Source organism: Vigna umbellata, chromosome 5 (genome assembly GCF_029865625.1).
Source record: "Vigna umbellata cultivar VRB3 chromosome 5, Vumbellata_1.0, whole genome shotgun sequence".
Lineage (NCBI taxonomy): Eukaryota > Viridiplantae > Streptophyta > Magnoliopsida > Fabales > Fabaceae > Vigna > Vigna umbellata.
Window position 1 is genome coordinate 65609117 of NC_142169.1, and position 51947 is coordinate 65661063.

The window sequence follows — 51947 nt, forward strand, 5'->3', positions numbered from 1 at the left end:
TTTACAATCAAATTAAAAACTTTATTTAGGTGATGATGATGCTGTAAAAGATAACGAAATTAAATGCTTAATCTGAAAAACATAGCACAATGTAATGAAAAGTGGTATACTTCTTAAAAAGTTTTTATATAAAGCGAATATCCAAATTATAATGTAAACGCGGATGAAAAAGATGAAATTTCTTAGATGCATTATTTGTTAGTTTATTTTTTATATTATCCTTTGAACTAAAGGTTTTTATAACCAAAAAGAAAATAATTGAGACACTATTTATCATTAAATCATATTTATACATATTCTATATCTAACTCTGATTAGTCACTTGTATTTGAGTGAATTTATTTCGGCTTTAAAATGTACAAAAAAGAAAGAAAGTAGAAGCAGTTAATAACTTTAGTTTATTTTTTAAGAATCAAAGTTGGATTTTTTTTTTCACATAAACTTTGATCAGTTGATAATAAGAAAAAAAAGGACAAAGTATAATTAATTTTAGGAATTATTTTAATTATGTTTTATCAAATGTTTTATACTGTGAACAGAAGCACTGTCCGTTGAATCCAACAGAAATCGATTGTCGCCACTGTGAAAGGAGAGAGAAAGCGTGAAGAAGAGGATTTATCTGCCTCAACAAACAATCGTCGTCGTCGTCGTCATCATGTCGTGTTGTTTTTCTTGCTGCGCGTCTCTGGCCTGTGGTCTCTGTACCTCTACTGCATCTTGCATCTCCCAAAAATCCGCTAGAATCGGTTACTGCGGTCTCTTCGGTGCATCTCTCGTCGCTTCGTGGATCCTCAGAGAAGTTGGAGCACCCCTTTTGGAGAAGTTCCCATGTACTTTCCATTCCCTTTATAAATCTTTCAACTTTCATCTTAATTTCCCATTGGGGTATTTGTGTTCATCACGGTTCAAGAAGGATTAAATGGATCACTCTTACTTCATATTCATGCCCTAGCCTTTTCAGAATTGGAATGCATACTTTTGATGAGAAATGATAGCAATATGCTCTCTTACACAATCTCTACCATTACCTGAAATTTATTGGAAATCTCGTAATTTTTTAGGTTCTGCTTCATATTTAGTGAACTCCACTTGTGATTTTTTCGTTCCTAATAAATTTTAATCAATATTAGAGAATGTGTAAGAAAATAGTGTCGTTGTTTCTAACAAATTTCAATCATTAAAAGAGATTGTGTAAGAAAAAGATTGTTAGTGAATGAGTAGCTAGCAGTCGTACTCCTTCTGAATTGAGAGGTTGATTTTGTATTCGTGGGCAGCCTCATTCTCCTCGTGTTTAGTTTTATGATTCAAGTTATCAGATAAAAGGTTGAATTTTTTTTCAAATGGAAACATAGAAAAATATGAAGTGTATGTTGGTTTTGATAATATTTTAAGAAGTGTTTTATTATTATCATTATTATTATAAGGTGTGTTGAGTTTCTACACTGCCAGAAAAAGCTACATGGTGCGTGGAATGAATATTGAATATTTTTCCTTTATAATGTGGTAGTGGTATATTAATTCTTAAATACAGGGATAGGTGCATCCGATACCCACACAGACGAATGGTATCAAGTACAAGCAGTTCTTCGAGTGAGCTTGGGAAATTTCTTGTTCTTTGGTTTCCTAGCCCTTATTATGATTGGTGTGAAAGACCAGAATGACAAGCGTGATTCATGGCACCATGGTGGTTGGACTGCAAAAATAGCGATCTGGCTTTTGCTTCTGGTCCTTTCATTCTTCCTTCCCGATGTCATAATATTAGTATATGGTATGTTTTGTAGGCTTTACTTTCTTGCTGTCAATTCTTAGTGGCATTGGTGATTGAATATGCAGTCTGACTAGAATCATTCAGTTCAGGCAAACTGTATTTTAAATTGAAAAGTAGTTCTTAGAGAGGTTTTCTGGCAATATTTCATGACCCTGAAACTGAATTCCAGATGTTTATAACCCCATCTCCCCCAACACCTATCACAATTTTTGTTTGAGTTTCATTTGGATGCATTCTCATTGTAAAACTATTTCAGCCTATCTACCTATCTTGACATTTAATTTAATAAGTCTAACTTTGTCAACACCTACATGGTATATCTAGTTGGTTACATATATGGCAGCATATAATTTGACGCAGGCTCAAAATTGTTTTACACTTATATTACATTTAAATCAAATTCATTTTCTTCTGGGTCATTGCTTTGTTCTTTTGCCCCTTGTATATTGTGGACGCTGGACTTAAAAAGAAAGGTTCGGGATCAACTTAGCTTAAATTGGTTTGTTTCAAGGAGAATAAGATGTGCTTTGCTATTATTGGAGATTCCACATTAATCAGAGATATAACTAAATTACAATATATAGGTGGGTATGAATCTCTTCTTATGAGATTAGTTTTGTGAGATTAAGTTAGACTTAAACATTACTTTTTAAGATTACATTAGAGCTTATTAAGGGTTTATTCTAACAAAGTTTGTTGAATTTATCGGGTCTCCCTTTATTTCCACGTGCTATGTCTTAGGCATGGGGATGTTTGTTAGAGATCCCAATTCAATTAGAGATATGGTCAAATTATAATATATATGTAAGTGTAAAGTTCATCTTACCAAATTAATTTTTATGAGGATGAATTAGACTTAAAGTTCACTTTTTAAAACCTATTGTTGGAATTGAATTGGGCCTAATTCAAACCTTAAAGAAGATTGGGCGAGGCCTATAAGGTGATATTTCTCACTAAATGACTAGTGTGACACATCATAACACTTTGCCCCTGCAGTTTTAAGTCTTGATAGTGGAATGCAGTGACTGTCTCCAAAATTGCCATAGCGAGATAGGTACTATTTTGAACATGTTTATTGTTTATTTTATGCATATAAGTTCTCAAAAATGATAAAAATTATTAAAAATTAACGACATTCATAAAACATTAAAAAGTCTCAGGTATCTTAAAGAAAACATAAGAGTAAATACCAACAAGCAAAAGTATCCCAGATGAGAGTCATGAATAGTCATCTCTAAATCCAAGTCATCTTTAAAAGTTTCCGTACATTTACAGCTTAAGAATTCATTTTTGAAAATTGAAATCCCAAAAATAGCCCCCCATATAGCCGGTGGCCCAATGCTAAGACTGGTTAAATTTTGACATTACACTGAAAATCGATTGAGTCTAAATCTAACCCAAATGTTAGCTGAGGAGGGGATTGCAAGTTGTATTTTCGCAAATGTAATCATTTTAATAGCAACAAACTAATCTCCTCATTTTCAGGTTTTACTATTGGATGTATAGGAATCTGTTTTGTTAAAGGTTTTCATCTTGTTAGTGTGATTTATTCTGCTGTCTAATTGCTTATCGTACCTATATAGAACTGCATGGGAGGTCTGAGTTCTGAATGCGTTCTTTTCTCAGATTTTTATTTTAATCTAATGGGAAGCCTAATTTAAAATTGACATGAGCATATCTGTAATATTTACAGGATTCATAGCAAAATTTGGGGCTGGCTTGTTTTTATTGATTCAAGTGATAATCTTACTTGATTTTACTCACTCTTGGAATGATGCATGGGTTGAGAAAGATGAACAGAAATGGTATGCAGAATTTCTGTCTCCATAATTTTAATGTTCTCCATTGCTCTAATAATTTTTGTTGGTTAGGTATATTGCTTTACTTGCAGTATCAGTCGGATGCTACATTGCAGCATTTACAGTGTCAGGTCTCCTTTTCATTTGGTTCAACCCTGCTGGATATGATTGTAGCATCAACATCTTCTTCCTTGTCATGACCATGATTCTTGCTTTTGTGTTTGCCATTATCGCCTTGCATCCTAAGGTAAAGACTAGAAATGCTCTTAGTGATTGAAATTATTAGCTCTCTGAATGAGTTGTTAATTGACAATTACCAAGCAAACTATACATAAAACAATGATGCACTGGTAAAAATTTGGAAGATGTATCTTAATGTTGACGAGTCAATGTCATGAAAGAAACATCATCTGAAATATAGTTCTTTTAATGAATGCCACATGTCTTTCTCTTTTATGGGCGCATGTCATGTTTAAATGTATCTGTTGCTTTGTGCCTTTTTTCTGGCAATATTTATTTGTAGGAGTGATTGTAAGGTCATATCTAACAACTCAAGATTCCCCTCTTCAACCCTCTTTTTCCCTTTCAAATAACTCTCCAGATTTTTTGTATATGTAAAATTGAAAAATGGCAGATGTAATGAGTTTTGATCAGGGGTATTTCCAGCAGGTAATACCTTGTTAACATATCTATCTTACCAATTAGAGCAAAATTATTTTTGAGTGTACAAATTAGATAAGATTCTGGTATCTAGCCTTTTTTAATGAAACATTAGTTATCATATTATTATTCACCCACAAATAAGAGATTTTATTTCTTTCTTTCTCTGCCCTGTAATATTATTGTCTGGAAAACATAGATTGAGAATGGGTGTTATATTATTTAAGGATGCTAGTATATTCTATATTACTTGTCTTAGTTTTCATTTGTCTATAACCTAACTCTAGTAATATTTCCTTATTGATGGAGGATGCTAGTTGATACCCGTTATTGTGGAAGATTGGTTAGGTGGGTTGAGATAATAAGATCAGGAAATTACTTGGAATAATCCCGTTCTATTTTCTTAATGGAATTATATTTGGTAGCCACAAGGAGTGTGGTCTACGGTTTCATCAATCTGCATTTGGGTATTAATATTGAAAAAGTAAGTAATATCCGAAGTGCAAAAACAGGTGAATGGAAGCTTGTTGCCTGCATCTGTGATTTCCCTTTACTGTGCTTATGTGTGCTACACGGGTCTTTCTAGCGAACCTCGTGACTATGAATGCAATGGTCTCAACAAGTCCAGAGCTGTGAGCACAGGTACCCTCGTTCTTGGCATGCTAACAACAGTGCTATCAGTGCTGTATTCTGCCCTTCGTGCTGGATCTTCCAAGACATTCTTATCACCACCATCATCACCTAAAGTTGGTAATAAAACTCGTTCGGTATCCTTTATGATCTCTTATCTTATGATGTCTGTGTTGTTAACTAAAATTTTACCTTAACAACTTCAGAAACTTGTCTATGATTTGATGTTAACCAAGGAAAGAACGTTATTTTATTGATAGCAATAACACATTACATACAGTCTGATCACTTCACTACTATTAACGATTAAACTTTCTAAAATAAGATTGAATGAATAGGCAAATTCTAAAATGTTTTGGTGTTACATATTTCAGGAGAAAGCAAACCACTTATTGAAGAAGTAGAAGAAGGAAAGACAAAGAAGGAGGAAAAGGAAGCACGACCCGTTAGCTATTCGTATTCATTCTTCCACCTAATATTTGCCCTGGCTAGCATGTATTCAGCCATGCTTCTTTCTGGATGGACCAGCACATCAGAGAGATCAGATCTCATAGATGTTGGTTGGACCTCGGTATGGGTTCGAATCGGCACCGAGTGGGTCACTGCTGCATTGTATATCTGGACTCTCTCGGCTCCTTTGCTCTTCCCTGATCGTGAATTTGCATAGTTATCTCATTGTAAACTACTACTACTACGATGTTGTTTCGGTTTTATTGTCTCTTCATCTTGGTAATGTTGTGTGTTGCTTTCAATACATGATATATGTATAGATTCACCCCTTCATCAGATATGTAATGTAATACAGTTTATTGCATTTTTCAAAGTTCATCTTGTTTGTTTGATTATGTAGAATGCTGAATCTAAATCCGTCAAATATAAATAACTTCACGAAAAATGTGACTTTTCATTCATAGCCACCGCCCACACCAAATCAAGACCATTCATCAACGCGTCAAATTCACAAAATCCCTGCTTGGTAATTTTGAAATTTCAACAAACTCATAACATTCAACCGCTCTTCCTCGCTGAGTTATGTATTCATATTTAAAGTACGTTTTAGAATTTTTTACCTATCATGTAAACCTTTTTCCCACTAATTTTTTAATCATTTTTTTATAACCAACTATCACTTTTTAAAATTATTTTCATTTTTACGAGGATGACGATAGCTTGATTGTTTAAGGAGCCATTGTCAGAGCTTCAAAATTTATATAATGAACAAAAAGAGCCTGCCTTACAACAAAGTGGATTCCTTCATTTAATAGTATTGAATAAACTTTAAGAAAATGCGTTAAATTTAATTCACATAAATAAATTGTTATCAAAACTCGTGAGAAGAGCCTTTGTTAATCTTATTTATGAAGGTCGTTGACAAAAAATATAGATATTTCTTAAAAGATCCCTATTTAAATCAACCAGTGCAAGTGATCTCATGTTTTTGTCTCTTCTAAATAAATTTAGTGTGATATTTTTATTTCTTCTGGGTAGGTCCTCAACTTTAAAATAAAGAATTTCATTGAAGGTGATGTCATATGTTTATCGTTTATAAATATCCCAATTGAAAGAAGGTTTAAATTTCTTTTTTAATCTTTTATAATTGAGTTTGATTTAAAACTTAAATTCAAATTTGATATTTTTTTTTTCACAAAAGAACAAGTATACTCTCCGTATGAAACATAATTTTGTTTAATACGAATTATTAACAACGATACAAAATTTTAGCACGTATTTCACGTATTTGCATATAAAAAATTATTGGTCAAACAGATCAACCCGTCAATTTAATTTTCATAGTTTACAAATATAATGGACAGATAATTAATCGAAAAATATTTTTATATGCTTTTGTAAGTTTGTATTATTAAGAAGTTTGACAGAACTATTAATTTATTAATCGAAAAAGTATTTTTATATTTGATTTATAAACGTTGAAATTTATATTTGATTGAAACATTGGTGAGAAATAAAGTTATAGTTAATAATAATATGGTGTTGGTTGGAGTAGTAAGAAAAAGAGGGAAAGAAAAGAAGAGTGTTGTTGGGTTGAGGTAAAGAAGAAGAAGAAGATGAAGACGAAGATGAAGATGGTGCAAGAGGAAGCGGAGGAGGTGGGATTGGGAATGAGCAGAGGGATGATGGTTCAGTGCAATGTGAATAACAAAAACCATAGCCATAGCCATAACCATAACCATAGCCACAGTCATAGCCATAGCCATAGCAATAACCATAATCACAACAATGTGTGCAACTGCAAGCACTCTCCCTCGGCAACCTTGGACCTTCTCATTCTGCTCCTCGTCCTCTTCTCAGGGGCCTTCCTCCTCTCCTCCTATTTCTCATACATCTTCCATTCCCTCTCCCTCCTCCTTCCCTCCCTCCCTCTCTCCTACCTCCTCCCCTTCTTCCTCTTTTTCGCCCTCTCCCTTGCCGCCGCCGACTTCTGCTGCGGCCCCCGATCCCGCCGCTGTCAGCGCTCCGGATGCAAGGGCCTCAAGAAGGCCATGGAGTTCGATTTGCAGATTCACCGCTTCGGCTCCGCTCCCTCCCCTGATGCCTCTGCTGAAATTGACCGCCTGCCTTGGAAGGGCGGCACCGAGGCCAACCCCGATTACGAGTGTCTCCGCTCTGAACTCCGCAAGATGGCTCCTCCTAACGGACGCGCCCTCTTGCTCTTCCGGGCGCCCTGCGGCTGCCCCGTGGCCAAACTCGAGGCCTCCGGTCCAAAAAAGGGCAAACGCCATAAGAGGTTCGTTTCTTCCTTTCTCTTCTTATGCCTTTGCAACCGCTTTGTTGTGTAACCTTTAGATCGAGTTGCAGATCTGTTTCGTTTTACGGGCTTGGAAAATTATATTGATTCATGTAGGTTATAATGGTGAATACTGTTAGTTTGTTGATTCTGTGTTTCGGATTCGGTGTCGCCGAGTGAGTTTCCGTGTGTTCGTATTTCTGAGTTGCGTTTAAGTTGTACAGACATACATGGGATGCCTTTTGCTGCCGAAGTAAAAGGCCGGTTAAAGTCTTTAGCCATTTATTTGTTGAAGTAATTGATTCTTCTAGCGCTTGATATTCTGATTTGGGGATAGCAGTCTGCCTTACGGAGGATTTAAGTGAAAGATCTGGGGGCTCTTAGAATTCACTGTATAGGATTAGATGAGATAGCATGCGCGTGTAGACTGCAGAATCTAACTTTCTCCCAGAGTGGCTGTGACTCTTATTAATTGTTGGCAGTACTTAGTATTGAGATTAACATTGTTTGAGATTGTATGAGATATGGACTGGAATATCTGATTGTCTTCATTGTAATTGTTTTCTTTTTTGTTGTACGCAACTAAGCTGAATATCCGTAGACCTTATAATATTCTTACCCTAATTGTGAGAAAGAGATATAAAAGCTTTCTACAATCTCTCTCTCTCTCTCTCTACACACACAAACACACTCACACATGTATAAGTATATATATACCACCCAATCAAGTTTTCTTCGAAATCCTTGTCCCTGATTTCTGTTTCAATTCATGTGTTGGTGCCATAGATTTTTTAGTTCAGTTCACCTTCTCAGCCTCTCCCATTGCGGAACAGTTCACTTTCTTTAGTATCATGTCTTTCTATCTGGTCATACCCCATAGCACAGTTGCTTGCTCAGCCGTCTGACACTCACATGCAGCTGTTTGTTGATGCGCTGCCTTTTTGATGCTAGAAGACTGCTGCTTTCCTTGCCTGGTTTGTTGGTGCCTCTTTTTATTTTGTTATAGTTTGGACTTTGTTCTCTATTTAAGGGTTCTCTCTTTGTGCTGTAATAATCTGTTTTTGTGGTTGTTTCTGTGTTGTTTGATGCTGTTTGGCTCTCTTAAGGGCCTGTTGTTTGGCTCCTGTCCGGATGTTGCTATCTGGTCCTCAAATTCGTGTGTTTCTCAATTAGATTAGTGCTACGTCCAGTGACTCTGGATCCTCAAGTGAGGGCCTGGTGTGAGGTGTTCTTTGTCTTTTTCAACAAGAGCAGTTTTTTTATCGGGAAAACTTATTATAAGAAATACATGATCTCCATTTATCAAGATTTGGTTTCATGGTACAAATACTTTATGATCATGTTGTCCAGAATCAGTAGAAATCCATAAAAATGTGTGCAGAGATTCTGAATAAGCAGACTGTCAACTTGTCATACTCTTATGGATATCTGGTGAGTCACTATTGTTGCTATGCCACATTCTATGTGATATGGAAGAAGGCTTGGAGCATGTTTTCAAATTATATCCATTGAATTTATGACCACCCTCGAGATGACCGATGATGCCCCTTTGTTATGTCTTAATACAATAATAACCAGTGAGTGTGGCTAGACTTAATAGTGTTTGCATGACCTATGTTCTTTATGATCTTCATTAGAGTAATGATTCTGTCTGGAACCAAATGCTGACAGCCCCTAATATTCAGTTTGGCCGAGGATTTTATTCATTGTCTAATTTGAGTTTCTGCTCAAGAGGCACGACTGCAAATTAGTTCATGCTTCATATATAAGTGGTGAATCTTCAAATTCAGTTTCTTCCTTGGTTGTGAAGTGCATAGTCATGGTGGTCCAGGAGTACATTATGTTTAACATATTTGTTGCGCATGTTGTAAGCTTTCTTGTCTTACCCTTATGGTTTTTACTCGATGCTTTGTTTGGGAGATTTAGTAGATTATGGATCACAGCGAAATAGAAAGCTGCTTCTAAAATGTTCATCTACCAATTATTTACTTGGTTGTATATGTTGAAGTTGACATTATCAAAAGCTAGGATGGTTGTAGCATTTTTTGAAATGAAGGTAGCTTAGCAGGGCAAGCACTTGTATATCTCAAAGGAAGTTTGGAATAAACGGGTATGCTGGATTGCAAGCCAATTGACATTTTGATGGACCCAAATATTAATCTACTACTGGAGGATGTTGGAGAATAGTTGGGAACTGAATGAAGGGATTTTATATTTTGTTTGTTGTAAGTAGTGTTATTTAGTTATGGGTAGAAATCTGAGATATATCAAGGGATCCCTGTAAAGAGGTTTTTCATATGCGCATAGAGATCATTTTGTTATTGTTGTATACACAACGTAGTTTGGACTAGTAGTCCAACTAACAAGACAATCTACTTTTGGTAATTGTGTTATAATTTGAGGTAATCGCATTTTCGAATAGTGTAAAATCTGTAATGTTGTTTGGTCTAGTACATAGATGGATGGGAGTTAGTATCACACAATACGATACGATTTAGAAGCTTGACGATGTGAGTCGTGATGGCCACTGGGTGTTGTGAGTTTGAATTGTTTATTGTATCTCACAAATCGCTTTAGTATCACATAAATTGCGAGCTCCCAGAAACACCGGTACTATAAGTTGCTTCATGTATTCGTGTCCAGTACAGATGTGATACCTATACTCTAGGATATTTAATTGATACATCTATAGAGTATCCAAACCTTTGATGAAGTGTCCAAGCTTTTGAAACGTTTATATGTGTAATATAGAAACATAAAGCATGGTCTCTACGTAAAACAAAGAGGGAAATTGTTCTCTTTATTTACGAATTATTCTAAAAAAGTAATACTGATTGTGTTTTTTTCTGTATGTAAATAATAGAAAAAATTTATGATGACAATGTTATATAATTTATAATTTATTTATGATTTTAGTTTGGATTTTCACAATTGTTGTTATATATTTTTTGTCTTTTATGAATTTTTATATATTTTTAAATTTTTTTAATAGGTATTTTGCAAATATAGTGTCATCTTATCGCCGTGTTAGATACGCATTGTATCAATGTTAAATGTGCGTGGTATCATATCCGTGTATTTTGTCGTCGTCGTCGTTATATCATTGGTTTGTACATGAGGGATGATAACAATACTCCCTTTATTACTGACTGGAATTTGTTCAAAATAAAAAATTTGGTAGGTCCCACTTTAGAATTAGGAGAGACTCATTAAGAAATAAAATTCTCCAAAATTTGTGATCATCATTAAATTTTAGCCAACAGTAGAATGAGTGTAGAGTGTGTTGTTATCACTCCTCTTTATTTTTCAAAAAGGTTAGGATCTTATATCAGTCAGTTTCCATTCATCATACAATATTGCAATTATGACGGCAATAATAGAAGCTTGTAGTGGTACACTGGCTTTTATTAGTCCTCCTGGATTTTGCTCAACAAAGCTATCTACGAACTACATTTCACTATTTATTATGCCCAACATAACGTTATAGCTAAATAACTGTTCAATATAATCTGACTTAGCCTATATTAGATATAAATAATTGGTTGCACAGTGTGTATTACTTTATCTGTAAGTTGACTAATATGCCTATTGGTTGTGATCACTTTGGAAATGGGTCTTAACTGTTTGTTCAATAGGTGGGTGCCTTGTAGAGGGCTATGTTACCTTACCTATGGAAGAAGTTGGGGCTTTGAGACGTCTATAATATGCTACTCTGGTCTCCTATGGGCCTGTTTTTGTCTTTGTTCTTACCTTCACCAGTTAGAAATGTTGTAACCTCAAACGTAAACAGCTGGTTTTCGAAATTTGATTTGATTCTCTCACAATTTTATATTTTTCACTAATTATTAACATTACAATTATTGGTGACACTAGAAACTTTGGTACAAAAGCATGAAGCCTAGACTGTGTTTCCTATGTTCTATAATCATTGTTTTCCGAATTAGTATAAACGTGTAATAATTATCAACATGTGCTTGTTACTGATTATCATCTTGTCCTGCATTTGACTATGAAGTTTGTTGGTAAATTACTTTTTGAAATTGTCTTATTTTTATTTTTTTCTCTCATAAACTTTACTGTTTAAGTTTCTGTTGTTATCCCCCACTGAATCCAAGTTGTGGACATCTTAAAACTTTTATCTGTTCCGGAAATCATTGGCTATCCCCTATGCATTTGGCCAACTTGGTTTCTTTTCTCCTGAAAAAGACGGACTTACTAAAACTTTAAAGAAACTCTAGAATGTAAAAACACTTTATTTCTTTAATATAATGCTAAGAAACTGCGCTTCTACAAAAGGCAATTGGAGGAATTTATTCATTTAAGGGGTTAACAGTTGGGCCAAATGTTACCTAGTTGAATTGCATGCTTGAAGTTTTGTTTGATGGACTTGAATAACTTTTTGACTGGTAAATCTGAACTTCTGGTTTTAATGATTTGAGCAGGACCCAACCCAGTGCTACTCTTAATGGAGGAGATCATCGTTGATTGACTGATGTTTTCATACCTGGCATCTCATTTATATCTTTCTCCGGTTCTCATTAACTGGAAAAACTACTGATTAGAACCATTTTTTTTTTAAGAGAAAAAAATAGCAATCTGGTCTTAACAATCCTTCCTTATATCTGCACAATCTAGTAGTCTATATAAAGTTTGGAAGGATCGTACAGGATTAACTGCAATAAATATGTTATTCATCATCGACGCATTTCATTAATTGTAGATGTCCTAAAATTGCTTACTCCTCGAAACTATACATTATGGATTGAAATGGATGCTCAGGCCATAGATGGACTAGTTCATGATGTCAATATCGTGATTGTACCAAACGTGGACTTTTATGTTTCATTACACCTTTGAAACTGCTAAATCCGTTTTTGGACCCTCTACCCTGCAAGAAACTGTGTGCTTTTAGTTTCCAACTCGCTTTTTCCCTGATTATTAATTTGAAAACCTATAAATAAATTTTCTCCTATTGAGTGAACTGTATGTGGGTCTAAATTTTTTTAATCTGGTACTTTTTTTACTGATAAGGAAGTGTTTTAGAAGTAGTGATAGAGAGGATTTTAGCGCTTTATTAATTTATATATATCAGTCATTAAATAAATGGAAAAGTTTGTCTAATATATTTCTTATCATTTTTAAAATTGAGTCAATACAAGTATGTTCATTATTCATATAAATAGTTAATGTTATTTTCAACGTCTAGAATAATCTAAATGTCGACAAGATGACATTTCGGTCTAAAGATAACACGTTTGGTAAAATAGTGTGATAAAACCGTATAAGGAATATTTTTGCCTGTAATAATTGATATTTCCTTGAAAAACACTTGTCTTCTATAATGGATAATATTTTTATGGATAAATTACCCTTACCCATATAATATAATACTAAATAGCATTCATATTCGCTTTAATAGAAAATAATCTCTTCTGAAGTTTTCAATAAAATATACTCAAATCTCTTATAGTTTGTAAATAGACATTCACTGTTTGTTTTTAGTAAATGACACTATTTGTTTCTTATGTTTTCCTTTAACGAATGACACTTATCTTTTTATTTTATTTGAAAATAATATATTGACTTAAACTTACATGGAAAATTATAAAAGTATAAAAAATCGAATGATTTAATTATTATATATTAGCCATGTAAAAAATTATACTAAAACATAAAAAATTAAAATCAAAAGGTTTTAAAATACATTATAAACTGTATTAACTTATTATGAGTATAAGATAGTAGAATATTTATATAAAAATAAAAATGAGAAAGAATGTTTATTACTTTATGAAAATGGTAAGTAAGATTGTTTTAAAAATAATGACTTAACAAAAAATTCTAAAAAAGAAAAATATTACAATCTGAGATACGTGACATTTACACATATGATACTAATGTTTATACTAATCTAACGAAAAATAATTAGATTAAATGTATTTAACACAGATTTAATTAAACTAAAAATATAAGGACTAAAGTAATAAAAATAATAAGTATAGAGATTAAAATAGCTCAAAGTTTTTTACACTTTTCAGTTTAATTAAATTCATCTTTTAATTTTTTAATTTAAAAAATATTTATTTTTAGTTTTTTTAATCTAACCTCTTATTGAGGCACCAAAGAAATAAGAAAATGGAAACTAAAAGCGTTTTTCTCTCTAAATTAATATATTTAAATAGTCAAATTTGAGAACAAGAAAAATAACCTTAACCTAAACGTGAAATGAAAATATTTAATCCTGAAAAGGAATTAGAATTTCTCAACAGCAGACAAAGATGATCGAATCTTGAGTCTAATGGTCGCGCCTCATGTTGGTGTTCATTTCTGCGAGTCTCAGACTCAGAACCTTACCTCGATCTCTACCCTTTCCTCTTTCGACTGAACTTCCATCGCTAAACCCGAAACAAAGATCAGGATGGTTTTCCGTTTCCACTTCCTCCAAAGCCCCTCCACAGGTGCAGGACCCACAATACTTCATTCGCATTTTCTGCAATGCGAGGCTTCACCAGAATCACTACGAGTGCGAGCTTGCATTGGTTTCCGCACTCAAATGCTGTTCCTCCTCCGTTCAGGGCCGCCAATTCCATTCTCTGGCATTAAAACTCGGACTCCACTCAAATACTTTCATTCAAAACAGTTTGATCAACATGTACACAAAACGCGGTTCCATTAATGATGCCCAAATTCTGTTTGAGTTTTGTCCCACGTTGGATCCTGTCTCCTGTAACATTATGGTTCGTGGGTATGTCAAAGCTGGTCAATTGGACAATGCCCGCAAACTGTTTGACAGAATGCCTGACAAAGGTTGTGTCTCCTACACTACCATGATAATGGGTCTTGTTCAAAATGTCTGCTTTCGGGAAGCTCTTGTGGTTTTCAAGGACATGAGGTCGGATGGGGTGGTCCCTAATGATTTGACCCTGGCGAATGTAATATATGCTTACTCACATGTTGGTGAAATTTTGAATTGTCAAATGATTCATGCGTTGGCTATTAAGTTGTTTCTTGAGGGGTTGGTTCTTGTTTCAACGAATTTGATGCGTGCGTACTGTCTTTGTTCAGGTGTAGGGGAAGCAAGAAGATTGTTTGACAAGATGCCTGAAGTGAATGTGGTCTCGTGGAATGTAATGTTAAACGGGTATGCAAAGGAAGGCCTTGTTGAGATGGCCAGGGAATTGTTTGAGAGAATTCCTGATAAGGATGTGATTTCTTGGGGCACAATGATTGATGGTTATATCCTAATGAACTGTTTGCATGAAGCTTTGGTGATGCATCGTGCAATGCTACGAACTGGGCTTGCACCTAATGAAATCTTGGTTGTGAATTTGGTTTCAGCATGCGGTCGTCTGAATGCAATGGGTGATGGTTTGCAATTGCATGGAATAGTTGTCAAGAAAGGCTTTGACTGTTACAATTTTATACAGACAACCATCATCCATTTTTATGCAGCTTGTGGGATGATGGACCTTGCTTGTTTGCAATTTGAAGTGGGTGTAAAGGATCACCTAGAATCGTGGAATGCTCTTGTTTCTGGATTCATAAAAAATGGAATGATGGACCCAGCAAGGAAAATCTTTGAGGAGATGCCTGAAAGAGATGTGTTTTCATGGAGTTCCATGATTTCTGGCTACGCACAAACAGACCAGTCTCGAATGGCTCTTGAACTCTTTCATAAAATGGTAGCAAGTGGGATCAAACCAAATGAAGTTACCATGGTGGGTGTATTCTCTGCAATTGCCTCCATGGGCTCATTGCAGGCAGGAAGATGGGCCCACGAATACATGTGTAATGAATCCATTCCATTGAATGACAATTTACGTGCATCTCTAATTGATATGTATTCTAAATGTGGAAGCATCGACAGTGCCTTACAATTTTTCAATCAGAACCGAGACAAAACCTTTTCTGTGTGTCCATGGAACGCAATTATATGTGGGTTAGCTTCACATGGACATGCAAGCATGTGCCTAGAGGTTTTCTCTGGTATGCAGAGGTATAATATTAAACCCAATGCAATTACATTTATAGGAGTTCTTAGTGCTTGTTGCCATGCCGGGCTGGTGGAGCCTGGGCGAAGAATATTTAAAATCATGAAGAGTGTATATAATGTGGAACCAGATATCAAGCATTATGGTTGTATGGTCGATCTTTTGGGCAGAGCTGGTCTATTAGAAGAGGCTGAGGAAATGTTAAGGAGCATGCCAATGAAGGCTGACATTGTGATATGGGGGACTTTATTAGCGGCATGTAGAACTCATGGAAATGTCCATATAGGAGAGAGGGCTGCAGAGGGTTTGGCTGGGTTGGCACCATCTCACGGCGGTGGTAAAGTTCTCCTATCAAACATATATGCAGATGCAGGAAGGTGGGAGGATGTATCATTAGTTAGAAGAGTCATGCAAAGTAGGAGAATGGAGAGAATGCCTGGGTGTAGTGGTGTTGTTGGATAGCTAAAGGAGTTTCAATTCTCAGATTTTGCTAATTTTAAAGAAAAAGATGTTTGATCTTTGGAGCGAAACCTTTTTTTTGGAGAATCATCTTGCGATCTGATTTTGTATATTGTTCATGACAACTCTTTATTAGTTGTGCTTTAATAATTATTTATAATTTATACGAGCTTCGAAATAATATGTTTGCATAGCAGACACAAGGGAATACCTGTACACTTGGCAGAAGTTGTTTGTGTTACATTGTTGTGCTGAAATTGAACTTAGGAAGAATGTGAATTTGGGCGCAGAGCTTGACTTGTTAGCATGTTACACGTGTATGAAACCGACGTAAATTGTCTGAAATGAATTTGTTGGCAAGTGCATGAAAACATAATTGCTGGATGTTTTGCTTCTTGGGATATGGATGAGTGTTTAAAATGCTAAGAATGTGAATTTGGATGCTGTGTTTAGTTTCGTCTTGTTGGCAACAGTACAAAAACATATTCGCTGGATGTCCCCTCACTTCATGTGAAGCTTGAGGTGAATGTTTCTGCTCACTTCATGCCAAAACATGGATCTCATTCTTCCTTCAAAATCTCTATTTTTTGGTTTCTCACCTACTGATCTTCACAAGCTTTTGTTAGCTAATGTATAGTACTATTTTTTTCATCTGCAATAGAAAAAACTTTTGTTAGATATTTCGAACCAATTAATAGCATGATCATAGTGATGAATGTGATTGAAAAATAATTCTCACACACACTAAAAATATTCTTAATATAAATGATGAAAAAAAAACAGTAAAAATGTTTGCCTAATCATTACTGACACTTTAGAAAAGATATTTTCTTTACCTTACACCTTAAGCATTTGTCTAATGATTTTATGCTCTTACTATACGTACAACAATTGTGAAAATGTTTTCTAGATATATGTCTATTTTTAGGAAGCTCTTTTAACAAATTTCTTTACTAATGTTTAAATTTTGACTTTATCCGTAAGCATACGATCTAATACATGCCTTTCTGAGCTTACCTTAAAAAATTATTATTCTCTTACAATTACATTAAGAAACTAAAAAATCACTCTTAGAAAACCGTAAACAAAACATACATTAGTCACTAGCATCTGACTTTATATTCTCATAAGTTTGATGATTCCAAAAAAAAAAACTGTCTTAAATAGTCTATGAGTATTCTATTCATTTTAAATCTAATCTTTTTTGGATATAAGTAAAGTCTATAAAAAAATTGTTGGACAAAATTACTTTCATAAAATAATTGTGCAAACTTCAAAATGACGTGAGCTTCATTCGAAACGATAGAATGCCCCTCTCTTTGTTCATGTTTCTTCTCCATTTGCGCCTCCATTGCCCGCGAAAACGTTATTTTCGTTTTGCCTTCTCTTTTTATTCACTCCCATCGATGTTACAACCAAATTTTATCACGTTTTCACCATTTAGCAAGAAAGCAACGTTGATTTGATGGCTAGAGAAATCTAACCACAGGTAACTATCGGAAAATGACATCTCATATCTATATATACACAAAATTCTATGAACTATCATATACTTCTTTTTTAGATTACAGAATACCATATATATATATAATCATTTAAAGTAGTGTATTTTTTAAACGTCTAATATTACATTTATCGATAGTTATATTATTTCAAGCGGGCCCGTTACCCGCACATCAAACTTTAATTGGTAACTAATTACTCAACTCTTTGTGAGTTTAGCTTGTTTGTATTTTAAATTAATTAATTTTAATATAAAATATTAGTCAAAATTATACTCACATTTATCAAGCAACTCAGGAGATAGCAGCGTACACGCACCTTTACACGTTACAATCATTATACGAGACACCTCTCACCACACATTTTTTTTGGTGAACATGTACCCTCAGTTCACATCAAGAAACTAATCTTTCAAAATATTAAAATATTTAAGTTTGAAGATAAATGGATAATGTTTGAAAAGCTTAAATTCCACGACTGCAGCTGTTTATTTTTTTTATTTTTTTTAAGTTACGTGCTCGGGAATAATTTAATTTCGTGTAAATAAATTAATTAATTAATTAACAATGGTAATATCATCGCCCCCGGTTTCCTCGTTTGCAAAGGACTTGAAAAAGACAATGGTAATAGGAATGAAGGTGATGATTATAACCCAAATTTGACGTATGTGGGAAATTTCTTGCACTCGTTTCCACAACCGTAGAAGCACGAAAATAGTGACAGTTGATTAATAATGTTTTTGAGTGTGATATGACTATGATATGGTCAAAGTACACACAATTGAAACAAATCCTCGTCCTCAGTTACCATAACTATAAACCCACACGAACAAGTTTCCATGAACCAACAACATTATTGCTGCCTCAATTAATTAATCCAAGAGGACCCCACCAAACGCTAACACTCCAATCTCACTGCACACCCACACACCTAATCAACTATTAATCAACCACTAATCACAAATTATGAATATCTTTAATGTTTCTCTTCTCTACCTTTCTATGTCGAGAGGCGAAAAGTTTTTGCCAACTGGAATAAAGCTCATTGGTTTGCCAACTACGCTTCTCTTTTGCGACTCAACATCGTCACTTTCCTTGTCTGTGTCTTCTTCCTCGTTCCCCAATGCAAAGTATCGCACCTTTTCGCCGTAGAACTTAACCAGGCCCAAGTAGAACGCTAGGCCGAAAGCGGTGACTCCGACGACGAACCAACTGAAGAGAATGTTGACGAGGGCCACGGCGCGGTGGAGAGATTGATGGTCGTTGCATCTGACCACCTGATGCCCCTCTTCATCGTTGATGAAGCAACCTTTGGGGATGAGCCCTGGAGTCCACAGCATGAAGCCCATGACGACGAGCCACAAGCCCTGAAAGAATATGCTGAGGGAACGAACAAAGCTGACTACGAAGCTTTTGGGCATGGGGATTCCCATGAGAGCTGTTGAGAAAGAGACGAAGATTATGAGTTGTAGCAAGAAGTGGTACTGTCCTTCGGGTCCACTGTGGTCAGCGGAGTGGAGGTGGAAGAGGAGGAGCTGCTGAGCGAAGGCGATGGAACCGAGGAGTTGGGTTAGGGCGTGTTTGGAAGGGGTAGGGATGCGGTCGAGGAGGAGGGCGAAGGCGGCGTAGAGGAGGAAGGTGAGGGAGATGGAGGAGTGTTCGAAGTTGTGGAGGTGGTTGGAGGGGATGGTTCCATCAGGGTCGAAGGGTTGGTGGCGATCTGGGCCTATGAAGAGTTCCATGGAGATGGAGGCTAGGGAGGCTGCCATGATGAGGAGAAGCTCCAAGTATTTGAATTTGGAGGTGGGGAACCATGTTGGGGCAGTGTAGGAAGTGGGGTTGAGAGCATGGAGCTTGATGTGGCTGAAGAGGTGCCAGAGACCAATGAGAATGAAGCCTAAACCAGGAGCTACATGCCCTACAAGAGTGCCCATGATAACTTAGTATTCTGTTGTGTCTGGATGTTGTTTTTTAATATGAAGCAATTGATGAAGTTTGAATATATAGCTAAGTGAGTCTAGAGGGTTTTGAGGGAAAAACAGAAAAAGAGAATATTTGAATGTTGAGTCCAAGAACGGTGGCTTGGGGAATAAGGGTCAAAGTATATAACATATGAATGAAATGAACCATGAATTATGAGATGACGAGTGGCTGACTTTCTAGATGAAGAAAGCTGAAAGGGCTAATTAATGAAATGGGATTAGGAAACTTAACCCTCTGTTTGCCACTCCTTGTCTTCTTTATCCCTTTAATCATTCTTCACATAATATATCTGTAAAGTGTATACACTCAGGCAAAAGTAATCAACTCGTGTTACATGTCTCATTACTTAAATAAAATACCATCCTAATTACATACTTTAAGTCTTGTGTTTGGCTTTAACGTCTTATAGAATATTCTTAACACAAACTCTGGTCTTATACTAGTTTATTTTTTATGTTTTACTATTGGTTGTTAATAAAAGAGTTGAATTTATAATCCCTTTTATCATCTTTTTCAAATCCTTTATACCAATCTATATCTTTTAAATATTAATATGAAGAGTTTAACTCACTTTCTTTTATAACATTTATCTTTTATGTTTAATGCTAACTTTTCGCAGTTTTAAAATTAATATGCATGCACTTGAACATTAAATATGATTAATAATGGTGATTTTAATGAATTTTTATTTAGATAGTAATGTTTCATTAATTCTTTTTTCATTTGTTAAAAATTTGATGTAAACAATTTTAGTCCTACTTTTTTACTTTATGAATGTAGTCATTTTTATTTTATTTAGAATGAATAAAGAATGAAAAAGTATACCACTTATAGGATTTCATACAAAAATTAAATTATAATGGATAACAATAAATAATAATAATAATAATTAAAAGTAATTGAGAAAAAATAGTTTATAATTCTTGGGTGTGGTATATTGTTGAAGATATATAGAATAAAAAAATTAAATTCCATATTATTGTGAACTTTTTATTTTTGCTTCAACTTTTTTATTGCTGTTTTAACTGTGTATGACGTTTACAATCGTTCCGTGTGTATCGAATATAATTTTACTTATAATTTACTTTTTAACTTTTTTTTTTCCTTTTTTAGAATTAGTGATCATATTTATAAATTTTATCCTATAACTTTAAAACATGATTAAAAGTAAAATAAAAAAGTTATGTACTTCATTGCATATTATGTATATTATGTCAGATTTTGAATAAATTTATATAAATTGCACCAAAATTAACTGTGGCGGTTTGTTATAAAGTTACCATATGGATTGAAATTCCCATGTTTTATGTAACTGTAAAATTTACATTGAGAAATAATTAAGAGTGTGTTGTTAACATAATTCATCGTTAATAACTATTGTGTTATATTTTACATTATTTTAAGCAATTTTTACTGTGGGTAAAATACATTTATAAATACTCCAGTAAATTATTACTTTAATTATACTCTTCATTCGTTTATATTAAATTAAGCGCATTGCATTGCATCTTTATTTAGCAATTTATTGCAAATATCTTTCATCCATTTTAGCTATAATTTAAACAGAGTAGAAAAAAAAACAGAAATTTTGCTGTAAAATAATTTAAAAACACATGATACTTTAAGTAAAGAAGAGATTTAAAGTTACTAAGCTTAATGATTTTGTTGAGTAAAACCTGGCTAGTGGAAAAGCCTGTATAATCAGCATTAACATGTTAAATGTCTTTTTATGAATGTTTTTTATTAAATTTGAGAGGTACTAAATTTTACTAAGTTTACTCAATTAAATTTAAAAGTAGTATATGCAGATTCGATACACTTACTTGTATTTAATTTTCTTATCATTTATATTTAAAAATATTTGAAAATAAATATAGGCACAACTTAGTGAGCCATCCCACATTTATATGGTTGATTCATTTTGACTCAACTGTTTTCCACATTACCTTTACGTCCAGTCAAAATTCGTTGACTTATATGATTAAATCAAGGGTAATTATGGGTAATGTTTGGATTAATCTTTTATAAACATATTTAAAGAGAATAATAAAAATTTTGAAATTATCTTTTTTTTTAAATGTTGGCCAAAATATGTGAAGGTATTAGCTTCATTGTTGTTAGCCATAGAAGAAAGTAACAAAATCTTCCTCAAGATGTACAAAGCAGAAGCTCCGGAAACAACAAAAGGTAGTAGAACTAGAAAGAAAATAAGACTAGAATGATTGGTATTATAATATTATAATCCGTGGTTCATTCTTGAAAGAAGAGAAGAAAGCAAAAAAATAAATAATAAATTGAAAATTGATTGATAAAAGAATTAAATACAGATAATTAATTAATTAATTATTCTATTAACAAAATATTTATTCCTTTATTAACGACTTACTAGTTAATCATATATCACAATACGTCAATATTTTCTGTTAACAATTTAAAAATTTATTAACAATGAATAGAATTTTTTAGATACAAAAACTAGAAGACTAAATATGTAATGAAAATTTTAACGACCAAAAAATTACATATTCACTTAATTATAAGTATGTGATTTTAAACTAAAAAAATAGAATGTTTATTGAAAATGTGAAAAAACAAAAAGTTATAAATCATCGAAAAAATTCTTAATTTAATTTGTAATTTTTATCTGCTTATAGATTTTAATTTCTTATCAAATAGGTAAATAATATCAATTACTTAAAATCCAACAAATTGAAACAAATTTTTCGATTTAGCTGTTTAACAAATTACAACAAATATTCGTTTAAAATTTATATATGGATATTTTAAAATCAACGGATATTTTTAAATATCAAAAAAATAATATTTTATAATTTTTAAAATAAAATATATAAATATAATATAAATTAAAATTAAAATTTATTTTTAATTAAAATTAACCTACTAAATTATAAATTAATTTTAATTTTAATAAAATTTAACTTGATAAAATATAAATTAAATTTTAATTCTAAGTTTTTGTTAATAACAAATATTTCTATTTATAAATAAATATTAAAATATATATTATCTACAAATAATAAATATTTAATACTACTAATAGTTTGTGATAAATTTTATCTAATATAAATATTTTTTCATTCTTAATTAACACTTCTCTGATGAATTTAACATTTTAATTAAGAGGAATGTAAGAAAGAATAATTAAATTTGAAGAAGAGTTGATATTGTGTGTTTGAGCTGCCATTAGTGTTACAGATGGATGATGACGCTGACCAGACTTTTGTTTTTGTTCTTATATTTGTCTTTCTGAAAAATCCATCATCAACAAAGTAATACAAGATTGCCAAATCGCTTTGCTTATCCTATTTTAGGTCAAGAAAACAAAAAAAATGCATGAATTGATGTCACCTCAATCCTATATTTATTTTGCAATTAGCTACTACTATTTGCATACCAATGTAACAATAAATATGTTGATATGTAACTTCTCTGTAAGATGATAGGTGCATATTTACTGATCTATGTTTCCGTATCCTTTTTAATAGATGTTTTTGTTTATTATATTTAAATTATTAAAATAGGTTTAATTTTCTAGGTATTCTAACAGATTTGTATTATTATTATTATTTTTATTAATCTGGTAACTTATTATTAGATAAACAATTGATTTTTTTATTATTAATTTTTATTCAATTATTATTTTATATTTATATTGTTATAATTTTTTTCTTGATATTTAATACTAAAAAACTGTATTATTTTAATATTATACTAATTTTAAATTTGTATTTATATACGAGTTGGTTTTTTTTTTGTTTATTAAAAAGATTTAGAGATTGAGAAAATAAATAGTAAATATTTTTAAATATATAATTAAGTTGTTAGTAGAATCAATTTGAAAATTAATTTATAGATTTAAAAGATCAATATGTTTCTAAAAATATAAATAATAGACTTTCAAAAATATTTTTATACTTGTTTAATTAGTGTATTGACTAACTCGTTTATTATGTGTGGTTAGACTTATCTAATCAACATTTGGATACATTTATCAAATTTGTATTATTAAATTTGTCTAATCAATATATAAACAAATATGTTTAATGTATACTCGTCTAGTAAAAAATACACAAAGTTATTTTTAGTGTATATATTGCTAAACTCATGTAATTTTTTTGTTATATTTGTGCAATATGTTGCTAAATTAGTTTAATCAATGTATATTTAATATATATTTTTAGAGTCAACTAATTACAATAAAAATACATTGTGGATATATTTTAATTTGTTATTTTTTTATCTTTTAGTCTTATTAAAGTATACTAAGCTTTACATTTTAAAGTTGAAAAAATGGTAAAAATTTAATTCAAAATTTATAATATTAAGACGTATGATTTTTTTATTACAAATATATAATTTAAACATTTGAAATAAACTATGAACTACAATGTTTTTTTTGTTTACAAATATTATAAATATAATTATTTATAATATTATACCAATTTATTTTTATATATGATTAATGATAGTTTTTTTATTAAATAGTATTAGTTTAATTTTTATATACTAAATATGTAAAAATATTAATTTATTTAAATAATATTATTTTATGAAATAAAAGTAAAATATATTAAATAATTAAAAATTATGTGAAAGGATCAAGTAATTATAAAAAAAATTAATATTTTAAATATAAATAATGCGTAAAAAGATAGATTATATCTCTAAACACATGTGACATAAAGAAACAAGAAACAAATTAAAAATATCAAATGATTAAAAAAAAACTAACAATTGAGACATTGTCAATAAAATAAACCTAAGCAAAAAGATAACTTTTCAAGTATTTTTTTTTTGGAAAAAAAAAACTATGAATTAGAAGATAACTTCCCTAATGTTATAATAGATATATTTAATTAATATTTAAAATATTAAGTAACATATGTATGATAAGAATAAAAATGACAAGACAAAAATTTCATACCTATTAAACGTAAAGATTGAATGTTTATTTTAAAGATAAAGATGGAATAATTAAATCAACATCAACTTTCAATCATTGTCATCCTTGTGTATTTTCTAAATCAAAATTAAAAGCTATTTTAATAATTTATAAGTTGGCAAAATTCATTATTAGGATACTTAAGGATAAGCATTATATTATTTTTTATTTTTATGTTGGTTTATGTTTAAATTAATCATTTTTTCTCTCTTAAAGTTGGTTGGAGTTTTCATTCCAACAAACCTAACGATGGACATATAGTTAGTGAATTTGAACTTACACGTACATAAACTTATTTTAATAGTTTCATATTTACTTGTATTATCCATTTCAACGTATCAAAATATGTTTTCTTCTAAGCTATTAGTTTTTTTTTATTGTATTCTGAATAATTTATGTGAATATAATCTATTTTAGAAAACCTTTCAATTTTTATTGATTAGTTTATTAACTAATTTTATCAAACAGTTTTCAATTCAATTACATAAGTTGTAATTATTCCATTTCTAACTTATATTTAAGTTCTAACTAGTTTATAAGCTTTCAACTTATTTGGTAAAACACTTCAACTTATAAATTATATTAAAATTAACTTCAATTAATTAAGTTAATGGATCATAAACACCAATAGAGATAATTTCTAGCAGCTGGCGTTTCTTGTCAACTGAAGTGAAAGTTAGCTATAGAAAATATGTATTACGAAATGATTTTGGTAAAGTGGCTTAAAATGATAAAAAGGAAAAGAAAATAAAAAACATATTATTTTATTTGCAGGATTTGAAGGAGGAAGTTATAAATTTCCAAATCACGTTATAATTTATCTTTATTGAATGGGTCCGAACAGGCATTATCTAATTCCACAGTAACCTGAAATTGAAAGAGTAATTTCAAACAGCAACTTTCCGGATAAATGTTAGATTTGAATTATGAAGATAGACATTTGAAAATAAGGTTTGGATTATTTTGTGTATGACAAAAAGCATAAGTCAAGGAGATTACGCAACAATTAACACAGAAAATACAATTCATAAGAAAGGTTTCTAGAATGGAAAAATGTTACCATATAATTTTCAACTAAGAAGGTTACTCCCTCCGCTCCATTTTGCTTTCTGCATCACCACATTTTTTTTAAATTTCAAAACTATTCTTTATATTTTAAATATCCTATACCTCACTTTTTCTTTTAATTTTTAGTTTTTTAATTTATTATATTTTAAATTAATATATAAATATTATTTAATTTTTTTTAAATTATTACTTAATTATTTATAAATTAATTTTATTTTATTTAATAAAATAATTATTATTAATTTAATTTATGTATTATTATTTAAATAATAATTAAAATATTTTTTATAAATGTATTAAAACGGATGTGCCACGTCAGGCCTCGTTAAATACACCCCAAAACCCTCTGCTCAGACTCATTAAAAACGCCCCAAAACCCTCTGTGCGGACGCCAGGTGTCAATCAACGAGGATTCGAAAATCAGATAGTGGAAGACAGGTGTCGGCAGGAGAGCGGACGTCCGTTTGGACGTGGGAAGCAAAATTGATTTTTCTGAAAACCCGTACCCACTCTCTTCTGCATGCACCTTCTTCTTTCCAAACTCTGATCTTCCATTTCTCCTTCTTCTCACTAGAAACTCTTTCTTCTCTCTAAGAAATCTCACCCTTTCTCTACTCCGATCTACGTTCAGGCACCGTAGAAACGTTCTCGGCGTCCTAAGCTTCCTTCTGAACCGAACAGTTTCGGTTTCTGATTTGGTAAGTTTTTCTCCTTTAGTCGTTCATTCCGGACACATGCAAACCAACCCCTGGTTGCATGAGTTAGTAATATTCTTCTGAAACAGTTTTTCTATTATTTGTTTTGCTTTGAAGAGTTGATCGAACGTTGAGGGTAGGAGAATCTTAGTTAGACAAACCGAAATCCTATATCTTGAACGATCGTTCACGCTAGAGGTATATGGAAGCTTATTAATTTAATTTATATGACTATGTGTTTGTATGAACGTACGTTTACTTGATTTGATATGAAAAATGATTTTTTTGCTATTGTCGTGATGCATGAAATATATGAAAATTCTATGATTTGGTGGCATGAGGTATGAAACATTGATTATGGTATGAATGTATAAATGTGTGAAACTATATGTTAAGAACTGAATTTGAATAATATTAATTCTGATAAGAAATTCCCATTTAAGAAAGTGTACGTACGTACTGAACGGTCCTTGACCGTTTGGTTTTCTAGTGAAGTTGGAATTGTAGTGGATTCTTTCATTTGGAAAGGATCCTAGTTGAGGACGAACGTCTTCACTTCAGAATACTGTGTGGGAGCGTTCGGTCAAGCACAGTTGAGTATTACCGTTCGGTTATAAATCTAAGTATATATGTAATTGTATATTTTATTGTTCGTAAATACTACTTAAATATTATTGTATTATATTTATCCAAGCCTTTTATGTTAAATTATTGGTGCGCGGTCTTACACCAGACACTCTTACTGAGTAGTGTTCGGTCTTACACCAAGCACTCGCTCCATCTCTTTAAGCTAAATTTCCTTATATGAGCGTTCGTTCGAGCCCTCTAGGGTTCGCTCACCATAGTGTATAGTCTTTGACTGTCACTTTGATTCTTGATACTATACTCAACTAAACTAAGTATTTATAAGAGTTTGGTTTCTCCATATGAGACAATTCTGAGTATTATTTTGCGTGCCCTTGAAATATTCTTAGTCATGGGTTTCAGTTTGGAGTATTCGTTCGTGGTCTAGTCTTTTTGAATGTTCATATAAAGTTCTCAAGAGTCGGTTCATTTAATTGGCTCAACATTTAAATCAACGTTCGTTCCATTCGTTTCTTGGAATATATTCTTGTGCTCGCTATCTTTCTTAAAACCCGATGTCAACTCTTGACCTTAATTCATTATCAAATTTGAAGATCTCTCGGTCTCGCTCGATGTGTTCGGCCCAGTTTTAAGTTCGGGTTGAACGATCGTTATTTTTAATCCTCATAAATCTTTGTATGAGGTGATTAACTGAGATATGTATTAGTGAAAGAGGAAGAAAATGTGATATGGAAATGTTGTGGTTTATGGACGAACGTTCCAGGGAGGAACGACTCATGTATGATTATTTGAAATTGGTAAAGTATGACTGTGGGTATGCTAAGCTGGCTGTTCATCCTGATGTTCCGTGAGTACTCGTCTTCACGTAGAAGAGGGTAGGTCATGTGTGGGAACGACAGGAGGTCCTAGTCCTTAGGGGTACTTTGGACAGATAGGGCTAACCTCGGGTGGCAGCTGTTGAGTGTATCCCAGTTACTACATCACCCGGGTGCATGAACGCCTGTAGCTACACAGATTCATACAGTCCGGACGGTCAGTCTAGTGATATTCTTCGTAATGATATATGTGTTGAAATGCTCTTGTGTGTTGGCTTGTTTAACTTATAGGTTGATGCATGAATTAAATTACATAAGCTTACCCTGTGTTTTCCTTGTGTTGTCTTGTTGTACGTCCGTCATTGTCATTGCAATGATCATCCGTGTGGATGTGAGCAGAAGGCGAAACGCTACTGGAAGAGGCGCTGGATGAAGAGAACTTGGTAGACGTAGAGGTGAAGACCGAACAGTAGGACGTTCGGCTAATAGTTTGGTTATTTGGTAAGGTGGTCGTTAGATCACCTTTTCCTTTCTTTTGTATGACCGTTCCGTGTTGGTTTTGTAAACCGTTCGGTCAAATTTCACTTATCTTGTACAGTTAAAATTGTAATTATATGTAAGGTCGTTCGGCCAAAACCGTACGTCCTTTTAAATGTTAAGACTGATTTGATTTATTATTAATTGTAATCATTCTACTATATAGTATGTTGCTGTATTTTTGGGATGTTACATGCCACATCCGGATTTGGCGACGTTGACTTTTTTTTATTTTTTATATTTTAAATTAATATATAAATATTATTTAATTTTTTTAAAATTATTATTTAATTATTTATAAATTAATTTTATTTTATTTAATAAAATTATTATTATTAATTTAATTTATATATTATTATTTAAATAATAAATAAATAATTTTTAAAGATCTATTAAATGGATATAGTCACATCCATTGAAGTTTTTTTTTAAATAAAAACAATAAATTAAAATATAAAATATGTAAATAGATGTTAATATTCGTTTATGGATATCAATATCCGTTGAAAGTGAAACAGATATTGACATCCATTTTATAACAAGAGCAAATTATGTATAAAATGGTGCAGGAAAAAGTTGGTGGTGACGGAGGAAGCAACTCTCTTCAACTAAAAATGCATTCACGTGCAACTTGTTGCTGTTGATTGAAACTTTTAGATGCTGCCACCTCAAAAACTTTCATAACCATAAAGAAAATATATTAATTTTACGGATCGAAAACATTAATATGCCAATTAAATTGGGCTAATAGTTATACAATTCACGTTACAGGGTATTACATTTCTCCTATATACAATCCATTGTCTTTATTTCATAGATTTGTATGACAAAGCATCATAAATTAATTAAATTGTTATAAAAAAATATGAAATAGTATAATTAAGAAATAGTTTTAAATAAACAAATTTGATTAAATGATAATTTAGAACACATTTTTGTTTTCTAAATTAAAAAATATATATACAACTTCGGTCCAACCCTCAATTTCGAACATGTTTCTTTATTTGATCTTTTATATCTTAATTAATTAAACTAATCTGGGGATGTTTTAAGTGAATGTTAGGTCCAAGATGAAATTGAACTAGAACGAAAGAAATAAACTTATGCAAAATTAAGATTTAGCTAAAATTATTAATTTTCTAAAATTATTAATTTTCTAAAATGAAAGGATTTAAATGACAAAAAAATAGAAAAACGAAAATAGCTAATAAATTGTCAAAAGAAGATATTTATTGAGATGCAAACTAATTAATCATAAAACATTGAAGGTAAAAAACAAATTATAAAAAATTTAACGATAAAAAGTAAATTCTAATTTTTCTAAGAAAAATACTAAAATAAATGAATAAATAAAATATAAGACCAAAAAGTATATTTTAAAAAACAACTCGAAATTACATAAATTATTTCTATTTTTATTTATTTGTAGAATGAATATGTGTAATAAAACTTGATACTAAACTTTTTCACATATAGGTAAGTACTTGAAGATAATTGTCGCCACAGTTAGAGAGGACAATTCCATTTTAATTAATGCAAAAAAAAAATACATATACACAGTGATATATTAATGCAATTGTACTATACGAATATAATATCAATAATTAATAATAATGAATGAAAGAATGAAAGAATGAAATGAATTTTTCAAATCTCGAAAATCAACTTAATGGAAGGAATTAAATGGTTTTAGTAACTATCAGCAATTTTGGTAACTGAAGGAGACGATTTGAATTCCGAAAGCATCAAAATCGGAGCCCTAAAACGTGTAACACAACTTCCGACCCGAATCCAGACAAAACCGAAGCATGTAAGATCGAAGCTGAAGAACGGGATTCAGAAAAACCAAGAAAGAATCCAAACCTCGATGGCGATCATGACGAGGAAGCGACGGCGCATGATGGTGGAAGCGGCGGCAGCGGTGACGGTTACGGCCGTCCTGCCGGAGGATCTGATGATCGAGATCTTGGCTAGGGTTAGGGTTAGCAACCCCTTGCAACTGAGGTGCGTGTGCAAGCGATGGAAATCGTTGGTGGTGGATCCCCAATTCGTGAAGAAGCACCTCCAGAAATCGTTCTCGGACATCACGGATCTCGCCTCCAAAGCGATGGAGGACATGAACGCGTTTCAATTGCAGCTCAATTACGCCCCTGCATTGGCCGAGCAACCACAAGAAGAGGAAGAAGGTGAGGAAGGAGAAGAGGAGGAGGAAGAAGAAGAAGACGCACATTCTTTGGTGAATGAGTTGGCTCAGTTGGATAACATGTTGGTGGTGGTTCGTTCTCTCAAAGGGAGTTTGGAAACGATCAAGTTTGATGTGCAAGCCATCAAGGAGAGAGTTAAGTGTCTTCAGAGTTTTCTTCAAATTTATCTCAAGACAAGAGTTTCTTCTTCTTCTTCATCATCATCATCATCATCATTTTCTTCTTCTCCCTCTTCTTCTAATTCACACTCTATCTGATTCTCCTTTTCTTTTTTGTTTTAGTTTTCTCAATTTTGCAACTGTTGATCTATAAATAACTTCACAGGGTTGCCTTTTCTTTTCTTTTTTTTTTGAAAGAAAAAGAGTGATTTGAAATGACGAAGGAAGTAATGTGGGAGTAAATTATTTGGGGGATTTGGTGCCATTGTTTGTGTTGAGAGATGGGTCATGTGGAATTAATCTTTTTTATTTGTTCATGTGCTTAGTTAGTTGAATGTGAAGAACAGAACAAGATTGCTTCCTAACATGACTGCATTGTCTTCTTCTTGCTTGAACAAACAACACATTACACACACACACACCCATGCTCTGTGGCTCAACATGAATTTTAAATTATTTTGTTTCTGCACTAATTCTGAAGCCAGTGGGCTCTATGCTAGAAATGTATTTTTCTATTAGATCAATAATTAAATCGTGTGATAAATTATGGCAAGAATTTGTCATTGTTGCTACCTGCGTGGTAATGGGAGAATTTAAATCATGGTTTTTTTTTATCAGGAAAGAGAGCTTTAGACAGCAACATGTGTTCATCTGCATGGTAATGTTAGAACTTTTACTTGTTCTGCTCAATGTTTTCATACTGCCTTGAAAAGATACATCAACTCTAATAAATAATTTTGTCTCTACCAATCATAACATACAACTTACAAAAAGTTAACCAACTGATGGGTATACATCATCTCCACCAGCCATTATGTTTTTAAAACTTAATATCAGGGGACTTTTTTCATGGTTCCAAATATAAAGGTGCTGTAATTAAAATCAGATTTACTATTTTTTTTATTTCATACTTTTGTTTATTTTAAATAAGTCAAATTAAAGGCGATATCACCAAAAAAAGTACTATACATTTATAATGGCACAAGAGATTAAACTAGACACACTTTAAAGGATAAAATATACTTTTAGTATTAATTTCAAAGACAAGTCCTAAAAATTAAAATAATATAAAATAGCTTTTAGAATTTTTTCCACTTTTCCTTTTGTATGTAGAGAAACACAATGAATAAGCTTTAGGCAATATATATATATATATATATATATATATATATATATATATATATATATATATATATATATATATATATATATATATATATATATATATATATATGAATTACTTTATTAATTTCAGTATAAATAACCTAATTTATGGCTTGTTTATTTTATATTTGCATATCCACAATTACCCACTTTTGATTTCCAAGCATACAGTTATTTTTCATGAAGTAGGTTCGGACTCCTTCACTTCTATTATAATTTATTCCTTTTCCCTTTTCAATAACTTAGTGATGTAATGCAGATAAAGTAAATAAATTATAACTGATAAGAAAGAAATGACTAGTAACAAAAGTAACAATAAAATGTATTGATGGTAAAATTTCTAGTTGATCATAAAATCAATCCATTTTAATACTATTATTAATTAAACTAAATATACTACTTATTTAAAGTATAATTTTAAAACCAAACCAATTAATAAACCATTTAAAACATTGATTTTAAGATTAGCAGTCGACTATTAACTAAACCAAGGTAAAATAATATTAATACATTATATAAAAAAACAGTAGAGAAATACAGTATCAAAATTTAATAATACTAAAACCTAAAATAACAAGTTATACAAGGTTTTAACATTCAAAATGGTAAAAAAATAAAATACTTCATAATGTTTGAATTTAAAACCCAAGCATATTCCTAATTTTCAATTCTAACGTGAAATTAAAATAATGTATTTTTAAAATGCATTAACCACTGTAAATCTAGTATTTAGATTTTTTTGATGAATTTACCACCTTTTCATGTGAATATTAGTTGTATGGTTCAAAAAGCAATAGGTTGACACAAATGCCAAATGAAAATTGATGTGGTTAAACCATATCTGCTTAGATGAAGGTTATAGATACAAAATTTTTCATTCTAATACGTGGTACATTCCAAACAAAACTGTTAATCCAAAAGACTGCACAACATTATAAACATGAAAGTTAACTAATGTACAAGTCGTCCTAAAAGGGAAGGGTGGCCTGAGAACAGAGAAAAAGTTTATTTATATTCCAGTGTCGATTATGAGCTCTGCTGCAGCACCCATTGTACCTATCCCACCAACGGCCAACAGAGCAAGTGCAAGCTCCTCCTCGTTCAACTGCCTCAACCCATTGCTGAGTCTCTTCAACACATGCACATCTACTTCCAGCACCCAGTTAGGTGTGCAATCTACCATCAAACTCACAAAACCTGACACATAGGCACGCCATGTAGCTGAATCACAGCCTAGTGATATCTTACCATCAAGTGCACTGGCCAGAAACTCCATGTGGGTGCCCAAAACCTTCGGACGTCGCTTTGAAGCTGAGGATGACGAATCAACTCCCCAAGCAAAGGCACCACAGAGAACTGCAAAATAAGCAAGTGCATATCCACCAAGCATTGCAACCATTCCACCACACTTTTCTTCCTGGTCAAATCTCTGAACCGATATAAACCAGGATGGCAAAGTTTCTTTTATTAGTAATTGAACCAGCATCAATCCCCCTGATATCCAAACTAAAGAGGCCCCAAGGGCAGCAGCAAGCTTCACCCTAGTCATTGATGCAGCGAGTGAAGCCTGTCCATATCTTATGCCATCTTTAGTTGCTTTCAACTTTTCCAATCGCTCCCTCAGTAACCCACTGCATACAATTTCCCTCACAGAGTGCATTAAGATGGAAACAATTTCTTCTGTTAAGAAAACAATATCTCTGATTGACCTATAAGCACGTAAATAGAGGATTCCTGGAGCAACAGGGCAAAGCCCTCCGCATAAATGGTACTTAAATCCATGTCCAAGTAGGGCTCCAACACCACCATTGCTTGAGAGAGGTGAGGTATTCGTACCCAGGGTAGCTGTGAAGCAACTTCTTAGAAGTTGAACAACCGCATCACTGTTGTGAAGGAAGACAGTTCTAGATGCTGAGAAGATGAGGAAGTCAGTCCAACGTTTAGCCTTTAGGGTCCACAAGGAAGCCACAATTGGCATGCAAGGCCATGGACAACCTGCAGCGAGGCTCTCCAATGTTTGGCCTGCTAAATTAAGAAAACGCTCTGATGCCTTATCAACTTTGTAGGTTATGGTAAGGCTTGTGAAGGCAGCCAAGGGCAATGGAAGTGTGGCAGGAGAGCTGTCTCCTATGAAAACGAAGACCATTGGTCACAATACTAATAAACAAATTAATAATAGCGCTGGCAGACAGAAAATGGAGGAAAACATTAGCTAAACTGCAGTGGCTATTAATAATCATGTTAAAAACAAACTTTCTAGAAATAACTGTAATGAAATGTGAGTTAAAAATGTAAATTTTCTGTGCTGAAAATGCATTAGAAGTCGGAATCTCAAAAAGTTCATACAATTCAGGGTCATAACAATGAGAAAACCTGAAGCAAGGCTAGGCACATCAACACCAGTTGCAGCCAAAATTTTCTTGATCTGTCCCTCAACGTTCAGTAGATTGGCAGCAGGGCTAGGCCAGTCTGTTCCATTCATATATACAGGTTTCCAAACTCCTCGAGTTACTTCAGCAGAGAAGTAACTTATTATGGTTGCCAGAGATGCCGGAAGAAAATCAGCTAAATCTTTAAGACCTGATATTAAGAAAAGCATTTTGGTATTACTCGATTAAGGAAAATATACATAAAGATGAATTTGGTTGCTCTTACTATATTTAGAGGTAAATACTTGACCAAGAATCGAGACAGATATACTTTCAAAGTATGCTAACACTCAGTTGGATTTTCTTTTGTAATTTAGAAATCACAAGTTGAACAAGCTATTTGGCGTGTTCCACTGGATTTTATCTGATCAAACGCACATACCTGTTGCCAACTCACGTGGAGACAATCTTCCATGAGCACAGGCTGTAAGAGCAGCATCCACTACAAAGGGAATGGCTTCAAGAATATCCCAAGCAGGCAGCTTTGGCCCTATAGAAGCATCTTCATTTGCAGGTCCAGAAGAGCTACTGCTTCCAGATGTAATAGTAGTTTGGCTTCCTCTATTAATCTTTCTGAACATCATGTTAAGAAGCCCTTCAACAATCTGATGAAATGGGGTTCCATGGACAAGACCTGAGAGTGTTGAGGCTATACATGCTTGATGCTGCCGATACCAAACTTTTAATTTTGGAAAGGAGTCAACAAATACAGAATTTGGCGATGATAAACTCGCTATTTCTGAGAGTCTCCTCCTGTTACGATCTTTGTGGACGTTACCAGCTGACATTAAGTGGGAATTCCGTACTAATAGTAGGTATTCAGGAGTTAATTGAGAACCAACAGTGGGCACATCTCCAATTCCATATTCAAGAGGAGGTCGATTAAATCTCCATAACTTTAAAAGAAGAATAAATGCATTTGAAAACACAGCATGGGCAGATATTTCTTCCCCTGATGTTAGCGTCCATGAGATATTTGGCACACATGACCCAAATACTTCACAGATTGGCATCAGTGAACACGCAAGCTGTGGAACCTGGTTAGAGAAATGGGAAAAGCATGACTTCGAATTATAATAATAATAATAATAATAATCCTAGCTTGTTTATACATACAAGGGTCCTGTACAAGGTAAACATTATATAAGGCATAAGCAATAATTTTTCCTACTGAATATTTCTTAATAAGTTGCCTCTTAACCTAATATATAGGAAAAAAACGAGGACCTATGCCTGCTGCTCTGTTTAGTAACAGGACAGATGCAGCTGGAGGAAAACATTAGCTAGTAACCAAGTAAAAAGGAGTTAAATAGTTAGGAATTGAATCAAACTTACCAAGCCATGCAATGAAAATATTTGAACACAATCAACAGATGCGATTCCAACAAAGAGTACATTAAGTATTGGAGCGTAATTAATCAAATAGTTGTTTCCTTCAGTGTTTTCTGCAGGAACTGGTGGGGACAACAACCTAAGAATGAAATGCACAGTGTGTTCCTGCAACAAATGGAGATCCAAATTCTATCAAGATGGGAAGTTGGTTAGAGATCCAAATTCTACTGAACAAATTGTTGGAGTTTTTGTATGCTCTACTGTCTAACTCTTATTTACCTGTATATTCCAGCCACGAATTAGGGATGCCCCGCAAAGAATGGCAGCAGCAGATATCTTTTCATCTTCTGATCCCCCAATTGCAATTTCAAAAATTTTCTCCAGTTCTGCTAAACTTCCATCAAATCCAGGAGCGTAAATTCAGTTGCTTTACCTTTTGGTAAATTTACAAAAAAGAGCATCTGACATACCTGGCTTCAGGAAAGAAAAAGAAAAACTGAAGACCAGGCAATGAAATTTTATTTAGTAATTTATATTCTACCCAGTTATAGTCATTCTTGTTATGTTATAAATTCAGTTTATGATCAATAACTGTTGAGTTTAGTAAATTATCTCATGTTTCAGCATGTTAATTTGCCCTGACAGATGCATTACGCGTGAGAATACTTGATGACTCAAATGATAGAAAACAAATTTACATAGAGGTTGTGCCATTTGAAAAAGATTGACATCTTCAGTTGCCAGGATTACTTTTAGCATTTATGGCATGTTTATTATGACTGAGTGTTTCAAAAATAAAAACTTCCAAAATAATAGTTTGGTAAAGGTCACATAGCAGTGTAGCTATGGGCCTACAATGAGGGAACACACTAAATATTGTACAGGAACACTTTTGCCAAAAATTAGAACATTGCAGGTTACAACATGTATGCTAATTGACTAAATAAGCCAAAATTAGATCATACCATGTAGCAGGACTTGAAACCAAAGCATTAACCATCACCGAAGTAAGTGGAGCTCCCTTCATAAATGATGACCAGCCAGGTACTTGCGCTGGAATACACTGAGGTATTTGATTGATACGTCCATTTACATAACCTGGCCATAAGTATGCAGACGTGTCCAGTAGATTGCGAGCAATGCAAGCCTCAACTATCAGATGCCGCATGTTTCCAGCTGAAAAGGAAGAAATATTTTAATAATTTAAGTTTACTCACACATGCAAAATTTGGAACAAAAAATTCTAAAAGTAAAATTATTACAATTTAGGAAAATGTAACCATTATAATGGTTAAATTAGGTCTATATGTGACCAAACATTAACTGCTCGTTAAATCTTGTAATTTGTAGGGCAGCTAGAAGAAGTTCCTTAAAAAGAAATAATTTTACCAACAATTTCAAGCTTCTTTAATTTTATCTTCCCAAAAATCTTTAGCTTCTGAATGGAGCCTTGCGAAAATAATACATGTTTCTTCCAAAATAAACTAACAAATATAAAATGCAGAATCAATAAATTATGGAGAAAGTGAGTCGCTACACCATAAATTTGATGGAATACAGGAACGGGACAAGCCTTGGAGAGGGGCTTTCTTATTACAATCTTTAGCAAAATCCACTTTATACGGTCAATTGTTTTGCTTCAACAATAAAAGGAAAATACATAACTAGTCCAACAGATATTGTAGAACTCATACTCACTGATATATATCCTCACTAGCATCTAAAATTGCACATAATAATTTGCAAAGTATGATATAGGATCATTCTGTATTCAAGGATCTTCAACATTTTTTAACAGGTATTCTGAGTATACTGCACGAGTCCTTTTGACAATTTTCACTAAGTAGACATTTTCTAGATTCAGAATACATAATCTATTTGTCTTTGCAAGAAGAGGGTGACCAAGGCAATCAGACCACATTGCCTCATAGACAATGACACCTTTAAACTTTGAAAGCAGGCTTCTGATCTATGCAATCTGAATGTAATCAGTAACACAGAAGCAGACGAGACTACAAATAGCAAATTGAAAACATTATGTTAAAGACATTATGTGCCATTGCACAACCTCCTACTATTGACACTTTCCAGCTGCTTTAGAATCGGTATAAAATTAAAGTGTGGATTTAGTTTAAATACATAACAGATATTTGGTTGTTGCAGTTCATCTCAGCATGTGAAATATGAGACATGCTTTTTCAAATTTGGAAGAAAATCACACAGAATCACAAAATTGCAAACAACACCTTAAACAATGCAATGCTTTCATTTGGACAAAAGTTGTCCTAACTGTTGAAGATTCATATACAAATTTCTAATTGGCACTGAAAGCAATACCACTTACAGCAATCAACTGGCATCTCCGTCATATTGAGGCAGTCAAAATATGCACTCCCTACCGTGATGCCAGAAACAAATAGAATTGCTTTCGCAGCAGCTTGATTTGCAGCAACAACAACAGACTGAGGTGGAGCAAGCAAGCTTTGATAATCACCCAATACCTGGAGACTCGAGACTAAATCATGGCGACATTTTCCTGGAACCTTTTTCCCTTTCCAGCAATCAAAGGGACCATTCTCTTCTTCATCAACTGCTATCCCTTCCTCCTCCTCCTCCTCAATAAGATTGCCAACAACAAGAGATATGATGCACAAGAGCATGCATAATCGAGTATCAAGATGAGGCATTGGGCCATCAATAGGATCTCTTTCCTGTAAGAAAAACAATACTTAAATTAAAGAAGTAAACTGCTTATGAAAATTCCTTAATTCCATAGCGTAATTGGACAACATATATTGAAAACCACAACTTCACACGAAACAGATCAAGTTGCAGAGAAAACTTTATACCCTCTGAACAAGACGAAGGGTTGCTAACCAAAGGCCTAAAAAAGTGTCATGCCAAGAGGTGCCATTTATTGCTCGCAATGTCTTTGTCAAACCTACACAAAAATATTTCATGTCCTAAATTAAATATGAAAAGGTAATATCAACTATTTCAGTCAAATTCCAATAGCTATTCTCAGTCGTACCACTAATTGTTTCAATAGCACTTGTTGCACTAACTTGATAGCCATCCATAGAATCCTCCAGCACCAGATCGAGAGGAATCCAGAGAGCAGAATGACTTGCACCATGACATAGTGAGGCAGAAGAAGAAAGATATTCCAAAGACATAACTGTCTGGAACTTTTGCTGTGAATTTGTTTTGTATTCCCGAGACAGGACCATACAAGAATCTGAAGATAACTGCAGAAGAGCCTCAGGACTTAGATTTCTTGATTTTCTCAATGCTAATGAATTTGTAGCCAGCAGCTGCAGCCGTTGAGTAAAACAAAGCCAATGGGCAGGCCTGATAAAAAAAAAGGAAATAAGCTGTGCTATTTACCAACAACAATAACGAAGCCTTATCCATAAGATGCAATCGGCTGACTGAAAACAATGCCAGATAAAATCACTATATCATAATTGTGTAATATACAATGGATACTTGAAAATCATTTTAATAACCCAAAAAATTGGAATGAAATGACACATAGAAAATGATACGCCAAATCAGATTTATAGGAAATTTTGGAGGGAACAGATATGTTCTGATTGATCAATGTTAGCAGGAAAAGTTGACAGCAAGTACTGATAACAGGTTTAAAAATAACAACACTTACAAATTTTGGCGAGCCAAGTAAAGAATCCTTGACGATATTTTATCCTGCAAAAATTGCCCAATCATCTCAACAGCCATAAGTGTATTAGCATTTTGCAATTGCTCATGATGTTCAGTCTTTTTATCACTATTATTATCACGCCTATCCAGTTCCATGTCATGATATAGCGTAGCCCATCTAGACTTTTTGTCAGCAGTAAATTCCAGCAAGCCTTCATCATCTAATGATGCATCAAGCAACTGCCAGACAATTGAAAAAAGAAATTCAACCACCAGAATGCCAGGCTCACTTTGTGACACGCCAAAGATGTTGGAAAGATGAAGAACAGCATCTACGGATTTCATGACCCTGTCCATAGTGTAAGCAGAAGAATTAACAAAAAACCAAAGCACAGCGCCAGACATAATAGCGTATTAAATAACAAACCATATCACATTACGCTATTTACCGCTTAGAAAATATTTACACAGAGATGTTAAACCCTTGCCGTATGTGTAACTTGAAAAGTGTAAATAACACGAAGACAAATTTTATTTAAAAAGAAGAATTACATCAATAAAAGCGTACTTACTTTTGATAATCTGGTCTGTTTATCTGAGATTGAAGTTCAAAAGCATGTCTTTTGAGGAGTTCTAAGTATAGCCTATACGCTGCAGGTTGGACATGTCTACACGGAATAACCCTGCCAAAAAGAATAAAAATATACCACATATTAACACACGAAAACAACAATACATTGGAGAACACAGGCGTATAGATGTTGTTCCAAACTCTTGCAGAAAAAACAAGTCTCTATCTAACACCAAACTGTAATAATTAATTAAAAAATAAAACTACAAAAAGTCGTAGTCTATAAAATAGATGTTCATGATGCATTGTCAATAAAACAAGCTCAAACTATGGATCAGAATGCTGGACAATGAACGGAAATCATGAGCAAAAGATGAAGGTTACAAAGATGAGGATGCTGCAATTGATGAGTGAGCATATCCGAAAAGGCAAAACTAAGAATGTGATTAACAGGGAGAAGACTGGAGTGGCTTCTGAAGAGAAAAAGAATTATGTAAAACCGTGTAAAATGATTTGGCTAGAAGGGTGACAAAAACAGACACGATGATAGACTGTTAAGAGTGTTTGGGTACACAGGACTTCATGAATGTATGACACAGACAATATATACTAAAATCCATGCAGCTAACCCCACACAGCCACAGCAGCAGGAGGCGTGGTCGTGTTTTTAAGAGAAATTAATACACTGCGAAAATCAATAAAAATATGCCAGGTGGTTATCGCTCGGAAGCCTAAGAATGGAAAAAAGAAAAAAAAAAGGGGGCTAGATAATCTCAGAAAGCACAATTAACTTCAAGAAGAAAAACATCACTAATAATTAGCTTGTAACAAAAAAAAAATCCACTCGTACGGCAAAAAAGACTGCACCATCGATGATTTTCACGGCATGAATAGTAACCGCTGGTTCATAATTACATCCATTTACAGCATGTTAGTTTTTCAGCAGGGTCCCAACCGGGATCCGATATGCGAAGTACAAACAAAAACAGTAACAGACAGTAGTTATGGCGACAGAAGAAAAGGGTGCCATAGTAATAAATAAAGCAAATAAAACGAAGAAGAAAGAGGTGGAGGAACAGTGAACAGAGGAGAACAGGAAAATCGCAATCCCTAAGAATTAAATTGAAACAGGAAGATGAGAAGGACCTGACAGAAAGGAGAGCGAGGAGAAGCATGGGAGGAACGATCTGAAGCGTCAATGCCTTTTCGAGAAACTTCCAGAGAATAGGGACATTGTTGTCCCAGCAAATGTAAGAGACGAGAAAGTGAGCGAGTTCAACGGAGGGAAGAGCCTCTCCGGCGGAGTTCAAATTGGAATACATCTGAACGGCCCAGAGCAGAGGATCACTCCCCTTCTGCTGCGCCGCCTTCGTCATCTCCGCCACGCCCTCCATCTCCCCAATCTCACTTCACACCATACATACATGCATACACACAGAAATCGCTAACCACACACAAACACTCTTCTCCCTCCTTATTCGTCACCCTCCCTGCAATCTCACTCTTTGCAAATGCAAAACTCTGAGTTGGATTTTGTCTTTTAAGTCAAACCACCCCAGGGGCGTTTCGAGAATTTCACCTTCCGGGTATCTAGTTCCTCGGGGAACGTGAGAAAAAAGTAAAGGGATGTATAAAACAACACACCCTTCAGCTTCGCAATTTGCACTCCCATGCTGCGTGGTCGTTTTGATTAACAAAATTCATAATCGTTCCAATTATTACGTACAAAAGAGGATTAAAATTATTGAAACTTGATGACGGTTTCATTTATTCAACTGATATTTAAAAAAATAAAAATTAAACACTAAATCGATTGATAGATATTGCCAGTTTTATTAATTGTTTGGCAAAGGGCCTTCACGATAGATATCTAATCTAACAGTCCTACGTCGTCTCCGTATATTTGTAAATTTGTCGATGGACACGAGAGATTAAGATTTTGCTGAAGTTAAATACATGCACGTGTTATTATTTCCCTTTTTTTCTTTTGGAGTTTGAGTATAAGGAAATTTTGCTTTAACTAAATAGGTTATTTTGATCTGGTAAGCTTAATTTTAAGCGATGAAGTGTATTTTTAAACGAACAGTGTTTGTTAGAAATTCATACCTTGAAAAGAGGCATAACAGAGGTTGGAGTGAGTGAGTAAAATAAATATTATATATTGATGAGATCATGATTTGAGTAAGGTGGATTTCATAATTCATGTCCACACTGTCTAACTGAAATGATGTTACGTTGTGGTAAGAGGACTGGGTTGTAATTTCACGGGATGGGAATTTTCTTACTCGGTGCAACATTTTGAATTTGACAATGGTACTCATGCTTGCACAGTTATGGGGTAATTATAATGAGTGCATAGAGGGGAAGTAGAGTATGTTATTTTGTCAACGAAAGTCACGAAATAAAGTATTATTTTAGAGGAAGATTTTGGTGGGTTGAGTTGAGTTGAGTTGGTGGAAGATTTTGTGAACGTATTTAATAATGGAAGAATTGTTATGATTTTTGTTTAAGGGTGAAGTTTTGGTTGAAAAGTAAAGTGGTTAGGTTAGGTAGGGATGATGACATAGATGGTGGCTGTGTTATCCGCACCAGAGAAAGTGGGTCCAGAAATCAAGTGGGGGTTTGAGTAAAGGTGAGTGTGAAAGGGTTGCTTCTTTATGCCCACTATTGAAATGAGATAAGAAGGGAAACTCCAATGTCCACCTTCAATCATTCATCACCAGAAAATGTTCTCTCTGTCTAGTTTCTCAGCTTTTGAATGGGACGTGTTGGTAGGTGAGACTAGTGCCTTGATCAGTTACCACTTACCACGATGACATGTGAGAAAGAAAAAGGTTGTGTCTTTTGTCACCCAATGTAAAATTATTTTCAACCCTGATTAAGTAATTGCAGGTGAAGGATGGTACGTGTAAATCTAATAAGATAAAAAATTTGGTGAGAAGGTTCATATCATGCTTAACTGCACCACCATCTCTACGTCACAGTTGGTATGAGACGAATTCGATTATATGACGTGGTATAAATTAGTTTTCATGATTCCTAGTCCCTATACTTCATATAAAACAAAATATTCTGATCCATTAGATGGCTTTGGAATGAACCTTGATACCTAAGCCATGGCGGCAAAGGCAAGAAAGGAAGCGTGATTCAGTGAAGTGGAATGTAATCGTGAAAAATTCCATTGGATTTCAAATTTATGTGCGTGGAAGATTTTGGCTCACCTAAAGTAAAACTTGGAATATTTGATGAATTAGGTCTTAAGATATTATTATTATGGTGGCCAAAATCAACCGAAAGAGCGGAGAGAGAAAGGATATTGATTGATTGATTGCCTTAGCTTCTTTCCTCATATGGTTGCTTCTTCTCTATCATTGGGAGTCAATGTCTTTGGAACTACTCTGCTTCATTATATATCTTGTTTTTAATTTCTTTTCTCTATTTTTATTAGTTTATATATATTTAAGGAAAATGTTTTTTTTAATAATTATTTTACATCATCTATAATCTGTGATTCATCTGTCTCAAATATATAAACTAATAAAACAGTGAGACTTTCAAATATCATTTTTCATATATTATATTTAGTCTGACAGATTAACGAAGAAGGTAAAATAAAATAAAAAACTAAAAGAATGCAACGTTTATGAGTTTGGGTACACATTAATTAACCTAGAGACTAGGCTGGGATTAGTTGAATTTACGAGCCATATCATCTAAACACGAATATCACTATCTTTGACTTTGACTAAGTGCTTTCATAATTAATTAATGATTTCAACAAAATTTTCAAAATGTGAAACTAGAGTTATAAATTAGAGCATTATTTTTTTAATATATTATTCGTTATTACTATTTTATTGAAACTAATAATATACTACTACTTCCATCCTAAATTAAATGCAATTTTAGTATTCGGTACCGAAATAGATGTTTTAAAATGTACTTTTTTCTTAATTTACTAATGGAAAATAAGATTTTATGATTATGTAATGATAAATATTATAAAGTTTTAGGCCCAGTATTATTTAAATTGATATAAAATATATTTATTATGGTAGATAAAATTTCATTCGTCGTGCTAAATATTTATAAGTTGGTCAATAAGAATTGACATAGAGAAGTCTTTATATTAATCATTCATAAATATTGATCCAAATTTGGCATCTACTTTTCCTTCTTTATTTTCCACAAAGCTCTGTATATTTGCTTCTATCTTCTCTTTGAAAACAGTCCATTAAACTGATAGTTACATTGTTGTTTTTGAAAATTATAAGCTTTGTTTTGCCTCTTCTCTTTGAATATTTAGAAATTGTTGATTTTTCTATAATACGTTTTATAAGTTCTATACAATTTTAAACTAGTTATCCTTCTGCACTCTATTAAATATTATGAGTATTTGTGTTTTGTATTAACGAACAGTGGCAATATATTTTTAAAAGTTGCTAATAATATAATTTGGTATATTGGTAATATTAAAAAAAATCCAACTTAATTGTTTGTATTGATATGTGTAATAATTATGTTATAATTATTTCATATTAAAGACAAGATATATTTGTTATATATATATATATATTTGATAATAAAAAAATCACCATTTTATATTTTAACTTTAATTGATAACAAATAGTGCTGAAAGAACCACGGTACTGGTTAGGGTATTAATTTTCGTGGTATTTACAATATTGAGTATGAAATTAATCTTTTAGAAGAGAAAGTAATTTTCTTCTTTTTAATTAAAAGTTCACACATTAAGTCTTAATATGAATTCTCTTCAATAAAGGAAAAATAAATTTAAAATGTTAGCATAGTACTTTTAAAAATCGTATATAAATATACAAAATAATTTTTCCAATAATATAAAAGTGTTCATGAACGTTATAAATACTTGTTAATAAGCTGAATCGTTTATTCTATAAGAGAATTGTGGTGTGAGCTGTCTAAAACGGAAGACGTGTTAAAAAAACACCACGTTTCTTCGATTTCTTTGAGAAATCATTAAAATAAATGCTTTAAGTATCATTAGTTTGTTAAACGTTGACCGAGAAAAATGTTAATTATTACATGCAAAAACATAATGTTAAGATATAATTCAATCTTATACTTTTTCAAGAGTTTATCAAATTTATTTATAACTTTTATGAGAAAAAAATAGTGAATCTTTTTGGTCAAATCTTATTTTATATTATTTGTGATTATTCTTTGTTTTATTTAAAAATGAAACAGTCATAATATAATATATTGAGCTTATACAATAATTTATATGTTAAAAATATATATTACGCAAGTTTTAATTAACATAAATAAGACATTAAATAATTTCATATCAATACAAAAATCTTATATGTAAAATGACTTTTCAATTTAATAGTAAGTATTGAAAAAGTATGCAATATAATTAAAATATATTAAATATTATAACATTAAATAAAAATCACACACACAAACTATATCTATATCTATACATACATATATATATATATATATATATATATATATATATATATATATATATATATATATATATATATATATTAGAGTCTATGGGCATGGGGCAAGGAGTTTGGTGAGATTTTACGGGGACAACATGTGCAATATGTCATGGCATTTAATGATGTGGTTCATATAAAAGCAACTAATAACAAAGCCGTTGACTTTTCGTTTCATTGCTTATTCTATTCAGATTTCAATGAATGTTACAGAGACACTCTTCATAAATATCAATAACCCTCTTAGGAAGAAGAACATAATGTAAAACAACAAAACTTGAAATAGTTAAGATACAATTAAGTTTATTAAAGAAGCAAAGTGTCATTTATTTTTTATTTGGGTGCATAAAAAGTTATTAGGGAAACATAAAACTTAATTTGAAGTTTTATAGACTTGAAAATTACTTTTTAGCCTTTGGATCACGAAAGAAAAGAATAAGAAGAAAAACTCACATCATCTTAAAAATGTTAACCGGGTTGTGAAATTGTGGGACCACTAAATTAAAAGATGTCTAAACATTAGCGAAGTTTGATTGAGTTATATTAATTTAGATGAAAAATTATTTGTAGTTAAATGTAATACACGTTGGGTGTTTATAAACTTGAAACTTTTTATTTGTGTTTTATTATCAAAACATATGTCGTCTGTTTATTTAGATAAATTCAAAATATTAATAATCAATCAAACTATTTAACTCAAAAAATTGATGATTATTTGAATAGATTGTTTTAAGTTGGATTTTTATTGACTAATTTTTATAGATTGATCTTTCCTGTTTTAAGTTTTTTCTAACTATTACTCTAAGACGAGCTCCTCAGATTTGAATTTGTCGAAATCAACCATTCCAAAACAAGCTTTTCTTGATAGAGTTTCTTTTAACCGAACTTCTTTAGACCGATTATTCTTGGACAATTACTTGAAACCAAGTTTTTGTGAACCAACTACTGTTTGGTTGATCACTTAAGACAAACCTCTTGGATATTATTTCGAGAGTGACTATTCTCGCTATATAGCATGATTGGTTGATCACTTAAGACTAACCTCTTGGATATCATTTTGACTATTCTAACTATATAGCATGACCGATCTATTAGAGAATTGTCAAATTAACACAAAAATCAACAATACTTAATGTTAAAAACTATCTAAAAACCCGACCCGTAACATTCCGAAACATCCAACAATTTGATACCAAATTTTTACAATGAAACAATTGATACATATATAACAAAAGCCATCATACATGTAGCTACCATATGTTGATTATTACAAGTGGTGTCTACCTTCATGTGAGGCCACCGCAAAGGATTATTGTTGTTAACTTTTTGGCAAGTATACCAAATCGTTCCAAGTAATACAGTGAATAAGTAAAAGTATCGTCTCCCAAGGGACTTGTGCAACACATGACAATTCTTCCTTTTATAACTCAATTAGACATCAAAATGCACAAAACAACACAAGAAACTATTTTTGGTATTTTATCAAACAGTTGGTGTGCAAGGAATTTATATTTAAAAGAAACTTCGTTGGAATTGGGTTTCATGAATCATATGAATATAAAACTCTGTTCAATATTTCATTACTTCATTCAAACATTCACATCAAGGCATACTAGTCTTAATCCCTTAGCAACTAGTTCTAAATTAATATATTAAAATGATAATCCCTTAGTGAATTTAATATACAATTTGCATTAAGTCTGATGTTAAGAATGATCAAGTTATTGAGTTTATCCCTAGATCTCAAATCACTTAAGTACTCTATCTATGTTCATGTTCAAAGTTACTTTCCAGTAATCAAAGACATTCAAATAACATTATATTTTCATACAATGATAATAAATTCAAGAAAGAGCATATGAACGAACAACGATATATTGAGCAGGAAAATTAAATCACAATGAGTTCATTACATCCAATCCCAACGAAAGAGAAATTTAACTACTCCTAGTCATCTAAAACGTACACATTTGAAGCAATCCCTTGCAACAATGGTGTCTTGATGCCTTGAAGTAGTCTCCGGAAGTTCGTGAGATGTTTTCGTTTCTTTCTTTTGTCCGGAACTTCTGTTAGAAGAGAGAACGTTTCTGTCTTTCTGTCACGTCTTTTAAAGCCACTTAATTTCATTAATTCGCTCAGCGCACATGTACTGGTGCGCTATGCGAATTTTCTTCTTCTGGCAGTGCGAATTTTGGCTTTCGTTTTGCGAAAATTGGCTGACAGAGTCTAAATAATACACAATTTCTTGTACAATATTTTACATAACAATCTACTGCCTATTACAACTTTTCAATGAGGAACAACATGAATAATTAAAAGATTGAGCTCATTTATAAGTATAAAAACAACTCTTTTTCACACTTATAAACTCCCCCAAACTTCAACTATTTCATGCCCTCATGAAATCACATAAGAAAATGAACATCACAAGAGACATTTGACATTTTGATAAAATGACTCTGCACATCAGAATAATCACATGAATTCCCAAAGATTTCAAACAAGTATGACATAGTGCATCACTCACAAAATCATCTGTGCATAGAATATGAACAACCAGATCAACATTTATCATTACTCACACTCAAGTGTTTGTCCTCACATGACAGTAGAATTGACATAGAACTTCATCAGTTTTTGCATTTCATTTGATTCACACACTTCACACACTATTGGTTAAGTCCAAAGGTCTTTTCAGATTAAGGCTTGGCTTGGCTAGAAAAAGAATCATGATTTTTCTTGGATTCAAAGACACCTATTAAGAAGAGAACAACTTCAATTCCCAATCCAGTACTCAAATCCCAAAATATATCATTCATCACATACCATTTTCTTTCACAGCTCAACCTTCTTTTTTTCATTTTGAGCTTCTTCTTTTTTATCATATTTTTTTTATTGATCTTTTCTTCCCACAAACTTGAATTCAATCTTAACCTCTTTTAAAGCATAATACATGTTCTCTTCTAAGGTGTAAGGTAGGATATCATCTAATAGGCTGAAGGTGTAAGGAAAAAAATTTTCACGGCTCAAAAGGGTTCACAAATCACAAATGTAGCCCAGTGTCTCAAGGTTGGCTATCTAGCCAAATAGCTGTATAATCAATAACAAACTGGGCCTTTTTCATCCTTAACCAAAAAGTGTGTATGTACGTAGAAGCAAAATCATGAAAAAGCCAATTTCATATCTAAACAACTCAATATCTCTCAATCAACATATGATCTCAACACTCACAGATCTGGTCATAGTTCATACTTACACATAAATAAAAATATATGAAGCACATTGCAACCACAGTCATATGTGTTATCATTTTCAAGAATTACATCAACTTAATCAAGACAATGCATAACCATTAAATCAAAAAGTCACATGTCTTTACAACTAACGCATAGTTCAAAACATATTACAAAACATAAATAACATAACTAAACATTGAAGATAACTCCATCTGCACGTGCATAATCATCTTACCAACACAGAAACTTCAACAATTTCTTACAAAAACTAAAACATAAAGATAAAATTAAGAGTAACATATAGAGAAGTGAAATAGAAAAATAAAAAAAAAACAAACAAAGAAATAAGGAAAAGAAGAAACAAAATTGCATAACGTGAGCACACCAACCAAACAACAATTCCAATATGCAAAATGATTTAAATGGATTTCCTAAATAACCTCACTCAGATCCCTCTTATTGCAAGATCACTTAGTACTCCCATTTCAGCTGTTGAAATCCCATCCCTAGGATCTTCCAACAACTAGAAACATATGTAGTCAAACTGCATAAAAGAAATTCAAACAAAAGAGATATACAATTGGCAAAGAATTCCACTTTCCCTGTTTTCTGAAGTTAGAACACTCAGATCCCTCTTGTTGTGCCTACCTAAGTATGACAAACCCTCACCCAATCCCTTGGTGTAAGAAGTCCATCAAACTTGCCTTAAGTTCCAAAACAGTGAATCCAAACACACAACCCCATCCCTGGTGATTTGCACATCTGGTTTGATTTAGTTAGTTCCGCTACTGAAATCTCATTCCTAAGAACTTTCAATAACAACATCAAGCTCTAAAGCGTACCCCGAGACAGGCATAAAGTTCAAACTAAATCAATGGAAAGTCTTAAAAAACTAAAGCCAATTGCATACACAACAACATTAAAAAGGAAAATTCACAACAAAGTCTAAAAGAATCATAAATGCCCAAATTGCCTTGTGTTGGAACACAAGTCCCCGACAACGGCGCCAAAAACTTGATAACGTTTTGGCAAGTATACCAAATCGTTCCAAATAATACAGTGAATAAGTAAAAGTATCGTCTCCCAAGGGACTTGTGCAACACATGACAATTCTTCCTTTTATAACTCAATTAGACATCAAAATGCACAAAACAACACAAGAAACTATTTTTGGTATTTTATCAAACAGTTGGTGTGCAAGGAATTTATATTTAAAAGAAACTTTGTTGGAATTGGGTTTCATGAATCATATGAATATAAAACTCTGTTCAATATTTCATTACTTCATTCAAACATTCACATCAAGGCATATTAGTCTTAATCCCTTAGCAACTAGTTCTAAATTAATATATTAAAATGATAATCCCTTAGTGAATTTAATATACAAGTCTGATGTTAAGAATGAAGTTATTGAGTTTATCCCTAGATCTCAAATCACTTAAGTACTCTATCTATGTTCATGTTCAAAGTTACCTTCCAGTAATCAAAGACATTCAAATAACATTATATTTTCATACAATGATAATAAATTCAAGAAAGAGCATATGAACGAACAACGATATATTGAGCAGGAAAATTAAATCACAATGAGTTCATTACATCCAATCCCAACGAAAGAGAAATTTAACTACTCCTAGTAATCTAAAACGTACACATTTGAAGCAATCCCTTGCAACAATGGTGTCTTGATGCCTTAAAGTAGTCTCCGGAAGTTCCTGAGATGTTTTCGTTTCTGTTAGAAGAGATAATGTTTCTGTCTTTTCTGTCACGTCTTTTAAAGCCACTTAATTTCATTAATTCGCTCAGCGCACATGTACTGGTGCGCTATGCGAATTTTCTTAACTGTTGTACTTTAACTAATGTTATTCGCTCAGCGCACAGGTACTTGTGCGCTATGCGAATTTTCTTCTTCTAGCAGTGCGAATTTTGGCTTTCGCTTTGCGAAAATTGGCTGACAGAGTCTAAATAATACATCATTTCCTGTACAATATTTTACATAACAATCTATTACCTATTACAACTTTTCAACGAGGAACAACATGAATAATTACAAGATTGAGCTTATTTATAAGTATAAAAACAACTCTTTTTCGTACTTATTAATTGTGGATGCGGGTAGTGACACGCTGCTTGTCCTGATGTGGCCAAAAGAAAGTAAAATTTTCTCTCTTGATTCTCTGTCACCATTTTTCCTGGAGCTTAATTCTTCTTTGAAAAGATTTCCATAAAGGGATGTAAAGGGCGAATAAGAACTATATAAATCATTCAACACTGCTCTTTTAATCAGAGGTTGCATTGAGTACGTAAATGAAGTTTTCTTATAATCTCTATAAAATTTTCCTCGATGAAGTTTGACGCCCTTTCTCTTACCCTCGACATTGTTCTTACAAGTACACCACAACTTATTATCTTAATCATTGTCACAAGGTTGTGTAAAGAGAACATAGAAAAAAAAAAGTGGGGTACTGATAAACTGTTACCACATATTCTACTGATGTCACAATCACAGATTCAAGCTTGTGTGAAAAGAATATAGAGTATGAGTGAAGGAAAAGTTATAAGAAACAAAGATAATTTAAGAGTAGCTGAAAGAGGAGTAAAGAGGAAGAAAGAAAGTACAAGTGTTGTTTTTTTTAAGTCACCGTTGCAATATAATATGATTATATCATGTAATATAATCAATCATAAACACTCATAATTAATTATCATTTATATATTTATCTTCTTATAATTATATTAAATCGTAAATGAAATATTTACAGTAAATTAAACAATCTTCACTTTATTTGCCTTTCATTTTTCTCCCGTTAAATATCAAATTGTTTTTTAATTACTGCAATATTTTAAAAATAGGAAATCCGACCCGGGTATTGTGATGGGATCCGAAAAAGCAGTTACAGATAAAACCAAACCAAGGTGAAATTGCAACCATTTCATACCTAATCAGATAAAGTAGTTTGCAGAGTCAAGAAATTCTTTGGAAAACATTAATCTCTTCTGCTCATAATTTATCTTATCGCTTAATTGCGTCACAAAATAATCCTTCTTTGGAATTTACAATTACTATTAATTTGTCATTATGATATTTGATTAATTGAAGTTGAGAAATTGAAAAACGGTATAAGAGGGAAATAATACTTGTTTTCTCTCACTTTTTTAATATTTTTTTTGGATTGCACAAATCTACAGTGGACACAAAAAGGCCCAAAAGAAAATGAAACAGTCCACTCCAATAATAAAAGAAGACTACGTGTCCATTCAAATTTCATTGTAACTATTACTAATTTCACAAAAAATAAGAGGAAACATTACAAGAAAAAACTTGTTTTTGTGACAGTTTTATTAAAATGATGTTATATTAAAAAATATTATTATTTTTAATTATCTAATACATTTTACGAGAGTCACATTCTCTGTAGTTATAAAAACGATCCAAACCAAATACTTATTTAGAACCTATCCAACATAATGCAACTACTAACACTTTATATAAGATAAAT

The 51947-nt window shown here is 32.6% G+C and overlaps 6 protein-coding genes across 7 annotated transcripts; 4 read left to right on the top strand and 2 right to left on the bottom strand.

The window, feature by feature from the left end:
• Window positions 1-539: 539 nt before the first annotated feature.
• Window positions 540-5702, top strand: LOC124832449 (Serinc-domain containing serine and sphingolipid biosynthesis protein). Its single transcript, XM_047306651.2, has 6 exons — window positions 540-830; window positions 1532-1768; window positions 3462-3573; window positions 3640-3814; window positions 4740-4977; window positions 5232-5702. Exons 1-6 carry the CDS (start codon window positions 656-658, stop codon window positions 5522-5524), a joined length of 1230 nt encoding a protein of 409 aa, XP_047162607.1. The 5' UTR covers window positions 540-655; the 3' UTR covers window positions 5525-5702.
• A 1098-nt stretch (window positions 5703-6800) lies between these two features.
• Window positions 6801-12489, top strand: LOC124832425 (uncharacterized protein At5g19025-like). 2 transcript variants are annotated; one of them, XM_088092000.1, is made up of 2 exons: window positions 6801-7603; window positions 11239-11588. In XM_088092000.1, exons 1-2 carry the CDS (start codon window positions 6924-6926, stop codon window positions 11375-11377), a joined length of 819 nt encoding a protein of 272 aa, XP_087948126.1. In that variant the 5' UTR covers window positions 6801-6923; the 3' UTR covers window positions 11378-11588. The 2 variants fall into 2 exon arrangements, with proteins under 2 accessions (XP_087948126.1, XP_047162592.1); XM_047306636.2 differs by lacking the exon at window positions 11239-11588 and adding an exon at window positions 12046-12489 and having other exon boundaries at window positions 6806-7603.
• A 1356-nt stretch (window positions 12490-13845) lies between these two features.
• MEF18 (mitochondrial editing factor 18) lies at window positions 13846-16249 on the top strand. The gene has a single exon (XM_047306622.2). The coding sequence runs from the start codon at window positions 13915-13917 to the stop codon at window positions 16054-16056; it is 2142 nt and encodes a 713-aa protein (XP_047162578.1). The 5' UTR covers window positions 13846-13914; the 3' UTR covers window positions 16057-16249.
• Window positions 16250-18275: 2026 nt separating this feature from the next.
• Window positions 18276-19813, bottom strand: LOC124832407 (uncharacterized). Its single transcript, XM_047306612.2, has one exon. The coding sequence runs from the start codon at window positions 19487-19489 to the stop codon at window positions 18548-18550; it is 942 nt and encodes a 313-aa protein (XP_047162568.1). The 5' UTR covers window positions 19490-19813; the 3' UTR covers window positions 18276-18547.
• A 10031-nt stretch (window positions 19814-29844) lies between these two features.
• On the top strand, window positions 29845-30928 carry LOC124832399 (uncharacterized). The gene has a single exon (XM_088091643.1). The coding sequence runs from the start codon at window positions 30069-30071 to the stop codon at window positions 30660-30662; it is 594 nt and encodes a 197-aa protein (XP_087947769.1). The 5' UTR covers window positions 29845-30068; the 3' UTR covers window positions 30663-30928.
• Window positions 30929-32525: 1597 nt separating this feature from the next.
• Window positions 32526-41395, bottom strand: RFR1 (REF4-related 1). Its single transcript, XM_047306591.2, has 12 exons — window positions 40869-41395; window positions 39724-39834; window positions 39153-39500; window positions 38520-38839; window positions 38338-38429; window positions 37833-38199; window positions 36454-36664; window positions 35768-35882; window positions 35492-35653; window positions 34539-35193; window positions 34101-34307; window positions 32526-33854 (listed from the first exon to the last, which is right to left on the bottom strand). Exons 1-12 carry the CDS (start codon window positions 41114-41116, stop codon window positions 32737-32739), a joined length of 3954 nt encoding a protein of 1317 aa, XP_047162547.1. The 5' UTR covers window positions 41117-41395; the 3' UTR covers window positions 32526-32736.
• Between the last annotated feature and the right edge of the window lie 10552 nt (window positions 41396-51947).

Coding starts and splice junctions, on each gene's coding strand:
- LOC124832425 (XM_088092000.1), top strand. CDS start 6,924: ATGAAGACGAAGATGAAGATGGTGCAAGAGGAAGCGGAGGAGGTGGGA. Junction 7,604..11,238: donor AAGGGCAAACGCCATAAGAG/GTTCGTTTCTTC, acceptor TTTGTTCAATAG/GTGGGTGCCTTGTAGAGGGC.
- RFR1 (XM_047306591.2), bottom strand. CDS start 41,116: ATGGAGGGCGTGGCGGAGATGACGAAGGCGGCGCAGCAGAAGGGGAGT. Junction 39,501..39,723: donor AACAGACCAGATTATCAAAA/GTAAGTACGCTT, acceptor CACTATGGACAG/GGTCATGAAATCCGTAGATG. Junction 35,883..36,453: donor GTTTCAAGTCCTGCTACATG/GTATGATCTAAT, acceptor ATTTGATGGAAG/TTTAGCAGAACTGGAGAAAA.
- MEF18 (XM_047306622.2), top strand. CDS start 13,915: ATGTTGGTGTTCATTTCTGCGAGTCTCAGACTCAGAACCTTACCTCGA.
- LOC124832449 (XM_047306651.2), top strand. CDS start 656: ATGTCGTGTTGTTTTTCTTGCTGCGCGTCTCTGGCCTGTGGTCTCTGT. Junction 831..1,531: donor CCTTTTGGAGAAGTTCCCAT/GTACTTTCCATT, acceptor TCTTAAATACAG/GGATAGGTGCATCCGATACC. Junction 3,574..3,639: donor GAGAAAGATGAACAGAAATG/GTATGCAGAATT, acceptor TTTGTTGGTTAG/GTATATTGCTTTACTTGCAG.
- LOC124832407 (XM_047306612.2), bottom strand. CDS start 19,489: ATGGGCACTCTTGTAGGGCATGTAGCTCCTGGTTTAGGCTTCATTCTC.
- LOC124832399 (XM_088091643.1), top strand. CDS start 30,069: ATGGCGATCATGACGAGGAAGCGACGGCGCATGATGGTGGAAGCGGCG.